At 31.5% G+C, this 72,089-nt stretch overlaps 1 protein-coding gene and 1 long non-coding RNA gene across 2 annotated transcripts in view; one reads left to right on the forward strand and one right to left on the reverse strand.

Moving 5' to 3' along the window:
* The window catches only part of LOC126891790 (uncharacterized), a 762-nt gene extending 737 nt beyond the window's left edge, over window positions 1-25 (forward strand). Inside the window, exon 1 of the mRNA XM_050661069.1 lies at window positions 1-25. This exon is cut by the window's left edge and continues 737 nt beyond it. Within this exon, the coding sequence (XP_050517026.1) occupies window positions 1-25 (25 nt within the window).
* A 34,346-nt stretch (window positions 26-34,371) lies between these two features.
* On the reverse strand, window positions 34,372-37,515 carry LOC126879286 (uncharacterized). The gene is made up of 3 exons (XR_007696026.1): window positions 37,396-37,515; window positions 37,019-37,289; window positions 34,372-34,633 (listed from the first exon to the last, which is right to left on the reverse strand). It is a non-coding gene; the product is annotated as an uncharacterized LOC126879286 (long non-coding RNA).
* Between the last annotated feature and the right edge of the window lie 34,574 nt (window positions 37,516-72,089).

Raw genomic sequence — 72,089 nt, forward strand, 5'->3', positions numbered from 1 at the left:
ATTTGGTCACTGGGATAGAGTATGACTGTCCAAGGAGAAGGACTCAAGATCTCTCCACCATATAACCACCTCTTCAGAAGGTGGTGTTCAAATTCAGGATCCTCTTTTCTTAGGTAATGTTACGTTGAATAAACATATGTTAGGAAATGTTTTTACAAATATCCATAATCAATGCCTGGTTAACTTACAAATAAGTCATAATAAGAAATTAGTTCCCTTTTTAGTTGATTCAGGAGCTGATATTGTCTGCATTCCATCAAATCATTTAGATTCAATATTATTAAAGAGTTTAAAAAACTGTTCTAAAACAATATCAGGCCCTGATGGTACCAAACTAAAAGTTCTGGGTAAAATTACTGAAAAACTTACATATCCTTCTAAAGGCAAATCTTGTACTTTGGATATATTTGTAATTCAAGATCTAAAAATGCCTATTCTGGGAAGGCCAGGTATTTCATGTCTCGAGGTAGTAAACTTTTCAATAAATTCTATTAATCAAAGTTCTAGCACTAATGTACAGGTAGAAAAAGAATTTCCATATATATTTAATTAAATAGGCAACTTCAAAGATGAAATTAAAATTGAAGTCTGTGAAGAAGCTAAACCTTTTGTACAGGCTACTCCTCGAGTAGTCCATATACCCTTACTAGGTAAATTAGAGCAGAGGTTCTCAAAGTGGGTGACGCGGCACCCTGGGGTGCCTCAAGCATTTGCCAAGGGTGACGTGGAACATTTAAGAAAAGTCGAACAACCGGCCGCTGCGCCACTGTCCAATCGAAACATGTTGACTATTTTTGTACTTGTGTATTCTCGATGGCGACCGAGAAACAAACAGCCGAATGCGACCGACGCGACTGCTACCTGCATTCATTCCACAGTTTAATTCTTGCAGCCGATAAGTGAGTTTTGTAAAAATTAGAGTTAGATTTCAAAGTGGAAGTTTTAGATATATGTAACTGCAGAAGAAAAGTGACGACGTAAGTAATTATACTCATTTGAATTAATATGTATAATATTATGTACTTTCGATGCTATTTTTGCCATAAAATGTCTTGCACTATTACGGTTGAAAAATACCTTTCATTGTTGGTAATGTTTTGCTCTCTTTTATTTGGGACATTTTTTTATTCCAGAATAATGGAAAGGGGGAAGATGCAAATGTCCACGAGATCCATTCGAGTCCAGCTCATCCAAGTTGTTCTCCCTCAATTAGTGGAAAGGAGGTTCCTTACCGAAAAAAAAAAAAATCGGGGAAAAATAAGAAGGTATGATCCTAGCTATCTCACATTATATGGCTTTATTCAAGTTGGCAACGATCAGGCACCATAAGGACAATACGTTAATTGTCACAAAATTGTTGCTAATGGGTGCTTGGTTCCATCTAAATTAAAAAGGCATTTGGAAAGTAATCATCCTGGTTTAACCGATAAGGCCGAAAAAACCTTTAAACGCCGTGCTTCATCTCTTCAGGCAGGGTCATGCATGATGGAAAGAGTCTACAAAAATTAAAACGAAAACGCCACTGAAGCATCATTTATTGTTGGTTTGGACATTGCAAAAGCTGGAAAACCCCATACCGTTGCCGAGGAACTGATTAAACCTTGCGTGAAGGATGTCGTACAATGCATGTTAGGTCCAGATATGACCAAGAAGATTGATAATGTGCAGATGTCAAACAGCACTATAAGCAAGAGAATTCACACTATTTCAGACTTTGTAGAGAGAGAGCTTATAAATTATAGATTAGAAACTTGTGAATTCTTCAGTTTACAGCTCGATGAAAATACCAACGTTGATGGACTTGATGTTTTGCTTGTATTTGTGAGGTTTCCATTCGGGATGAAAATAGAAAAAGAACTCATTATGTGTGAAGAGCTTAAAAGTTATACTACTGGTGAAGAAATTTTCAAGGCTATCCACGAGCATATAGGAAAACATGATATAGAGTGGAGTAAATATGTGGATATTTGCAGTGATGGAGCGGCTGCAATGATTGGTAAAGTTAGAGGGGAGGTGTCTAGAATAAAGGTAGTGGCAGAAAATGCCTCCAGCAGTTTTTGTATCTTACATCGCCATTTTTTAGCAACTAAAAAGATGTCGCAAGATTTGAAAGTCGTATTGGATGGTTCTGTGAAAATAATTAATCATGTGAAGAGCCGTCCGCTTCAAGCACGCCTTTTAAAGCTCACCGCTGAAGATATGGGTATGGATCACTTCAATCTTTTGCTCCACACAGAGGTCCGGTGGCTATCAGGGAAACAATTTTAGGGAGACTATTTGAACTAAAAGAACCACTGATTATCACATTCACAGAGAAGTCTTTCATCCAAGAAATAAAAAATGTCAATTGGCTGCTAAAATTGGGATACCTTTCAGACATCTTCGAAATAATAAATAAAACCACCACTTCGCTTCAAAGCAAAGGAGGAGCACAATTAGATAAAAGCAAAGCCTTGCGTAAAAAAGTTACATTTTTCAAAGCATTTGTTGAAAAGACGAACCTCACAAATTTCTCTCGATTACAAGAATTTTTTATAACAAATAAAGTTATTCCTCAAAAGAACTTCTTTGAAATTGTTATTGCTTATTTGCAAGGTTTGGAAGAAAGTATTGTAAACTAATTTCCTAACATTGACTCAGATGACTTATATAGCTGGATGATGGACCCGTTTTCGTGCGACCTAAAAAATAAACCTGTCAGAATGGCAAATGAAATTTGACAAAATCTACTTGAAATCAGCGAAAAAGGCAGTTTAAAACTCAAATAGTTGGCAAGGTTGCAGTGAAAAAACTTGCGTGTTTCGCATCGACTTATCTCTGTGAGTCTTCTTTCTCCGCATATGCTTACATTAAAAACAAATACTTACAGAAGCAAACTTCAAGCATCAAGGGACTTGATGGTCAATCTTACAAATATTCCATAATTATAAAGGATATAACGAAAACATCATCGAAACAGTTTCATTCATCACATTAAGTAAGGATATTTGAATATCAAATGTACTGTGTTTTATTGATCTGAAATAAAGTTTATATTGAAATTAAATGAGCCTTAGAATTGTATTTTTTTCATGTTTTGTCGTTTCCCAAATCGCTTCAAGGGTTGGTGTGCCTTGAAATATTTTTAGCCCTACAAGGGTGCCGCGATTAAAAAAAGTTTGGGAACCGCTGAATTAGAGAACGAATTAAAAAGGCTTCAAGATTTAAAGATCATAGAACCAATAGAAGAGCATACAGGTTGGGTAGCTCCGATTGTAGTTGTTCCAAATGGGGAAAAGGTGCGCATTTGTGGGGATTATACTTATTTAAATAAAAGCATTCTACGACCCTATTTCCCTATACCTAAAGTAGAAACCTCATTGGCACAACTTGGGGGATCTCGTATATTTTCAAAATTGGATGCTACTTCTTCATTTTATCAAGTTCAACTTTCAAAAAGCTGTCAAGCTTTAACTACTTTTATTACCCCATTTGGCAGATTCTTGTTCACAAGGTTACCTTTCGGTATATCCTGTTCTCCTCAATTTTTCAGTAAGAAATTTTCTAATCTAATCAAACTGCAGCGTTTTCAAAAATAAAAAATGCATTGATCAATGCACTAAAAAAATCACTTTGACCCAACTAAAAAAGTAATTGTTAGTGGAGACTCGTCTTCATTTGGTTTAGGGGACGCTCTGATGCAAATTAATGAAAACAATCAAACGAAACGGAAATAGTAGCATATGCATCTCGAACACTTTGTCCTACTGAATGTCGTTATGCTCAAATTGAGAGAGAGTGTTTGAGTTTAACATGGGCTTGTGAAAAATTTCAAGAATACGTAACAGAAATTTCTATAATTTTAGAGACCGATCATAAACCACATCTACAAATATTACAGACAAAAAATCTTGATGATTTGACTCCTCATCTACAAAGATTCCGTCTCAGACTTTCTTTCTTTCTCCCCTTACTTGTACCCTATCTGGGTGTCGGATTTGGGATCGCTATTTTAATTTACATTCACCCATCTCTTCCATTCTTTTCTGTTTTACGCCATTATTTTTAATTCCTCGAGTGATTTTCCTTTAACTTTTCCCGCCTCTACTATTTGCTGTATCCATTTTTTTCTTGGTCTGCCTCTTTTTCTTTTTGCAATGTTTCTTGCTTCGTGGATTTTTCTCGTAATTCTGTTGGGTTGCATCCTCATCAAATGCCCATACCAATTCATTTGTCTCTTTTTTAGTTTATTCATTTTTGGTTCTTGGTTGGCCATTCTCCTAATAGTCTCGTTGCTTAATCTATCCCATTTTGTCTTTCCAACTATCCTTTTCCAGAATTGTCCAGTTTTCACTTGCGTAGAGCACAGTCGGTATCATTATTGTGTTATATATGTTTATTTTTGTCTCTCTTGCAAGTTCTCTTTTCCCCAGTATTGGGGCTAAGGCATAGTATAACTTGTTTGATTTCTTTACTCTATTTGTTATTTCCCAGTCTATTTTTCCGTCGTTAGTAATGATACTTCCTAGGTATTCGTAAGTTGTAACTATTTCCAGTTCTGAGTTTTTGCATTTTATCTTTACTTCATTATCTTCTTTGCCGTTGATTATCATTATCTTACTTTTTTCCTCGTTTATTTCCATTTTAGCTCTTCTATTTCCTCTACCCATATATCCATTAGTTTTTGCATTTTGTTCTCGGAATCTGCTATTAGCACTATGTCGTCCGCATATATTATGGACGTTATTGTTACCGGTTGTAATCTATGGTATCCTATTATTGTCTGTAGTTGGCTGGTTCTTGCTCTAGTTTTTCTTATTAATTCATTCATTACGATTATGAATAGCAAAGGGCTGAGACTATCTCCTTGTTTAATACCTCTATTCCAATTAAATTCTTCTGATCGTTCTCCTGCTATTTGTACTCTTCCTTTTACCTCTTTGTCGTCTCAGACTTATGAGATATAATTATACTGTACTTTATACTCGAGGTACAGACTTAAAAGTAGCTGACGCTTTAAGTCGTAATCCATTGAAGGTGTCACACGATAGTGAAGAACTGACTTCAGAAATAGATGCACATGTCCGTCTAATTATACAAAATTTGCCTATAAAAAATCATTTTCTTAATAAAATTCTTATTGAACAAGAGTTAAATCCTATTTGTAGGAATCTTAAACAATATTATATTTCAGGCTGGCCTGACAAAAAACATATATTGCCAGAAATGTGCCCTTATTTTCAATACAGGTATGAGATTAGTCTTAATAAAAACTTGCTTACAAAAAATTCCAGGTTAATTGTTTCTCCTGCCTTACAGTTACAAACACTGGAATAGATTCATCAAGGCCATCAAGGCATTATAAAATGCAGGGAAAGGGCTTAAATGTCTGTCTGTTGGATAGGACATTCATCACAGATTGAAAATCTTGTTAGGTCTTGTCCGAATTGTGTTGAGTAACGCACAAATATTAAAGAAACATTTGTCAAGGATACCATTCCATCTAGACCATGGCAAAAAGTATCTGTTGATTTGTTTAAAGAAAAAAATTGGTTTCTAATTCTAACTGATTACTATTCCAGATTTTTTGAAATCATACCTTTGACTAGTCTAACTGAAAGTGTTATTGTTGAAAAGTTGAAAGAACAATTTGCGAGATATATGGAATACCTGACGTTGTCAGATCGGATCAGGGTCCTCAATTCAGCTCAGGTTTTTACAAATTTGATGCTGAATACAATTTTATTCACACTACTAGCAGTTCTTATTATGCACAGTCTAACGGCTGTGTAGAAGTAGCAGTAAAGGTCGCAAAATCTTTGCTGAAGAAAAATGAGGATATATATTTGGGGCTATTGGCCTATAGATCAACTCCTTCAGAATGTGGCTTCAGTCCTTCAGAATTGCTAATGTCGCGTAAATTAAAAACATTGTTGCCTATGCTTCCTAGTAAACTTGAAGAGGTGGTCAAGGTCAATGCTCGGAAACCTTTCATTAACACTGAAGAAAAACGTAAAACTCTTCAGGAAAACAATTATAACAGAAGACACAATTCTAAGGAGATGTCTGATTTAAAAATCAGTGATACAGTGTGGATTACTGACCTTCGGAAATATGGAGTGGTAACAAAAGTATGTTCAGAACCTCGTGATTATATTGTTAAAACTAATGATGGTACTATATCGAAGAAACAGGTGGTTTTTAATAGCTGCTCCATATTGTTACGAACGCCAATAATGTTACTCCCTTGTCTATTGTAAGGGCTAATTTTTCAGAGAATCCTAAAGATTCATCTTCTGGGGAGAAAATTGTAAAAAGTGATAGGGTACAGTTTAGTGACAAACCAATATCTATTAGTGAGAGTGCAGAAGCCTTACTAAGCAGTGTAGCTCCAAATGCATCAGAAAACATTACTCCAAAGAGAAATAAAAAACGCCCCAACCGGTTTTCGGACTATGTACTTCACATAATGTGTTTTATTGTATCATTTAGGCCCGGTACTTTATGTCTCCGTTAACAGCCGGTTAGTTAACCGGGGTTTAGTCGGGACCTCTTTAGGGTCTCTTGCGTTGTAATAAATGCAATAATTATAATTATTACTATACTTATTTATAATTATAATAATACTTGTAATTGCATTTATTACAACACCTAAAGAGGTCCCGATTAAACCCCGGTTAACTAAGCGGCTGTTAACGGAGGCATAAAATAGCGGGCGTTAGTATTAAGAAGGTTGTTACTTGTTCAATAACACAGTGGAAGACCTAACTTATGTTTTTTTAAATGGAACACCCTATATTTTATTTTATATTCGAAATCCTGTTAACTTCTCCATCACAAAAATATAAAGGTTTGTAATGTTACACCGGGTATTTACAAAGTTATAACCAATTTCGTATGAAAATCGTAACAAGTTCAACTCCCTGTATAAATAAAAATAAGCACAACAGCAATGGTATACTAATGCCATACTTTTTTATATATTGTCAAAATTTTTAAGAATTATTGATATTGCTAATTTTTTTTTATATCAAATACAGGGTGAGTCAAAACGCAAGTACATTATTTTCTCAGTAATGTTAAATGGAACACCCTATATTTTATATCATTATTAAAAAGTAACATTAACGTACTTTAATTTTTATATAACATTCCCTTTACCCAAATTTATTAGTTTTCGAGATATTTTCATTTTTCAGAGCAAATTATTTTAGGTGTATAAATTTATCTAAATTTTAAGTAAGCCATGACTGAATTGACAATTGAAGATTACCGATTATCAATCCAATAATTAATGTAACACTGTAGCAAATAAAGAAATAAAAATAATTTATTAGTAACACATTTTACAAACAAAAAACACAACCACTAAAAGCAACATTTTTGAAACCATTAAATACTATATTTTTATGTAAATGCAACAAATAAACAAAGAGAATTAGTAATAAATTTTACAAAAAAACACACAAACACAAAATACAATATTTTGTGAAGACAATTAAACACTACTTTTGTATGTAAATGTAACAATGTAACAAATAAAGAAATAATTAATCAGTAATACATTTTGCAAAAAAACATGTTTGAAAAAATTAGAAGCTACTTTTAATAAAATATTTTTAATATTTAATTACATAAGGTGTTCAAAATTATATCCTAACACATTTATGTACGCCTAAAAACGATCATTGAATGAGCTACTTACTCTACGGAGCATTTGTAAATTAACACATCGAAATACACTTTGTATTCTATTTTTCATCTCATCCCTTGTTGTTGGAGGTATTTTATAAACTTCATTATTAACGTAACTCCAAAAAAATCAGTCCAGTTTATTAAATTCTGGTGATTTGGTTGGCCACGTTACTGGTCCATTGAAAAATTAAAATATCTCGAAAACTAATAAATTTAGACATAGGGAATGTTATCTAAAAATTAAAGTACTGTAATGGTACTTTTCAATAGTGATATAAAATACAGGGTGTTCCATTTAAAATTGCTGAGAAAATAATGTACTTGCGTTTTGACTCACCCTGTATTTGATATAAAGAAAATTAGCAATATCGACCATTCTTGAAAATTTTGACAATACATTAAAAAATATGGTATTAATAAACCACTGTTGTTTTGCTTATTTTTATTTATACAGGGAGTTGAACTTGTTACTATTTTCATATAAAATTGGTTATAACTTTGTAAATACCCTGTATAACATAGCAAACCTTTATATTTTTGTGATGGAGAAGTTAACAAATTTCGAATTTAAAATAAAATATAGGGTGTTCTATTAAAAAAAAACATAGGTCTGGTCTGCCACTGTGTTATCGAACACCCTGTAATATTCTAACTAATTTTGTAATGTGAAGCTCAAAGGTGGCTAAAATTTTTGTTATTAACTTTTATTGCTATCTATTAATATAGCGGAGCTATTGAGCTACTAATCAATTACCCTGTATATAATATAAAAGTCATATAATCAAATTTAAGTAAATATAAAATGGATATCTGATCCTAAAAAAATAGATAGCTATTGGAGCTACTAAGAAGTGAATCTCATAACAAAATACCAGTGCCTACCCTGGATAACTCGAGTACGGAAAATAAGGTAATAATAATAATAATTAATATAACAAGGTAAGTAAAAGCATACGTATATAAAGATAATATAATTAAAAATTAATAAAAAAAAATGCAAGTGCAACTATAGATAAACCATTCAAAAATAAGTACCAACTATATGGAAAGCCAAATAAGACAAAGTTCTACACCAAAGGGTTTGAAAAAACTGTCTAAAACTAGTCTTAAAAGACTTAACCAATAGGCTAATAAAGAAAGAGAGATAATGATACATAATACAAATGTTACTTCCATCAAATGCATACCAGGGATCTATACCAGAGAACAAAATATATGTATAAAAATGCATAAATATGATTTGCAAATGATGAAAAATAACAAATGCTAGTATCTAAACTACAATCATACTTCAAAGCGGCATAATTCTACACCAGATTTCTAAAAGTAGATATGCATAGAATTATTTTAACTGCAAAAGAAAAAATTTATAAAAGACATCATCCTAAAAATCATATACAGCATTAAACTGTATATCAACAGTCATTAAGCCCAAAAAACGGAACTCAGAGTCAATAGATCTGGCCCAACCCTATGGATAACTTATGTACCCTAGGAAAAAAAATACATTAGGTGTCTATGCAGCAATCTATGCCATACACAACTTACAAGTGCCGGATGATGCTTTTGCTCTAAATTGTATCACAATCAACACAAGTACCCAAAATAAAATAATAAAACAATAATATATAAATAAATAGGCATTCTTAAATAAACAGGATGTTAAATATAATGTTTATCATAATTAAATAAGTGCAATAATGCAAAAAGATGAAAATTATAAAATATCATGCTTTAGGAACGAAAATTTTTGAGATTCAACATAAATAGAAGAAGTATGGTTTAAACTAAACTAATATTCTGAATAGGTAAAGACGAAGATTAACAACAAAACATTTTAATGAAAGAAAAGAACTTGAAAATTGTCCCAGTCTTTACTATACAAGTAAAGTAGTATATACCATCCGAACAAAAAGTTCGACGGAATGACAATAATTTTTGGTAGTTATAAAAAATGGGTAATAAATATAAGAAAACAACTAGGAAATATAAGAATAGGTAAGAACTAAATAAAATTAAGTAATAATACAAGATTAATATTCACTTTAGAGTACACAGTACCTAGTGGATGTAAAAAAGAATGTAAAAAAGTTTGTATAAAAAGAACATTTAGTATGACAATGAATAGAAAAACTCTCTTGGGTTTTGGAAAATTACTACAAAATAAGAAAGTAATTAAAGAAGAACTACCAAAAAAACTAGTTAAATTGAAAAAATAGAAAAAAAAATACCATGTGGACATTAATGTGAAGGTCCTAACATAAAAATTAGCCAAAAAAACTAGGTAAAAATTCCAAATGTTAAAAATACCAATATTTGCAACTGTAAATATAATTTAAATTAATAATATTATACTGGAATATATATTAAAATTATTGAAACTGGAATAGTTTTTTGACCCATAACATATGAAATTATAGTTTAATACATAAAAATTAGTCAAAAAGGTAGTCAAAAATACCAAAATAGATAATATGTATGGATTTAGTGCAAAAATTTAATATAAAATGAAATATGTGAAAATTGTATTTATTAATGCTTGTATGCTTGCACCAAACCAAAATTCAATGTTCAATTCTTCGGATAAGACAAGTGCGTTGGTGCGCCAGTGAAACGAAATACTACACATGAGAAACGTTGCGGCGCCAGTGGAACGAAATAAGCGATGGACTACCCCAGCTAATTGAAATACTTAATATTCCAAAATATTACCTCAATCATCTAAGATAGCCATCGTTACTACACCCTTAGCTTAGCTCAGTCACTCATAGTGGAGTCACTGAAGGTGGATATGAGCTATTACCTCCGATTTCGTTGAACCTTCATCGATTTGCATGAAAATTGGTGAGTGGTTAGAGGATATCTCAAGAAACAAAGGTGACATGGTGCCAACTTGCGCTTTTACCCTGGGGGTGGATGCCACCCCTTCTCGGGAATGAAAATTAGTTTATTAAAAATAACCCCATAATTCGATAGAGGGACAAATTTCAAGCAAAATTTGTTATATAAAGTTATTAAAATAAATCAAAACTTTTTGAGTTATTAAAGATCAAAGATTTTAATTTTTCTTGAGAAAAATGCATGTTTTTAACCAATTTTTCATCAATAACTCAAAAAGTGTAAGTTTTTACAAAAAAGTTATTATTATCAAAATTGAAGCTAATAAAAAATTAAGTAAACTCCTTACTATAAAAACCTTTTAATGTTAACTAAAAGTGAGTTATAGGTAGGGTTACCATACGTCCGGATTTGGTCCGGACAGTCCGGATTTGAAAGACATATCCGGATTGGCGTCCGGATATGAGAAATGTCCGGATTTTTTTCTTTACTAAAAAAATGGAAAACATTTAGCCCAGCGATGGGAAATTTCATTCTGCGCAGCATCTAGTTAAGTTATTTCGTTTTGTAATATTATTTTCTAGGTCTAAAGTATGTTAAAACATAGGCGTAGGTATATTTATTTTAAACTTTCAGAGATTTTCGATGTTAGTTGCATATTGTAGCGAAACAGCTGTACTTTTAATTGTGCCATATGCATTTCGCATATGTACAATGTAGAGGTAGCAACACAGTCAAAACATTTTACATTTTTTACAACCACTTGGACTACCCCTGTCCGGATTTGGCCTTAATAAATTATGGTAACCCTAGTTATAGGTAATTGAATGTATATTTTTTTCGGCGAGTAAAAAACTCTTATTCAAGCTGAAATAACGGGAAATTGATGCATTTTATAACATAAACTTATAAAACATTTGTCAAACTACTTAAAAATATCTATTAAATTAGCCCCCGTACAAGTTGATAGCGTTAAAATTTATGCTCCAAATTTTTTTCAAAATTTATCTTTTACAAATTTTCCAAAAAATGTTATTGATTTTTTTTAATAACTCCGTTCATGTTTACGATATCAGGTTCATCTAAAAACTGTTTGAAAGTTAATTCCAAGTGATATTTAAGCACGTTAAACCTAATCTTTTAGACCCCTTACTTTTTTAAAAATAAAAGGTTAAATGACCCCGGTTGCATGGTTTGCAGAGCAAAATTTAAGATTTAAACGTTTCTATCTCGGTTATTTTTTACCCTATAGAAATAGTAAAACAGGTAAAATATTTGTCACAGAAAAAACTAAAATTGGGTTATATATAGTTTTTTACATATATTGAGTATTTTTGGAGTTATTATCAAAAGAATATGAAAATTACAATAATTTTAAAAATTATGATTTTTTTAAATTACATCTTTTTTTCAAAAATATGCATTCTAAACCGGTCAAAATTATCGAAAACATTACTTATGCTAATATAAAGAAGTTTTTATAAGGATTACTATAAATTTTAATTTTTGTGGAAATGGCGTATGTTTTATTTTTCACTTTTTCCTAAAAAATTCGAAACAGTTCTTTTATTTTCATTATAACTTGCTTAATTTTGGCAAATGTTTTGCTTAATTCCGAAGTAATTTGGCAAATGTTTATCACGAATATTTTATACATTGCATCGTTTTCCCGTTATTTAAGCTTGACTATTTACTTAGATTTGAGTACTCGTCGAAAAAAATACACATTCACTTGCCAATAACTTACTTTGAACTAACATTAGTTAGTTCTTTATGTAAGGAATATATTCAATTTTTTATTATCTTCAATTTCAGCAATAATAACTTTTTTGTTAAAGCTTATAGTTTTTGATTTATACGTGAAAAACCGATTTAAAAGATGTATTTTTTTACGAAAAAATAAAATTTTTGGTCTTTAATACTTCAAAAAGTGTTGATTTATTTTAATAACTTTATATAACAAATTTTGCTTATAATTTGGTAATCCCTCTATCGACTTATGGTATTATTTTTAATAAAATAATTTTCACCCCCGAGAAGGGGTGGCATTCACACTCAGGGTAAAAGCGCAAGTTGGCATCATGTCACCTTTGTTCCTTGAGGTATCCTCTAATTACTCACCAATTTTCATGAAAATCGATGGAGGTTCAACGAAATCAGGGGTGAAAACCTTCAGTGACTGCACTATCAGGTGTGTGTTCGTCTTGTCCTAATCTTAGAAATGAACTCTGAAAATTTAGAATGGAAGCAAACATAACAGTATTTTTAAATAATCATGTTTATTGTTCATAAAGATATAATAAAAATATGACTTAGTAAATTGCATTAACAAATATATTCAAATTCTTGCCAAAAACTAACAATTCTGGATTATACTAAACTAAACTATTCGAACTAAACAATTCTTGATGTCGTATGGTACGGCTGTAGACTTCTTGTAGGCCTGGGCGGATCTCCGGTCCTAGGCCCCTGCAGCTGAAGGTGGTAGTTGTTGCAGCCTAGATTTCATGGTCCCATTGGTGTCAGCCGTAGTGTAATCGCCGGCGATAGGCTTTTCTGAAGCTCCCAGGATCTTATCCAAAAACTGTAACAGTAAAACACATATTAACAATCAAGAAGTTAATAACCAAATTACACCTTCGCCAAATAATATCCAAAAATAGTAAATGGCAAGGGTAAATTAAATGGAATTTAGATGAGAATAGTTAAAATTTTGATTACTAAACATGCATATATGTAAATTAAAAATATATATTTAAAACTAAAATATCAGAACACATGGTTTGACATTGGAGGTTAGATTAGATATAAAAAACGCTGGACGGAAAGGCCGCCCGAGAACTTTATCGTACCGATCTATTATCGTTATCGTACTAGATACTGGCATTCTATAAAAATAACAAAGTTACTCGTTATTTTGATATTTTACAAACACTTTTTATACTTGAAAATATTTTATGGTCCTACGCATCATTAATTCCTGCATTTGAGAAAATGTTCGGGGATACACTATAGATTATTGCATAAATCAATAGAATATTAGTCATACTTTCATTTCAAATTAGTTCATTTTTCTGAGAAATTAATAGTTTACAATATTTGCATTTTACTGAATGGATTTTAATGAAATTTTGGGAGTAGCCCAAAGCCCAATCTCCTAATTCAAAGTCTATCCTATATCCTATGGCGCTTTTATCATGGGGGCGGTTCTCACCACTTCTCGGGGATAGAACATTTTTATTTTCGAATTGCATGGAGCAAAATAAAGAATTTTAAGAAAATTTAAAAATGCGCTCTATAATTTAATCTTATTTTTTTTCACCCGTCCAACTTTTTGAAAGTAGAAATAACACTATATGAAGAGGTATTGCAAAAGAAAAACAATGCATTTAAATTCTGGTGAATGAGGGGTTAAATGTATGTACTTCTCATTTTTCCTTAAAGTACATTAGTCATATATTTTTTTGCACCATATCTCGCTTAGTTTGAATGTAACCGACATTTAACGGTGCTCGTTTTAAAGGCCTTTTCAAACACTACAAAAGCATGAGCACTTTGAGCATGCACCAAAAAACAAACTCTTTTTACCTACCATATCTCTTTTTGTATTATAAATAAAAAATTTTCGAAGGAACGAATCTCTTTGTTATTTATAATCTTAAAAAATTTTTATATACTGTTTTTAGTTTGATGCATAGTTTTTAAGGTATTCACAAAAAACCGTCCGAAAACGTGTCATTTTTAAATGAAAATGGCCAATTTTCAACTACGCATAACTCAAAAAGTATTGAGTTCTCAAAAAAAAGTAGAGATCAGTGTTTGCTTAAAAATAGGTTCTCTAGCCACTTCCATGTTTATTTTGACCAACAAATTTTCCACCCCTTGAAGGGGTGGGAATTGCCCCAAGATAAAAGCGCCATAGTATATAGGGTAGATTTTGTTTCTTGAGCTTTTCCTTACTTACTGTGAAAATATCAAGTACATCGATGTAGTAGGATGGAATTCGGAGCAAAATACCCTCATTGAGTGCCCTATAATAATGCTCTGCTATGATCGCGTGAGAGGGGACACACACAAGATTCTAGCAAAATTTCAATTTTCTGTAACTTTTCGAGTTTTTGAGTTACAGCAACGAATTTTATGCCATTGGAAAGATACTTTTACATTCTTTCAAAATATGTAAAAATATACAGGGCGTATTCAAAAAATTAAGATTTTTTTTTCATTTCCGGTTCAACCGGAAGCCATATTGCAGGTGAAATTTATTGTGCTATTAGATAATAAAATACTATATATGTCTGCCAAATTTCAAATTTTAGTTTCTATTACAGAGGAAGTTAAGAGCACTCGAATACTTTTTTATAAAAAATTCATAACTCCCCTCCTATAAGGAGTTAAGAAATCTGAGTAATGTTATTCAATTTACCGATAGGATATCAAAAATATGTCAAAAAATAAACAAATTCCTTGGAGTCATTTTTGAGAAAATCTAGTTCAAAATTATGTCAAATTTTGACCCCTTAAATATAGGCAACCCATAACTTTTTCTGAAAAACGATAATATTTTTGTTATAGCCCCATCTTTAGGATATATAAATTTTTTTCAAATTAAATTTATCTTAAACAAGTTTTTAGATTGGTAGGGAAATGTATCGGGTGGGCGGTCGGCCATGCTGGCCGCCATTTTGGATTTGGAAATGTCAAATTCCGTATTTCTATTTACCTATCGATGAGCTAACTTTAAGTTAAATTTCATTCGTTTCGGTAAAAATTTACAAAAATGGGCCCCAAATAACCCCCCTATTTCGGCCCCCCTTTGAGAGGTTTTTTTCAAAAGCTTAGTTTCTCGACAAAATTCTCTTAAAGTTATTCATAAGGAATTTAATTGAAATCGGGTCCAGTAGTTTTTGCTGGGCCGGTGGCGACATACGTACGTACATACGTACGTACGTACATACTTCCGACATGTTTTGTTTATTTGTTTTTTAGACTCAGGGGGACTCAAAACGTCGAAAAAAAGTGAAATCTGAAAAAAAAATTTTTTCACGATCCTATAACTTTATCTATTATACTCATACTGCGTATGTAGTACGATAAAGTAAAAAACATTAGAAAGACTGTAAGATGCAGAAATGTAATTAAAAATAATATGATAAAATAAAAAGGAAAAGATTCCTCTCATTGGTTGTATACCATAATAAAAAACTTACTAAGGAAGTAAAACTTCACTTGTAGGTATAGTCTAGGCGCTAGAGGGGTCACCGTGTCCTTTTCAATTCTAATGGACAAACTCAACGGTTTCTTATGGATTTTTGGCTGCTGGTTACGAATTTCGAGGGTGGATTTCGATCCAAGTGGTCAAAAAATTGTTATAAACAATTTAATTGTTTATAAGGATCTGGCTCATAAACTCAAAGATATAAAAACTAATGTTTCAAATAAAATTTGTTCGTTAATAAAAAACGAAGAAAAAACGTTTACCAAACTTAGTGAATTAGTGCACAATGCAAATTTCAAATTGCAAAATAAGTATTTTTCGGAGCTGAATTGATCGTAACTGGGCTTCTGCGCATGCAAATGAGCCTTAGAAGATATCATTTTAAAGCTTCATTAATGGGCTTCCAAACAAGGTTTGCTAAATTACTTTATCTTCATTTGTTTTAAAGATCTACCCGTTTGAAGTTATAATTTTCTTAAAAAAAATGTACATTAATTTGTTTATAAGGGTTTCAAGCAAATTTGAGCTTTAAACATTTATACTTTAATTAACAAAAATGATAGAAGAACTCAAAAGGAATAATTTGAGCTTAAGAAAATGTTCGTAAGTTTATTTTTGGTCAAGATATCGATATTTTAATGGCGCGCTATGAGGCGCAACATCGGCTCACAGTGAAGTATTTTTCGACGCTTTATCGATCGTAACTCGGCTTCTACGCATGCAAATGAGTCAATATGCGACATCCATATAAAAATGGATCGAGTTATTTTGCAGCATCATCATTGCATATAAAACGAGCATTTATGTTGTGGCGGCATACACCCAATTGACGTGCCTTGATGCTGCAAAAGAACTAGATCCACTTTATATGGATACTATTCACTACCCACCGGATATCTATATGATATAGATTATATCTATATCATAATAGATAATTAGACTCTGAAGCCCCAGAAAGTTTTAATTTTACTGCCTACAAGAACAGACTTAGTACCACCATGTAACTGTAAAAATTGCTCTAAGAACTTACGCAGTTGTAAAAAAGCTGAGATTCCCTGTATCTCTCGATTCAGATACATGGAATAAAAAGTGTGTAAAAATATAGTATCAATAAATAATATCAACTTACTTTTTAGTTCTATTTCTAAAATATTAGTTTTTAATGTTTTTTTTCTCATTTAGTACAAAAAATAGAAGACAAAGTAAATGGAATGAAAGGTGATACGAGGTACAGTATGATAATTTAATTATAAGAATTATATGATAAAATTATATTAGGACCTTCAAAAATAAAAAATGAATATATACGTATGAATGAATGAATACGTATATATACATACATAGAAATTATAATTTGCATCGAGAAGTTAGCGCGTGAACTTTTACACGGTGAGCCGATCTTGCGCCTCAAAGCGCACAATTAAAATATCGATATCTTGGCCAAAAATAAACTTACAAACATTTTCGTAAGCCCAAATGTTCTGTTTGAGTCCTTCTATCATTATTGTTAATTAAAGAATAAATGTTTATGGCTTAAATTTGCTTGAAACCCTTATAAACAAATTAATGTACAGTTTTTTTAAGAAAATTGTTATTTTAAATGAGTATAAGTTTAAAACAAATGAAGATCAAGTAATTTAACAAACTCTGTTTGTGAACCTATTAATGAGTCTTTAAAATGAGACATTCTAAGGCTCATTTGCATGCGTAGAAGCCGAGTTACGATCGATAAAGCTTCGAAAAATACTTATTTTGCAATTTGCATTGTGCACTAATTTTACAATATCTTGAGTTCCAATTACTGGATTTAAGTTGGGTAAACGTTTTTTTGTTCGTTTTTTATTAACGAAGAAATTTTATTTCAAACATTATTTTTTATCTCTTTTAGTTTATAAGCCAGAGCCTTATAAACAATTTATAAACAACTAATTGTTTATAACAATTTTTTGACCATTCGGATCGGAATCCACCCTCAAAATTCGTAATCAGCAGCCAAAAATCCATGAGAAAGAGTTGAGTTTGTCCATCAGAATTGAAAAGGACACGGTGACCTATATTTGGCGCCTAAGCTAGTAGACGGTATATAAATTTATTAAAAATTTTTATCTAATAAGATCCAAATTGTATTGAAGTGGGTACATCCCTAGTACAAAAAACACAAACGTTTTCGGACCAATCACCTAACTATGTAGCAAGTTCCAACTACTTTTGATCTGAAGTTTTCAACCTGATGATGGACTGATTGGTCCGAAAACGTTTGTGTTTTTTGTACTAGTGATGTACCCACTTCAATCCAATTTGAATCTTTTTAGATAAATTTTTTAATAAATTTATATACCATCTACCTACAAGTGAAGCTTTACTTCCTTAGTAAAATATGATACGTAATATTCTAACCCCAAGAGAGTGAAAGTCTGGAAATAGATAAGGCCTTATGGGCTCATCTCTTTAAATAGATTTATTTTCCCTGTCCCTTCCATTTTTATTTTGTGTCAGCGGGTAGGGATGAAGTGACACTTTCATGAGAGTGCGACATAGGCAGTGGCGGGATGTTCCGTATTGAAAAACAGAAACTTACAGAGTAAGAATATATGGGGTACGTTCAGTATGTTCAATCGATGATTTAAATGAAAAGAGATATAGTAAATAGAAGATAATAAAAGAAGATCATAAAATGATAATAAAAGAGGGCGCCAACGAGTTTTTAACGAAGAAAACTGGTAAAACAAATAGAAGAAAATTATTGTTAATGAAAAATTAAAGAAAATAAAATAAAATAATTATTTAAAAATAAAATAACAAAGATGTGGCGTTTGTAACGTTACAAATATAAAACGTCTTACCTTACCTTAGATATTTACAATTATATAGGAGAGATACAATTTGTTGTCGCTGATAGTGGAATGGGTGATCGAAGGACAACGGGAAATGACATAGCTATACATCAAAGAATGAAACATCATATAACATCAAATAACATCATATAACATATGATGCATCATATAACATCAAAGAATGAAACAGCATCCTATATCCAAAGGCTAATAAGAAACCAATCTCATCTGAAGAAACATCACCTAAAAAATAAGTAGAATATTATGACAAGCAAGTTTCATTTTTACAAGTTGCAAGTTACATAATAAAAGAAATTGATCAAAGGCTAAAAACGTCCGATTGTTTTAATAATTGTATGTTGACCAAGAATCATATCTGTTAATAAACACTGACCGCCGACGGGCACAAAACACGGCCACCCCCACAAAATGGGCCATTTTTGATGTCTCGTGTTTCCTAAACCTGTTGTCCGATTTTAGTGATTTTTTAAATATGTTATAGCCTTATTCTTTAGCAATATCGCTGTAATAATATTGTTACCAGACAGGTAAATTAATTATCATTGTATACCGGCTGTACCAATCAAACTGTGTTTTTTTCTTAAAGTTCACCACATCCTGTGGAATTTTCTAGCATTTATGAAATACTTAAATTAAAACCCAACTGTAGACTCAGGTTTTCTTAATATTATGTTTTTTTATTCATTCGCTTATCTTGGATAATAAAAAAGTGAGGTAATTTAACAACTAGCCATGTTCTTCATCAATACAGGGTGTTTCTAAATAACTACGGCAAACTTTAAGGTGTAATTCTGCATGAAAAATAATGAACGTTTGATTTATAAACATGTTTATAACCGTTTATATATAAACATATTTATAAACGTTTGATTTATAAATCAAACTGTCATTATTTTTCATGCAGAATTACCCCTTAAGGCCATGGGTACATAATTCGCAAATATTTTACGGCTATCCCTCCTTTTTCTGTCTTTACACGGCAAATTACGTGTAATAAAATTCACACTGATATGAATATGTAAACATTACTAGAATGTCATTCTACTTGAAAATGTCATCATTAACTTAAAGAGATGGCTTTTGAATGTTCTTGGATAACTGTTAATTGTATAATTGCAAATTATTAATTCAGTTAATAAATGTGATAATTTTTTCACTAACTATGTATTCAGTGATTGCAATAATTTATATGTACAACAAAAAACAATACTCAATCGAGAAAAGAGGAAAACTGTTAAAGTGATTTTTTAATAATATATTGTTGGAACGCTTACAATTTTGAACATCTTTAGCAACAAAATACTTGGATCCCAGAATATATTATCCTGATGTATTCTCTGCTTGGATCTTCCACAAATAATACACAATAAATAACTTTTTATTAAGTTCACGTCTTAAATCAATTATTTATCAAATACACTATACCTATATCAATAGTATTTAATCAACAACTCAAAATGTTCCCCATGTCATGTCAATTATTTAAAATTGTCACAGATTGACACTGTCTGACTGACAATATGTTGACAATATTCTATTCGACTGAGTACTTTGTAAGACAAAGATAGATTTCGAAAATATTACCACGGACATTGTATTCATTTTTTTCGAATCCTGAAAAACCCAATAAATATTTTTGAAAAATTTAAACACAGAATGAAATACTAAATTATTACCGAGGGCCGAAAGTCCCTTAGAATAAATAAAAAGTTTATTTTTAATCAGATATTTGAAATTAAAAATCACACTAAATTTTCTCTTACGTTTTCACTCCTGTAACTTCTCGCTAGTAACGTAATCTTTCATTCTGCGTTTAAATTTTTCAAAAATACTTATTAGTTTTCTCAGGATTCGACAAAAATAAATCCCCATTTGAATAGCATTGCAGCCGAAAATACGTACCCATCTTCTTAAAGTTTGTCGTAGTTTGTAACATAATATGTTTATAAATCAAACGGTCATTATTTTTCATGCAGAATTACCGCTTAAAGTTTGTCGTAGTTATTTTTCATAAAGTTTGTCGTAGTTATTTAGAAATACCTTGTATTGATGAAGAACATGGCTAGTTGTTAAAGTACCTAACTTTTTATTATCCAAGATAAGCGAATGAATCAAAAAACAAAATGTTAAGAAAAGCTGAGTATACAGTTGGGTTTTGTTCGCAAATGCTTCATTTCCGAGATACGACATATTGAATTTTTTATTACAAATTGACGATTTATTTATTGCTCTAAAACCGGTTAAGATATGCAAATGAAATTTGGTATGTTTTAAGAGACAGTTATTGTACATTTTTTGACATGCGATTAGGCATTTTATATTCTCCATTAGCGCGCATACGGGTAATATGACGGGTTATATTACCCGCATGCACGCCAATGGTGAATATAAAATGAGGAAATTGCACATTTTTTTATTACATAATAACTTAGAAATACAAATTTAAATTCTTCTGTAATTTAAAATAGTTCATACGTCATACGTTCATAGTGACGTCACATAGTTTTACTAGATTGTTATGTTTATGGTTATATTTAGGTATATTCTTCTTGTCCTTCTTCAGTTTATTTTATTCTTCTCCATCTACTTGGGTATTTTGCCAGCTCATCGTGGCAGAATAAGGGATACATATTTATATTCTAATGACATTTATCGTATGTCATTGTAATAATAAGTATATACCAGTTTGTTGAGATTGGAGTTTGATACAGTTTTTGAAGGAAAGAAAGAAGGTGTACTATGGAAAATAAAACCATTTTGTAAAAGTATGTACAAGTTTTCTATGAATAGTTCAAACGATCAAAACACTTGCGACGTCACATAACTGTATTTTCTCCTGACGTTTATAATGTCTAATTTAAAATTATATACAATTTTGTTTACTTTGTCGGTTCAGAATGTAAACATATAATCATATGACGTCATGACGTGTTTTGGGCTAGTTGCTTTAATTTGAATTTAGAATCATATTTAAGGGCCAAACGGAACACAAATAAAACTTTTTTTTATTTTTGATACTTGATTGTTTACATTTATGTATTTATTTATTTTATTTATTTATTATTTTTAACTATGTTCTGTTGTGATTTATAACATTTTTTTCGAATTTAAAATTTTATGTAAGTTCCCTATATCATAAATTGTATGCAAGTACTATGTCAAAAAATGCGCAATAACAACTTCTTAAAACCTACCAAATTTCATTTGCATACCTTAACCGGTCTTTAGAGCAATAAATAGATCGTCAGTTTGTAAGAAAAAATTCAACATCCAGTATCTCGGAAACGAAGCATTTGCGGACACATGTTTATAAATCAAACGTCATTATATTTTCATGTAGAATTACCTATTAAAGATTGTCGCACTTATTAAGAAACACCCTGTATTAATGAAGCACATGGCTAGTGGTTAAAATACCTAACTTTTTTATTATCCAACATAAGCTAATGAATCAAAAAACATAATGTTAAGAAAACGTGAGGCTATACTTGGGTGTTAATTTCAGTATTATATAAATGCCACAGTATTCAATAACTGAGTATTTCACAGGTTGTGATGAACTTTGAGAAAAAAACACAGTTTGATTCGTATACCCGATATACAATGATAATTTACATGTCTAGCAACAATATTATTACAGCGATATTGTTAAAAAATAAGGCTGTAACATATTAAAAAAATCACTTAAATCGGACAACAGGTTTAAGAAATTCGAGACATCAAAAATTACCCATTTTTTAGGGTGGCCGTTTTTTGTACCGGTCAGTGTACAATAAAATTACTAAAATAATAGGATAATGTTAGCCTCTGACTTGTAGAATAGAATTTGTAGTACCTATGGTCCGAGAGCTGTGAGACATTTTTGAGTAGGTATTTTAGGCAACCTCTTCAGGTGACTCTTCCATGATAGCCTAATACAAAAATGCCGGTCTGGCTGGAGGGTAGCGGTTATTTTCCCCAAAAATCATCCCCAAAGTTAAAAAAGGGTAAAAATTGTTATTACAAAAAATATCATTGACGTGACTTTAAAGTAAATTTAAATATTCAAATATAAAGAAAATAAACAGGTCATGCGATTTAGGGGGGAGTTTAACTCTGCAAGATAATTGCATGGACGCCCCCGGATTACTTTCAGGGGGTGCATCTGAACTTCAGAAGATTTCATCTGAATATGTACATACTACTAACGAGTAGGTGCAATTGTTATTTTGGCAGGGTATTTTTAATATTAAAAATAAATATTCAAAAAAAGACAGGTTTTTTTGGTGAAATTTTCCAACTGCAATTTGATGAAACAAATTCCGCGTGCATATTAATGAAAAGCGCTATAGGTAAGCAGCAGTATGAGAAAGAGCGTACACCGATAGCTGTTTGCATCCTCTGATGTAGCTGAGCGAGTCCATTTGCCCGAGAAAAATCACTTGACCTGTCGATACCCATGTTGTTGTGCCTCGAAATGTTAGAGTAATTATTATATATAGTATAGTTTTTTAAGTAACTTTTTCTTAATTAAAGGAAAATAATACGTACTATACAATAGGTTTTGCAAATATGATAGAAAAAGACAAATTTATTATTATAAATATATATATATATATATATATACAAATGAAGAAGTATCGCTTTGGTATTAATTCCCAAACCGTTTTCTCCGTCTCTTAGTTGTAGAATAAATTACTTCTTTTTCCTGATTGGTTTATTTAAAAAGACTACACTTACTAAAGCTAAGTTTAGCTTTTTACGCCAGACACATCGAGAATTAATATTGTACAGAAAAAGTCCCAAATATTAATTTGGACTTAATTATGAACTATTATAATTGAGAAAACTATTGTTTTTTTAAATATATGTAACATTGACAAATATTTTATTTAGGAATTTTTATAATTTTAATAATATTTTAATTAAAAATACTAAATTGCCTGACTAAATTCAGAATTAAATTTTCCAATTTGGCGCCACTTTATTGCTAAAACTAATATTTTACAAATTACTTATATCCATAAATTCTATAATAAGTACGCAGATAAGAAATAATAAAAAACTAGTTATTAGCAACTTAAAATAAAATATAATAAACAGATACAAATGTCTTTCTGACATACTAAATTTCAAATTAAATTGTCAAATTATTTTTCTCTTTTTAAATTAACTAAAATTAAGGCATTGTAGAAGATTAGGAATTAGATTAAGAATTTTATATATTTTTTTGTTATGTATGCCAAAAATTTAATGGATTAACCTCACGTTGTAAGTTTTTTAGGCTTTTTATATACAATATTTTTATCATCTTAATTTCATTGTATTTACTAAAACTTTTTTAGCATATCTTGAAGAAACAAATAAATTTTGCGAAAGCTTGATAATAACTAAGAGTTTTACTTATCCTGCCCCCTGAAATTTATGACTGCAACCTCAAAATTAACAAGATTTTACATAGTGTCAGTCAATATTACCTAACTGCTTTATATATATATATATATATATATATATATATACTGATGACGACTAATAAGTCAGAAACACGTGTCTATGATTGCATTCCATCTTGTGCATATTTTGATTATATATATATATATATATATATATATATATATATATATATATATATATATATACAAGAAATACTGGATATTAGTGACTGTCAATATCAACAAACAAGTGCTTTATTAGGGTTGCAGTCAGAAGTTTGGCCAGGATATCAAAGAAACACTCTTTTGACTTTTTGTCTAGCTTTCGGGGTTGTTTGACCCCTTTATCAAGACTCTGTAATATAAAACAAAAATGTAAGTATGTATTTTAAAATATTACATTGTTTTAGTAAACCTACTAGTCGTTGAGATTATTAAAGAGAAGCTTGATGATGCTCAACATTTCAAATTAACACAAATATTGGAAACAGAAAACAAAGGACACAATACATTTTAAAATTTTTGAATAATTAGCAGAAATACAATAATTATTCTGTATATATATATATATATATATATATATATATATATATATATATATATATATATATATATATATATATATATATATATATATATATATGAGATGTAGATCCTTGAAACACACTCAGTGATCAAAAGATCCAAGGTTAATGGTTTGACGACCACTCGTACGAAATCAAACAGATGAAATAGAGAATGTGGAAAAATCCCCTTAAAATGGTGGATGTGTGAATTGTTCGTAAGGGGATTTTTCCACATTCTCTATTTCATCTGTTTGATATATATATATATATATATATATATATATATATATATATATATATATATATATATGTATATATATATATATATATATATATATATATATATCAAGCAGTGATTCTTGAGGATGCAGTTTATTTTGGCCCACAAGACAAAGAAAACTCTTTGACTTACTGTCAAGCTTTCGAATTTATTTTAATTCTTTTTCAAGACATCTGTTGACAAAAATATACAATTATAAAAATTATGTAGGTACTTACAATTTTCTTAATTACTTACTAGTCATGAGATTACATTGAAAAAATTTGAAACTTTACTAAAAGGACAATTATGCACATAGGTATGAAAAATTATTTTTAAAAACTTCAGTTATGTTGTCATGTTTGAAATATGTCATGAAATATGTAAAGTGTATACACTTTATATAGGAGGAAAGTAAAACTAGTAACAACATATTTTTTATTTTTTTATTAGATTTTATTAGATTGATCTATGAAAAAAAAATTAATAACATCAAACCCAATTAGTCCAGTCATTTTTTAAAGCATGTTGGATTTTAATGTTGGATTATATGATAGAAAATCAGATTATGATGTACTAATTTTTTTGTTGATATGCTAATATGTAACAATAAATGTTACTTAATTTGTCTATATCTGATTTTCTATTTATACATTTTTTATTTTTCTGTATATGTGTCATTTCTATAAATAACCTTTTCTGTTCATTTTTTACCCTCTGTAGGATTGACGCTTGTGAAAAATTAAATGTATGATTTAAATTAATCGAGTGGTCGGCTAACGCACAAGCTTGTGATTTATTTGTGTTAATATCACTTCTGTGAGATATTATTCTACTGTGCAATGTACGAGAAGTTTCTCCTATATAAACTTTATCACAGTCTGAGCAAGGAATTTGATAAACAACTTTTGAACTTTCTTTGGTCGTTAGAGGATCCTTAGTTTTAGTGTATAAATTTGCTATAGTTTTAACATTTCTAGTAGCAATTTGTATGTTTTCTAATCCTTTAAATAATTTTAGAAGTTTTGGTGTTAAGAATGGAATATAAGGTAAAGATCCAAATGTTTGTGATGTTGCTGGTACTAAGGTGTCAACTGGAGGGTTATTGTTTTGGCTATTATTTATTTCTTGGCTTGCCGTGATGGAAGGTGGAGAGGTTGCAGTACTAAAAATTAATTTATTAAGTAGGCCTACCGGATAAGAGTTTTCCATTAATATGGTTTTTAGTCTCTTCAAACTCTGTTCTCTATATGTTGGATGAGATATTTTTATTACTCTACTTTTTAGTCCTTTTTGAAGAGATTAAAAACCATATTAATAGAAAACTCTTATCCGGTAGGCCTACTTAATAAATTAATTTTTAGTACTGCAACCTCTCCACCTTCCATCACGGCAAGCCAAGAAATAAATAATAGCCAAAACAATAACCCTCCAGTTGACACCTTAGTACCAGCAACATCACAAACATTTGGATCTTTACCTTATATTCCATTCTTAACACCAAAACTTCTAAAATTATTTAAAGGATTAGAAAACATACAAATTGCTACTAGAAATGTTAAAACTATAGCAAATTTATACACTAAAACTAAGGATCCTCTAACGACCAAAGAAAGTTCAAAAGTTGTTTATCAAATTCCTTGCTCAGACTGTGATAAAGTTTATATAGGAGAAACTTCTCGTACATTGCACAGTAGAATAATATCTCACAGAAGTGATATTAACACAAATAAATCACAAGCTTGTGCGTTAGCCGACCACTCGATTAATTTAAATCATACATTTAATTTTTCACAAGCGTCAATCCTACAGAGCGTAAAAAATGAACAGAAAAGGTTATTTATAGAAATGACACATATACAGAAAAATAAAAAATGTATAAATAGAAAATCAGATATAGACAAATTAAGTAACATTTATTGTTACATATTAGCATATCAACAAAAAAATTAGTACATCATAATCTGATTTTCTATCATATAATCCAACATTAAAATCCAACATGCTTTAAAAAAATGACTGGACTAATTGGGTTTGATGTTATTAATTATTAATATTTTTTTTTCATAGATCAATCTAATAAAATCTAATAAAAAAATAAAAAATATGTTGTTACTAGTTTTACTTTCCTCCTATATAAAGTGTATACACTTTACATATTTCATGACATATTTCAAACATGACAACATAACTGAAGTTTTTAAAAATAATTTTTCATACCTATGTGCATAATTGTCCTTTTAGTAAAGTTTCAAATTTTTTCAATGTAATCTCATGACTAGTAAGTAATTAAGAAAATTGTAAGTACCTACATAATTTTTATAATTGTATATTTTTGTCAACAGATGTCTTGAAAAAGAATTAAAATAAATTCGAAAGCTTGACAGTAAGTCAAAGAGTTTTCTTTGTCTTGTGGACCAAAATAGACTGCATCCTCAAGAATCACTGCTTGATATTTGAATATACAGTCAAGAATACCATAATCTTATATATATATATATATATATATATATATATATATATATATATATATATATATATATAGAGGTAGAAAAGTATAAAACTATAAACTAAATTAATTCTATGTCCGAATCTTGTACTTCTTCTTCAAACTTCTCATCTGAGCTTAAATATTAATTCTCTTCTTCTTCGTCAGACTCACCTCGAGACTCTGATTCGTCTTCTACATGATCTGTAAATACACTCGGGTGCAAAATTAACCGGACACCTTAAAAATGGGTAATTTTTGATGTCTCGCAATTCCTAAACCTGTTGTCCGATTTAAGTGATTTTTTAGTATGTTATAGCCTTATCACAGCATAGAAAACGCAGCAGCAGTGACACACTAGTAGGCGAGAAAAGTTCGCGCACTATTACTGCGCAGATCGTCGGCCATTTTGTGCGTAGTACCAGACAATGTAGAAAATCGACAGTGTTGCCGATTTGTACATAATTATCAGATTTACTCAACTTTTAGGACATTCATATTTTTTAACATAATTTTATACGTATGCCTGTAGGAATTATGTCAATAATTGGGACATAACACAAAATATTGACGATGAATGGCGATTGTATTGTTAATCTTTTGCATAAATTCCAGAAATTATTCAAAAAGAATCTCTTACGGGTAATAAAGTTGGTGACATCGGCAACACTGATGAAACAACACATCACATCACCACTGAGATGTACTACGCGAAAAATGGCGACCCTGTACTTTTCAACTTCAAAGGCGGCATCAGGGAGTGTCCTTGCTGGTTTCGTTTATTATGCTGTGGCCTTATTCTTAAACAATACCGTTTTAATAATATTGTTGCTAAACAGGTAAATTTTCATTGTATACGAGGTGTACCAATGAATCTGTGATTTTTTCTTAAAATTCGCATCACCCTGTGGAATATTCTAGCATTTACAAAATACTGAAATTGAAATCTAACTATAGCCTCATGTTTTCTAAACATTTTGTTTTTTGATTCATTTGCGTACATTGGACCATAAAAAAGTTAGGTAATTTAACAACTAGCCATGTTTTTCATCAATACGGGGTCTTTTTAAATAAGTATGGCAACCTTTAAAGGGTAATTCTGCATGAAAAAATAATGACAGTTTGCTTTATAAACGGTATGTCCGCAAATGCTTCGTTTCTGAGATAGGGGGTGTTGAAATTTGTCTTACAAACTGATGACTTATTTATTGCTTTAAAACCGGTTGAGATATGCAAATGAAATTTGGTGGGTGATAATACGTAGTTATTGCACATTTTTTGACATACAACTAAGAATTTAATATTCACCACTGGCGCGCATACGGGTAATATGACAGCTCATATTACCCGTATGTGCGCCAATGGTGAATATTAAATTCTAACTTGTATGTCAAAAGTTGTATAATAACTACGTCTTAAAACCCACCAAATTTCATGTGCATATCTCAACCGGTTTTAAAGCAATCAATAAATCGTCAGTTTATAAGAAAAATTTCAACACCCTCTATCTTAGAAATTAAGCATTTGCGGACATAGGTTTATAAAGCAAACTGCCATTATTTTTTCATGTAGAATAACTCCATAAAGTTTGCCATGCTTATTTAAAAACATACTGTTTTGGTAAAAAACATGGCTAACTGTTAAAGTACCTAACTTTTTAACGGTCCAACATAAGCGAATGACTCAAAAAACAGAATGTTGAGAAAACATGAGGCTACAGTTGGGTTTAAATTTGAGTATTTTGTAAATGTTAGAATACTCCACAGGGCGATGCGAAGTTTGAGAAAAAAACACAGTTGCATTGGTACACCCGGTATAAAATGAAAATGTACCTGTTTAGCAACAATATTATTAAAACGGTATTGTTAAAGAATAAGGCTATAACATATTAAAAAATCACTTAAATCGGACAACAGGTTTAGGAATTACGAGACATAAAAAATTACCCATTTTTAACGTGTCCGGTTAATTTTGCACCCGAGTGTAGTTGTAATATGTATTTAGAATTAATTAGAATTTAAGTAGTGATTAATTAATTGAGTTTTTACGTATTCTCTGTCCTTTTATACGAACACGAAGCCTGGACAATTACTGGCGCATCTGAAGAAAGACTTGCCATTGTTGAGATGTGGTGTTATCGAATAATGTAAAAAATATCATGGACACAACACGTAACAAACACGGAAACATCACGAAAGATGAAAATGGCAAAATGCAACATTATGAAGGAAAGAAAATGAGCTACTTTGGTCATATACTAATAAATAAAAAACATGATGTGATTGGTTATATAGGGAAAAGTATTAAGTATGGTTATATTAGTATGAATACGTAGCAACTCAATTAATTAATCACTAATTAATTTTTAATTAATTCTAAATATATATTACAACTATTCACAGATCAGGTAGGAGAGGAATCTGAGTCTCGAGGAGGGTCTGACGAAGAAGAAGAGAATGAATATTTATTTTAGCTCATTTTTCTTTCCTTCATAGTGTTGAGTATTTCTTTTGCCTTTTTCATCTTTCTTAATGCTTTCGTGTTTGTTACGTGTTGTGTCCATGATATTTTTTACATTATTTGATAACACCACATCTCAACAATGGCAAGTCTTTCTTCAGATGCGCCCGTGATTGTCCAGGCTTCGACTCCGTATAAAACGACAGAGAATACGTAGCAACTCAATTAATTAATCACTAACTAATTTTAAGTTAATTCTAAATACATACTACAACTATCTACAGGTAATGTAGAAGAGGAATCTGACGAGGGGAGTCTGACGAAGAAGAAGAGAATAAATATTTAAGCTCGGATGAGGAGTTTGAAGAAGAAGTATAAGATTGGGACACAGAATTAATTTAGTTTATAATTTTATACTTTTCTACCTATATATTTATAATAATAAATTTGTCTTTTTCTATCATATTTGCAAAATCTATTGAATAGTACGTTTTATTTTCCTTTAATTAAGAAAAAGTTACTTAAAAAACTATAATATATAATAATTACTCTAACGTTTCGAGGCACAACAACATGGGTATCGCCAGGTCACGTGATTTTTCTCGAGCGAATGGACTCGCTCAGCTACAACAGAGGACGCAAACAACTATCGGTATAAGCTCTTTCTCACACTGCTACTTACCTATAGCGCTTTTCATTTATATGCACGCGGAATTTGTTTGGTCAAATGGTAGTTGGAAAATTTCACCAAAAAAACCTGTCGTTTTTAGAATACTTATTTTTAATATTAAAGAATACCCTGTCAAAATAACAATTGCACCTCTCTGTCCGGAAGGAATGTACATAGCTATGCATGTATAGTTGTATATTTTATACTCGTTAATAGTATGTACAGATTCAGATGAAATCTTCTGAAGTTCAGATGCACCCCCTGAAAATAATCCTGAAGCGCCCATGCAAGTATCTTGCAGCGTTAAAATCTCCCTCAAATCGCCTGGCCTGTTTATTTTTTTTATATTTGAATATTTAAATTTACTTTTAAGTCACGTCAATGATATTTTTGTAATAACAATTTTTACCCTTTTTAACATTAGGGGGGGGGGGGATTTTTGGGGAAAATAACCGCTACCTTCCAGCCAGATCGGCATTTTTGTATTAGGCTATCATGGAAGAGTTACCTGAATTTTCAGGTTGCCTAAAATACCTACTCAAAAATATCTCACAGCTCTTATGCTACTGCGTTTATAGACATTTCACGGGAAGAAACAATTCCAGATGAATGGAGAAAGGGAGTTATTGTACCAATCCACCAAAAAAGAGCAACCAAAAAGCAATGTAATAACTACCGGGGAAGAGCACTCAGAATTACCACCTACAAAGTCCTTGCAAACATCTTGCTAGAAAGAACTAAAACACATACAGAAGAAATCGTTTTGGATTTTTCAATGAGGATCTAGACCGGGTCGCTTTATTGTTAGGCCTGGATACCGCGTACCAAATAAAAGATTATTAATAGCAAGCTGAAAATGTGTTAATAGCTTAACGGTAACGAGTCGACAACCGTGTCATATGGGAACACTGGAACACGGGTTTATTTAGTTGTGGAACATGATAAGCCTGTCATCAAGACAAGTTTATGAATGTGAAAAATAGCACGCTGTTTTTAAATTTATTCAATAGCCAACGTTATAATATAATATCTGAACAAATATTTGTCCGACAAATATGTTAGGCATTTTAAGCAGTCCGACACGTAGAACATGTGAAATGAATGGAATTATGTTGGTGATAAATAGCAGTCTGAGTTTTGCATTAGACTTTCCTGAAAGGGCAAAAAATCAATTGTAAGTTCTGTCCGACAAAATTCATGGGAAGATTTGGTAGTCCGACGTTCAAAACCTGTCAGATATATACACAGCTACACCTTCTCTTGAAACAGAGTCTTGTTGCATCTCCCATCCAATTTTTAAAATCTGCCGATGGTTAGATGATCCCTTCAATGCTATCAAAGAAGGTACTAGCGCCAATCATCTTCTGTTTTCGCAAAAAGGAATTTTTAAATCATCCGATGTTTAGACAGTTCAGTTCAATGCTATCAAAGAACTTACTATCAAGGATCTTATTCTGTCTAGTAGATGCCAACCTGTAGCAGAATAATTTATTACTACTTCTTTATCCAAACACATAATTATCTCGATAGATCCCCTTGCTTATCAGTTAGTCCAGAAAGCCACTGCGCATCCGCTAGGAAAAATATTCTAATTCAGATTTTTTACACAATCTTACTCAAAAAGAACCCCTTTTAACAAATTTGCATGTTGCCAGGACCAAAAGTTGGTCAAAAATTTTTTAAACGTTTTTTTTTTGTTTTTTTCCTAAAATTATTTTTTTTGCATGGAACACGATTTTTTTAGGTTTTTTGGATCATTCCAAACAGAAAAGTTTCTTTAGTGACTTTTCTCTAAAGTTGAGAGTTTTTGACATATAAGCGATTAAAAATTGGAAAATTGCGAAATCGGCCATTTTTAACCCTCAAAACTATGTGAAAAACTGAAAATTTGAATGTTACAAGTAGATATTCTTTAAACATCGATTGATGAATTCCCGAAGCGTTTTTTGCAATACAATATCAAAAACCCCTTTGTTTTTAATTGCCAATCAAGCGTGCGCGACACTATTTTCCACCGTTGCATGTGTATAGGGCTTTTCATTCACAGTCATTTGTTTCGAGCTGCTGTCATTGTTTGTATAATCCGTGTATAATGTTAATATACACAGATTATATAACATATGACAGAAGCTCGAAACAAATGACAATCGATGAAAAGCCCTATTCGCGGTGTGCAAGTACTTGGAAGGGATACGCGAAACGATCGTGCGCGAATAGCGGAGAAAAATTGCAACTTTCTTAAATAATTTATATTGTCAATTGAAATTGTCAAATTGACGTACATTTCATACCTATGGTCATTTAAGATGAAAAATTATATATTGCTCCACAATATTGATATGATATGCAATTATTATATAAAGGTAAATTTAATTAATTGTATTTTGCTTGCAGTACTGCATTTTAATAACTAATTTTATTTACTACATACAATCATTTACGTATTAATAACATAACCTAAATCTTATTTTTTCTTCTTATTATTTTTTTGGACTATGGCCTTGACAATTATCCAGTAACCACGACCATATGATTGGCCAATATAATTAAATGTGCGAATAAAAGTGCAGAGCGTAGAAACCAGGTGTCGCTTTTCCGAACTTGCACGGTCCCAATACAGTATGGTGCAAATGAAAGGAATAAATTCGTTATTTCGTAAACCGGTGACTTTAAGGAAAAATCCCAAAACAGGTCGGTTTTTATTTTTAAGTTATGATATTGTGGCATATATAGTATACTAGTGACGTCATCCATCTGGGCGTGATGACGTAATCGATGATTTTTTTTTTAATAAGAATAGGGGTCGTGTGCTAGCTCATTTGAAAGGTTCTTCAATTCTCTATTCAGTAATATAAACACTTACATAATTATTTATACAGGGTGTCCAGTAATTTAATTTTTTTGTCAATTTGCCAAATGATTTAATTTAATAAAAATTTTTTGGACACCCTGTATAAATAATTATGTACATGTTTATATTACTGAATAGAGAATTGATGAACCTTTCAAATGGGCCAGCACACGACCCGTATTCTCATTTAAAAAATCATCGATTACGTCATCACGCCCAGATGGATGACGTCACTAGTATACTATATATGCCACAATATCATAACTTAAAAATAAAAACCGACCTGTTTTAACGAATTTATTCCTTTCATTTGCACCATACTGTATACACATGCAACGTTGGAAAATATTGTCGCGCACGCTTGATGGCAATTAAAAAACAAAGGGTTTTTTGATATTGTATTGCAAAAAACTCTTCGGGATTTCATCAATCGATGTTTAAAGAATATCTACCTACCTTGAAAACATTCAAATTTTCAGTTTTTCATATAGTTTTTGAGGGTTAAAAATGGCCGATTTCGCAATTTTTCAATTTTTAATCGCTTATATGTCAAAAACTATCAACTTTAGAGAAAAGTCACTAAAGACCTTTTCTGTTTAGAATGATCCAAAAAACCTAAAAAAATTTTGTTCCATGCAAAAAAATAATTTTAGGAAAAAAACAAAAAAAAACGTTTAAAAAATTTTTGACCAACTTTTGGTTCTGGCAACATGCAAATTTGTTAAAAGGGGTCCTTTTTGAGTAAGATTGCGCAAAAAATCCGAATTAGAATATTTTTCCCAGCGGATGCGCAGTGGCTTTCTGGACTAAGTAATATATTATCAAATTTCAAAGAACACTTACTGCAAATTTCAATCTGTATAAATATAGGGTCAAATTCTGGAAACTGCTGGTAGATAAATTCTTCAAGTAATCCAAAACAGCGGCTAAATGGTTGAAGATCTGACGAGACTCTAGTAGTGGCAATCCTATAAAATAATAAGATATTAGCACGGATTTACCCTAACACTTAATATTTTTCTAATATCGTCTTTCTTAGCAGTTAAAGATTCACAACCGTAAAGAATTACTTACTGAAAAGTCCATTCAGTTTAAATGTAAGGCAGTTCCGGAAACGGCTACACCTTCCACTAAAACAGCCTTGTTGCATCTCCTATCCCATTTTTCAAATCTGCCGATAGTTAGATGATTCCATTCAATGCTATCAAAAAAGATACTAGCGCCGATCATCTTATGTCTTTGAAAAAAGGAATTTTATAAATCTCCCGGTGTTTATAAGGTTCAGTTCCACGCTATCAAATAACTTACGAACGCTGGTATTCCCCTGTCTGGCAGACGCCAACCTGTAAGAGAATAATCCATTACTTCTTCTTTATCCAAACACATAATAATCTAGATATATTCTCAAATTTCAAAGGATAATTACTGCCAATTTTATTCCGAACATATGTCGTGCCAAATTCTGGAATCGGCTGCAACACACCCTTATAAATTTCTCAAGTAATCCAAAACAGCGGCTAAGTGGATAAAGATCTGATGAGACTCTAGTAGTGGCCAAACTGTAAAAGAATAAGATGTTCGGATTTACCCTAACATTTAACTTCTTCTCAAATCGTCTTGCTTAGCAGTGAGAGATTCGTAAACATAAAGGTACTTACTGAAAAGTCCATTCAGTTTAAATGTAAGGCCAATTCCGAAAGCGGCTACACCTTTCACTGAGACAGTCTTGTTGAATCTCCCATACCATTTTCTGTCTGCCGACAGTTAGATGATTCCCTTCAATGCTATTAAAGAAGGTAGTAGCGCCGATCATCTTCTGTCTTTGCAAAAAAGAATTTTTTAAATCTGCCGATGTTAAGAAGGTTCAGTTCAGTGCTATCAAAGAACTTACGAACGCTGATCTTCTGTCTAGTAGACGCCAACCTGTAGCAGTCATGGTTAGATAATTCCCTTCAATAGTATCAAAGAAGTTACTAGCGCCGATCATTTTCTGTCTTTGCAAAAAGGAATTTTTCAAATCTGCCGATGTTAACAAGGGTCAGTTCAATGCTATCAAAGAACTTATGAACGCTGCAACATTCGTTGAAAAACATATGCCATAGTTATTTGGTATAGTATATTGGGAGAGTAATCATCATTTTAAAGCGGGGAAGTACGGAAATACGTAAGAAAATCCAGTTACGTACACTCACTTTTATTTCAACGTTAATTACATTATATGTTTTGTTACAAATATTACTTGTTAGAAATTGGTCACAATATTTTTATATTTAAGCGCGTGATACACACGCAAACTTTAAGTAAGTACGCGGGTTTAAAGATTGCGGGCTTACTCGGCTCGCCGTCGGTGTTTCACGGCAGACTTAAAGTACGCGGTTTAAAGATCGGGGTCGCCGTCGTGTCGGTGGTTTGTGCTATTTAGGAATTTTATCGTATTATATACTTCGTATCGTATCCTATCGTGTTATATATTTTTAATACTAATAAAAAAAGACGCAGTCGAAAAGTGTGGGTAACAAATACAATCTCATAGTCATCAGGAGGATAAAACAGCCTATAAATAATTAGGTTTACTCAAAAACAAATAATCAAAAATAATTTAGTATAGCTTAAAATAGTGTTTTACGGTTTTCTCAAAACTTATAAAATGTAACTTGTCTCCTTTCAATAATAAACGATTGGATTATTTCTAGGCAATTTGCTTAATTAGTAAAAATATAAGTGTAAGTTGAAACGCAATAACAAAAGGCTCGAAGCTCGCGGCTCGTGGCAGTGATACACGTACCGGTTACGAGTAAGATTTCAAACTTGTTGGAGGTCGTCGAGCCATAAGTTCGCGTACTTACTCGCGTGTGTATCACCCCTTTTAGACGGTTTTACTGGCGATTCGATATCTGTATCCAAAGACTGTTTTCAAAGATATAAATGATAGTTATATTTATTTTATTTGTTTATTATATATTTATATAATCTTATATTATACATTTTCTATTTTTTTTTCTAACTTTGAAAGCAGTTTTTGGAATAGAGATCGATACGTTAGTAAATTAAACATGTAAACAAATTAATATATTGTAGCTTATTCCCAACAGTCTCCATAAAAATGCAGAATATCACAAGCCATAAGTTATGGAAAAATGTATGTATAACTATAGAAAGTACAGAATAATAACTATCAGTTGTATATTTGAAAATGGTTTCTGGATATAGAGATAGAAACGTCAGTAAATTAAACATATGAATAAATATTTTGTGGTTTATTCCCTACATTCCGATAAAAATACAGAATGCCACAAGCAAAAAGCTTTAAAAAAACAAGTAAATTTACATAAAGCTTACTTATGCTACCCGGCTAGTCGCGGATCGCCTAAGTAACGCTAAAACGTATATTGACGTGACCAGTACTTAAATAGTTGAACAATTAATTTTCTTTAAATAATTTTAAGACAATTTCCACACCACCCAAAAGGTATGTCTTATGGCGCGTTACTTTTTTTTTTAAATAGGTGTTCGCCAAGAGCCATATTGTCCCATTAAATAAACACACCCGTATAAATTCTTCAAATAATCCACAACAACGGCTAAGTGGTTGATGATCTAATGAAACTCTAGTAGTGACCAACCTGTAGAAGAATAAGACGTTAGTACGGATTTACCCTAACATTTTATTTCTTCCTAGAACGTCTTGCTTAGCAGTTAAAGATTCACAAACGTAAAGGAATACTTACTGAAAAGTCCATTCAGTTTAAATGTACGGTCAATTCCCGAAAAGGGCTACACCTTCCATTGAAACAGTCTTGTTGCACCTCCCACCAAATTTTGCAAATCTGCCGATGGTTAGATGATTCCCTTCAATGCTATCAAAGAAGGTACTAGCGCCGATCATCTTACGTCTTTGCAAAAAGGATTTTTTTAATGCTGCCGATATTAAGAAGGTTCACTTCAATGCTATCAAAGAACATACTGACGCTGATCTTCCCCTGTCTAGTAGACGCCAACCTGTAGGAGAATAATTCATTACTTCTTCTTTATTCAAACACGTAATTATCTCGATAGATCCCCTCGCTTACTAGTTATATATTCTCAAATTTCAAAGAATACTTACTGCAAATTTCAATCCGTACAGATGTGCCAAATTCTGGAAAAGGCTACAACATATCCGTATACATTCTTCAAGTAATCCAAACCAGCGGCTAAGTGGTTGAAGATCTGATGAGACTCTAGAAGTGGCCAACCTGTAAAAGAATAAGATGTTAGTGCGGATTTAAACTAACACATAACTTCTTCTCAGATCGTCTTGCTTAGCAGTTAGAGATTTCCAAACATAAAGGATTACTAACTGAAAAGTCCATTGAGTTTAAATGTAAGGCCAACTCCGGAAACGGCTACACCTTTTGTTGAAACAGAGTCATGTTGCACATCCCATCCCATGTTTCAAATCTGCCGATGGTTAGATGATTCCCTTCAATGCTATCAAAGAATTATTATTGCATTATATTCTAGTGGCCCATATATCTGTAGAAGAAACACAAACCTACAGCACTCACAACATTTTTCTCAAAAACACTACCCGTATAATCACATACACTCAAAAAACACAATCACACCCGTATAATTTCTTCAAGTAATCCAAAACAGCGGTTAAGTGGTTGAAAATCTGACTAAACTCTAGTAGTGAGCAACCTGTTAAAGAATAAGATATTACGGATTTACCCTAACATTTCGTTTCCTTTTAGATCGTCTTACTTAGCAGTTAAAGATTCAAAAACCTAAAGTAATACATACTGAAAAGTCCATTCAGTTTAAATGTAAGGCCAATTGCAGGAAAGGCTACACCTTCCACTGAAACAGTCTTGTTGAATCTCCCATCCCATTTTTTAACTCTTCCGATCGTTAGATGATTCCCTTCAATGCTATCAAAGAAGGTACTAGCGACCATGATCTTCTGTCTTCGCAAAAACGAATTTTTTAATCTCCCGGTGTTTAGAAGTTTAAGTTCAATGCTATCAAAGAACTTACTGACGCTGATCTTCGCCTGTCTAGTAGACACCAACCTGTAGGAGAATCAGTCATTACTTCTTAAAAATAAAATGTCAAAACCCAAAAGACTCCATTTTTTCAAACAAATAAATGTTTAAAAATAATAAAATCTTTATTTTTCGATTCAGACATCATTACAGTGCTTTCCTGATGAGAACAAAAGAGTTCGAAATGGTCCATAGAAAGATGGTAATGATCTCTGAATCGAAATTAAATATAATGCCTTTTATCTACCTGCGTTTTTACTCACGTATTGAGTACTAGGAAGCAGATTTGTTGATTTTTACCTCGGTGAAATGATATGTTGTGGAGTGCAACTATGTAGACTCCCCATGTCTCTACATTCATCACCCTTTATTCCTTGCAATTTTTAGAAGGATGGGTATAGGTATAAGAGAGAATCTGTTTCCGAATTAAGAAATCCAAAGATTTTATTATTTTTAAACATTTATTTGTTTGAAAATGGTCTTTTGGGTTTCGACATTTTGTTAATAGAGGTCGCTATCGCGTCTTAATCTTAATTATATTTGTAATTAGCATGAATGGCAAGGGTGTTTATTTTTCGATTCAGAGCATCATTACAGTGCTTTCCTGATGAGAACAAAAGAGTTCGAAATGGTCCATAGAAAGTTGGTAATGATCTCTGAATTGAAATTAAATATAATGCCTTTTATCTCATTACTTCTTCTTTATTCAAACACATAATTATATCGATAGATCCCCTCGCTTACCAGCTATATATTCGTAAAATTCAAAGAATACTTACTGCAATATTCACTCCGTACAAATGTCCGAACCCTGGCAACGGCTACAACATTCCCGTATAAATTCTTCAAGTAATCCACAATAGCGGCTAAGTGGTTGACGATCTGACGAAACGCTAGTAGCGGCCAACCTGAAACAGAATAAGATATTATGGATTTACCCTAACATTTCGTTTCTTCTTAGATCGTCTTGCTTAGCAATTAAAGATTCACAAACGTAAAAGAATACTCACTGAAAAGTCCATTGAGTTTAAAAATGTAAGCCAACTACAGAAACAGCTACACCTTTTATTGAAATAGCCTTGTTACATAACCCATCCCATTTTTCAAGTCTGCCGATAGTAAGTGGATTCCCTTCAATGATATCATTGAAGGTACTAGCGCTGATCATCTTCTATCTTTGCAAAAAAAAAATTAATTCTGCCGATGTTAAGAAGGTTCAGTTCAATGCTATCAAAGAACTTACTGACGCTGATATTCCCCTGTCTAGTAGACGCCAACCTGTAGGAGAATAATTCATTACTTCTTCTTTATTCAAACACGTAGTTATCTAGATATATCCCCTCGCTTACCAGTTATATACCCTCAAATTTCAAAGAATACTTACTACAAATTTTAATCCGTATCGATGTCGTGCCAAATTTTGGAAAAGGCTGCAACATACCCGTAAAAATTCTTCAAGTAATCCAAAACAGCGGCTAAGTGGTTGAAGATCTGATGAGACTCTAGAAGTGGCCAACCTGTAAAATAATAATAGATTAGTTCGGATTTAAACTAACACTTAACTTCTTCTCAGATAGTCTTGCTTAGCAGTTAGAGTTTCCCAAACGTAAAGGATTACTTACTGAAAAGTCCATTCAGATTAAATATAAGTCAACTCCGGAAACGGTTACACCTTCTGTTGAAACAGTCTTGTTGCACATCCCTCCCATTTTGCAAATCTGCCGATGGTTAGATTGTTCACTTTAATGCAATCAAAGAATTATTATTGTATTAAATTCTAGTGGCCCAAGAGAAACACAAACCCACTTCACTTACTACACTTTTTCTCAAAAACACTATCACAAGCGACCACAATTACAACCATATAAATTCTTTAAGTAATCCAAAACAGCGGATAAGTGGCTAAATATCTGAAGAAACTCTAGTAGTGGCCAACCTGTAGAAGAATAAAATATTACGGATTTACCCTAACTTTTCATTTCTTCTTAGATCGTCTTGCTTATCAGTTAAAAATTCACAAACGTAAAGGAATACTTACTGAAAAGTCCGCTCAGTTTAAGGCCAATTCCAGAAACGGCTACACCTTCCACTGAAACAGTCGTGTTGCATCTCCCATCCAATTTCTCAACTCTCCGATCATCTTCTGTCTTCGCAAAAACGATTTATTTAATCTCCCGGTGTTTAGAAGCTTCAGTTCAATGCTATAAAAGAACTGACTCGCGAATTTTTTATTGTCTTCACAAAACTAATTATTAAATCGGCAGATGTTTAGTTTTATTGTCTTAGCAAAAAGGAATTTTAAAATCTGCCGATAGTTAGACGGTTCAGTTCTATGCTATCAAAGAACTGACTAACTCGAATTTTTTATTGTCTTCGCGAAAAGAATTTTTAAATGTTTCGCTGTTTAGTTTTATTGTCTTTGTGAAAGGAATTTTAAAATCTACCGATATTTACACGGTTCAGTTCAATGCTATCAAAGAACTGACTATCGCGAATTTTGTTTTGTTTTCGCGAAAAGAATTTTTAAATGTGTCGATGTTTAATTTTATTGCCTTTGTGAAAGGAATATTAAAATCTGCTGATAGTTACACGGTTCAGTTCAATGCTATCAAAGAACTGACTATCGCGAATTTTTTATTGTTTTCGCTAGAAGAATTTTTAAATGTGTCGTTGTTTAGTTTTATGGTTTTGTGAAAGGAATTTTAAAATCTGCTGACAGGTAGACGGTTCAGTTCAATGTTATCCAAGAACTGATTATGGCGATTTTTTTTGTTTTCGCAAAAAGATTTTTAAATGTGTCGATGATTAATTTTATTGCCTTTGTGAAAGGAATATTAAAATCTGCTGATAGTTAGACGGTTCAGTTCAATGCTATCAAAGAACTGACTATTGCGAATTTTTTATTGTTTTCGCGAAAATAATTTTTAAATGTGTCGATGTTTATTATTGTTGTCTTCGCAAAAAAGAATTTTTAAATCTGCCGAAGGTTAGATGGTTCAAGTTCAATGCTATCAAAGAACGGACTGTCGTGAATTTTTTTTTGTTTTCGCGAAAAAAATTTTTAAATGTGTCGATGTTTAATTTTATTATTTTTGTGGAAGAAATTTTAAAATCTGCCGATAGTTAGACGGTTCAGTTCTATGCTATCAAAGAACTAACTATCTCGAACTTTTTATTGCCTTCGCGAAAAGAATTTTTAAATGTGTCGATGTTAATTTTATTGTCTTTGTAAAAAGAATTTTTAAATCTGCCGATAGTTAGACGGTTCAGTTCAATGCTATTAAAGAACTGACTATCGCGAATTTTTTATTGTCTTCGTGAAAAGAATTTTTAAATGTGTCGATGGTTAGTTTTGTGGTCTTTGTGAAAGGAATTTTTAAATCTGCCGATGATTAGACGATTCAGTTCAATGCTATCAAAGAACTGACTATCGCGAATATTTAATTGTCTTCGCAAAAAGGAATTTTTAAATCTGTTGATGGTTAGACGGTTAAGTTCAATGCTATCAAAGACCTGAATATCGCGAATTTTTTATTGTCTTCGCGAAAAGAATTTTTAAAAGTTTCGAGGTTGAGTTTTATTTTCTTCGCAAAAAAGAATTTTAAAATCTGCCGATGGATAGACGGTTCCGTTCAATGCAATCTAAGAACTGACTATCGCGAATTTTTTATTGCCTTCGCTAAAAGAATTTTTAAATGTGTCGATGTTTAGTTTTATTGTCTGCGCAAAAAAAATTTAAAATCTGCCGATAGTTAGACGGTTCAGTTCAATGCTATCAAACAACTGACTATCTCGAATTTATTATTGTTTTCGCGAAACGAATTTTTAAATATGTCGATTTGAGTTTTATTATCTTTGTGGAAGAAATTTTAAAATCTGCTGATAGTTAGACGGTTCAGTTCAATGCAATCAAATAACTGACTATCTCGAATTTTTTACTGTCTTCGCGAAAACAATTTTTAAATCACAGAGAGTCCGGTCCTGATAGCAAGCAAATCTTACAGCTTTATATCACTCCTGACAAATTTATAAATTCAAGTAGTTAAAAGTTGAAATATAATTTAATTTTTACATTGTTTGCAAGATAAAGTTTAAATGTGACAGTGTGTTAAAAAACCAACGATTCTGTGAGTACAAAATTGCATTATTTATATCTAACCATAAAATCAGAAGTTAAAAGGCAATATTTTATCGATTTCAATCCAAATTATCGATTATCGACAACAACTTTTTGCTGATTCAAGTAATTAGGCTGCCGTCTAATTTTGTTAAGAGGCCAGGTCCGGCTTCAGATCCGCTGTTCCAATGCATGTAAATTTTCAACGGGACGATGGCTGAACCGGAATTAGCTACTACTTCACGAAATACACCGACTACGTCACATATCTCTTACTCTCATGCATTAAACAGTTTTAAACATCCTTCAAAAGACCAAGGTATCATACTTTCAACCATACAAGGAATACAAGTTTTCGAATATGTAAAAGCTGTTGGATCAATAGTACAGCCCAAAAACGTTATTTGGGCATCCAGAATCGCAAACAACCGCATCTGCATCTACCTCTCGTCTAAATATATAGTTGACCAATTTCTTAGCTCCCACAAACATGTAATTATTGACGGCAACCAAATTGAAGTACGAAGATTAATAACTCCTGCCCAGAGATTAATCATATCAAGTGTATGTCCTACTATACCTAATAGCATAATTGAAGACCATCTAAAAACTATGGGTATAAAATCCGTCTCCAACATGACGTTTCTACGAGTAGGCATGCAAGACCCGGAATATAGCCACGTGCTTAGCTTTAGAAGGCAAATCTTCATAAGTCCTTTAGAAAATGCATCGATTCCTGACTCATTCCTAATTTCATTCGACAATACATCATATAGAATATACATTTCCATAGACGGTTTAAACTGCTCCAGATGCAAGACGGTCGGACATCAAGATTCTGACTGTCCTTCTTTATCATCATTAAGTAGTCCAATTAATCAAACGGAAACTGACCATCAAGTGAACGTACTCAACTCTGCCAATAAAGAATATAGCCAGCCAGAAGAACAACCACGGAAAGAACACGAAGAAGGTACCCAGACATTAAAGGAACCGAAACTTAACATTACAAAAAATCACGAATTAACATCAGCCACAAACGACCAAACCACTTCCATACAAACAAACAAAGAACTACAGATTTCGTCACAACCACAAATATCCCAAGATTCAGTAATTGAAAGCGATAGAAAAATCTCTGAAGCTATTCATGTTACTAAAAGACAAATTTCCACTTCTCCCGAAATCCTTGAAAATGACCTACCTCCTCCCACTACTGAAAAACAAAAAAATAAAAAGCCTAAAACTCAAGATTCTATTCCAGATATTCTCAATGAAATTAAAGAAAAAATTGAAAATAGAATCCCTTCCTTCACACTTTCTTTTCATGAAATATGTGATTTTCTGTCAAATTCCCTTCACTCAAAACATCCTGAACTTATTGCTAAAAATTATTCAAATGAAAGCGATGAAATCAAAGAACTTCTAAACTTTATATATTCTCAAACACAAAATAAAAGTTTAAAAAACAATATTACCAGATTGAAGAAGAAACTACTTCTAAGCAGTCTTTCTTCTACTGACGAAACTGACTACGAATCAAGTTCTCAAGTAAATAGTTAAAATGGCCAATAATACATTCATATTACAGTGGAACCTCAATGGTTATTTTACCCATATAGAATCCATCAAGCTTCTTATAAACGATTATCTTCCTTTAGTCATATGCATAGAAGAAACCCATTTCAAACATCAAAATGTAACATTAAAAAATTATGTTCCTTTTCTAAGAAACCGAGTTACAGATCATTCAAGCGGCGGAACAGCAATTTTCGTAAGGGATGACATAGAGTCAACCGAAATACAACTGCAAACAAACCTGGAAATAGTTGCAGTGTCAGTCACCCACAAAATGAAAATCAATATTTGCAACGTATACTTACCTCATCCTACTGATTTAGATATAACTGAACTAAGCAATGTTTTAAACCAAATTCCACACCCAAAAATAATATTAGGCGATTTTAACTGTCACAACAGTACCTGGGGAAGTAACAAAACCGACAAATGTGGTAATCTCTTAAACAATCTCATCGACAATTTAAATTTAGTGTTACTGAACACTGGCAAATCTACTAGGTTCAATTCATACAATGGTACATTTTCAGCTATAGATCTCTCTTTATGCAGTCCGTCGCTAGCTACTTTATTATACTGGGACACATTGGGGTATTTATATGATAGTGATCATTTCCCTATCACAATAAACATAGATACTAATGATATATTGACTTTTCCAATTCACCAAACATGGAAAATAAAGTCAGCTGACTGGGATTTGTATCGAACACTTATAGAAGGACAAACAAACAACTTTAATTTAACCAATACCGCAAACGAAAATCTGGAACTATTTAATAATATTATTATTTCTGCAGCAACAATCGCAGTGGGAAAAACAAAATCAAGTAAAAGGCAGCCAGTTCCTTGGTGGAATAACGAAATTGCGCAAGCACTTACTTTGTCTAAACACGCTTTCAACGTTTATAAGAAACATAAAACTATCGATAACCTTATAATTTTTAAAAATCTCAGAGCAAAAAGCAGACAATTGATCAAGAAAGGAAAACGAGACAGTTGGAAAAAGTATGTGGCTTCAATAAATCCTTCCACTCCCATAGGCGACATATGGAACAAAGTACGCAGAATAAAAGGAACAAAATACTTCCGAGGCATAGATACGCTATCATACAATAACCAAATGCATTCAAACAAGGTAGCTATTCCAGAAATACTAGCAGATATATATGAACTTAATTCTAGTGATTCCAACTATAGCATATCTTTTTTAGAATATAAAAATCTAATGGAATCGTCAAATATACAAATCACCGAGAGCGACAATCCAATAAACAAACCCATAAGTCTTCAAGAATTAGAATTTTGTTTAAGCGCAAAAAATTCGACGCCAGGACCTGATGATATCCACCCTCTTTTCTTACGAAATCTTCCTCTAAATGCAAAACTAATATTAGTTGATATTTTTAATAATATTTTCATTCAGCACGACTTTCCTGATCTATGGTCGCAAGCAACTATAATTCCAATCCTTAAATATAATAAACCAAAAGACGATCCAAATTCCTATCGTCCAATCTCACTTACTTGCTGTACCTGCAAACTTTTAGAAAAAATCCTTAATTATCGTCTTAAATGGTATCTCGAAAACAATAACCTAATAAGTATCAGACAAAGTGGATTTCGTACGGGTAGATCCACAACAGACAATCTAATAACCCTTGAATCAGCTGTACATGAATCTTTTCTGCACAATCAAAAACTTATTGCCGTATTTTTTGACATAAGAAAAGCTTTTGACACAACATGGAGACATCTTATACTAAAAACACTTCAAGAATGGAATGTCCAAGGGCATATGTTGTCGTTTATTAAAAATTTTCTAGAAACACGAACTTTTCGAGTTAGAGCCAATGGATTCACATCTTCCAGACGAGTACTGCAAAATGGCACTCCACAAGGATCTACTCTAAGTCCTACACTCTTTCTGATTGCAATAAATAGTATTATACATCAAATAAAGCTGCCTGTATTTACTAGCCTATATGCAGACGACTTAGTCATTTATCTAAAAACAAATAATGTAACTCTGGGATCACATATATTGCAAACGGCCTTACATACAATTGAAAACTGGTCGCAAAACACGGGTTTTATATTTTCTGGCGAAAAGACACGTTATTTAATTTTTAGCAAAAGGAAAGACTATCCTAATATTCAATTAACACTTAACGGAGTTATGCTGAAGCAGTCAGAAGAAATAAATTTCTTAGGACTTTCTTTTGAACGTGACTTAAAATGGAAAAACCACGTAACGAATCTGCAACGTTCTTGCCAATCCAGAATTAACCTACTAAAAATGCTGTCAAATACCTCTTGGGGGGCTGATACAACAACTTTACTTAATCTATATAGATCATTAATAAGAAGTAAATTAGATTACGGCTGTTTATGCTACGATACTGCTAACAAAACTTCTTTAAAAAAACTTGACTACATTCAAAATACGTGCTTGAGATTGGTTTTAGGTGCCACACGAACTAGTCCAGTAAGTAGTTTACAAGTTCTGGCTAATGAACTCCCTTTAAGCCAACGAAGGCAACTTCTATCACTGAATTACGTTGCCAGAATTTCAGCAAACAAAAGCAACGTAACCTACTCAACAATATTCTACAGAACAAATATATCTTCTGATCATTACGAAAACATTGCAAGAAATATGCTACCATTTCCTGAGCGAACAAAACGTATTGGTTTTAATTTAGAACAGTTCAGTCTCACTATACCCATTCATGTAAATTTTCCTCCCTGGATGATCAATCCTCCAAAAATAGATATGTCTCTAAAAGATCTCCCTAAACATTCCACACATCCTTTCCTTATCCAGCAAGCTTTTAAAAATTTAATTTCCAAATACCCAACAACTCATCGAATCTTCACTGATGCTTCCAAATGTGATGAAGGACATGCTGCAGCTTATATCTGCGGAAACATCAAGTCTACCGTACGAATCCCAACAAATTGTTGTATATATACCGGAGAACTTACAGCAATTCACCAGGCAATGAAAAAATGTGGTTCTATCCATGAAAGCAAATTTGTGATTATCACCGATTCAATGAGCGCATTACTTGGGATAAAACAGCTATATACAACTCACGCTATTCTTCTCAAAATCAAAGAAGAATTATCTTATCTACGGAATCAACAGAAAGATATTCTCTTCATCTGGGTACCTTCCCATATGGGAATAATTGGCAACGAGGAAGTGGACTCTCTAGCAAGCAATGCAACTACCGACCAAAGTATTTCTATCACAGATCAAATACCTTGGACTGATCACAAAGTAAATATCAAAGGTCATGTCCACAGAACGTGGCAAACTACTTGGGATCAGACTAACAACAAACTAAAAGAATGCCTAAGTCAAGTAGGAACTAAACTCATGTTACCAAGAAATAGAAAAGACCAAGTCATCATCAACCGACTCCGAATAGGACATACGTTACTAACACACAAGCATATCTTCAACAAGGAGGCCGCTCCGATGTGTACCAATTGCAACACGCAACTGACAGTGAAACATATAATTATCGAGTGTCCAGTGTACCAGAAAGAAAGGATCGCGTGTGCTCTTAGTGACAATATTAAAAGTGTACTGACTTCAAACCTAAACTCCTTATTAAATTATCTCAAAATGACTAAACAATACACCAGATTGTAAAGCATGTTTATATAATAATATGTATCTTACTGTTTGTGTATGTCCCCCCGCTAATAACCCTTAGTGGTTGATGCGGGTTTATGTGTGTAAATAAAAAAAAAAAAAATTTTTAAATGTTTCGCTGTTTAGTTTTATTGTCTTTGTGAAAGGAATTTTAAAATCTACCGATATTTACACGGTTCAGTTCAATGCTATCAAAGAACTGCCTATCGCGAATTTTGTTTTGTTTTCGCGAAAAGAATTTTTAAATGTGTCGATGTTTAGATTTATTGTCTTTGTGAAAGGAATATTAAAATCTGCTGATAGTTGCACGGTTCAGTTCAATGCTATCAAAGAACTGACTATCGCGAATTTTTTATTGTTTTCGCTAGAAGAATTTTTAAATGTGTCGTTGTTTAGTTTTATGGTCCTTGTGAAAAGAATTTTAAAATCTGCTGACAGTTAGACGGTTCAGTTCAATGTTATCCAAGAACTGACTATTGCGAATTTTTTACTGTTTTCGCGAAAATAATTTTTAAATGTGTCGATGTTTATTATTGTTGTCTTCGCAAAAAACAATTTTTAAATGTGCCGAAGGTTATATGGTTCAATTTCAATGCTACCAAAGACCTGAATATCTCGAATTTTTTATTGTCTTCGCGAAAAGAATTTTTAAATGTGTCGATGTTAATTTTATTGTCTTTGTAAAAAGAATTTTTAAATCTGCCGATAGTTAGACGGTTCAGTTCAATGCTATCAAAGAACTAAGTATCTCGAACTTTTTATTGCCTTCGCGAAAATAATTTTTAAATGTGTCGATGTTAATTTTATTGTCTTTGTAAAAAGAATTTTTAAATCTGCCGATAGTTAGACGGTTCAGTTCAATGCTATTAAAGAACTGACTATCGCGAATTTTTTATTGTCTTCGCGAAAAGAATTTTTAAAAGTTTCGAGTTTGAGTTTTATTGTCTTCGCAAAAAAGAATTTTTAAATGCGTCGATGGTTAGTTCTATTGTCCTTGCGAAAGAAATATTTAAATCTCCCGATGGTTAGACGGTTAAGTTCAATGCTATCAAAGAACTGAATATCGCGAATTTCTTATTGTCTTCGAGAAAATAATTTTTAAATGTGTCGATGTCCAATTTTATTGTCTTTTTAAAAGGCATATTAACATCGGCTTAAATTTAGACGGTTCAGTTTAATGCTATCAAAAAACTGACGATCGCGAATTTTTTATTGTCTTCGCGAAAATAATTTTTAAATGTGTCGATTTTAAGTTTTATTATCTTTGTGAAATGAATATTAAAATCTGCTGATAGCTACACGGTTCAGTTCAATGCTATCAAAGAAATGACTATAGCGAATTTTTTATTGTCTTCGCGAAAAAAATTTTTAAATCTGCCGATGTTCAATTATATTGTCTTCGCAAAAAGAAATTTTTAAATCTGCCGATATGGTTGGATGATTCAATTCAATGCTATCAAAGAATTGAATATCGCGAATTTTTTATTGTTTTCCCGAAAAGAATTTTTAAATCTGCATATGTTCAATTATATTGTCTCCGCAAAAAATAATGCTCAAATCTGCCGATGGTTAGACGGTTTGGTTCAATGCTATTAAAGAACTGACAACCGTGAATTTTTTATTGCCTTCGTTAAAAGAATTTTTAAATGTGTCGAGGTTTAGTTTTATTGTCCTTGTGAAAGGAACATCAAAATATGCTGATAGCTAAACGGTTCAGTTCAATGCTATCAAAGAATTGAATATCGCGATTTTTTTATTGTCTTCGCAAAAAGAATTTTAAAATCTGCCTACAATTAGACGGTACAGTTCAATGGTATCAGAGAACTGACTTTCGCGAATTTTTTATTGTCATCGCGAGAATAATTTTTAAATCTGCCCATGTTCAATTTTATTGTTTTTTTAAAAGGAATATTAACATCTGCTGATAGTTAGACGGTTCAATTCAATGCTATCAAAGAACTGACTATAGCGAATTTTTTATTGTTTTCGCGAAAATAATTTTTAAATCTGCCCATGTTCAATTTTATTGTCTTCGCAAAAAGGAATTTTTGAATCTGCCGAATGGTTAGAGGGTTCAGTTCAACGCTATCAAAGAACTGAATATCGCGAATTTTTTATTGTCTTCGCGAAAAAAATTTTTAAATATGTCGGTGTTCAATTTTATTGTCTTTGTAAAAGGAATATTAACATCTGCTGATAGTTAGACGGTTCAGCTCAATGCTATCAGAGAACTGACTTCCGCGAATTTTTTATTGTCTTCGCGAAAATAATTTTTAAATGTGTCGATGTTCAATTTTATTGTCTTTCTAAAAGGAATATTAACATCTGCCGATTGTTAGACGTTTCAGTTCAATGGTATCAAAGAATTGAATATCGTGAAATTTTTATTGTCTTCGCAAAAAAGAGTTTTAAAATCAGCCTATAATTAGACGGTACAGTACAATATTATCAGAGAACTGACTATCGCGATTTTTTTATTCTTTTCGCGAGACGTATTTTTAAATGTATCGATGGTAAATTTTACTGTCTTTGTGAAAGGGTTTATTAAATCTGACGATGGTTAGACGGTTCAGTTCAATGCTATCAAAGAACTGAATATAGTAAATTTTTAATTGCCTTCGCGAAAAGAATTTTTAAATGTTTCGATGTTGAGTTTTATTATCTTCGCAAAAAAGAATTTTAAAATCTGCCGATGGATAGACAGTTCAGTTCAATGCTATCAAAGAACTGACTTTCGCGAATTTTTTATTGTCATCGTGAAAATAATTTTTAAATGCGTCGATGGTTAGTTTTATTGTTTTTGTTAAAGGAATTTTTAAAACTGCCGATGGTTAGACGGTTCAGTTCAATATTATCAAAGAACTGAATATCGCTAATTTTTTATTGTCTTCGCGAAAAGAATTTTTAAATGTTTCGATGTGGAGTGTTATTGCCTTCGCAAAGAAGAATTCTAAAATCTGCCGACGGATAGTCGATTCAGTTCAATGCGATCAAAGAACTGACAACCGCAAATTTGTTATTCCCTTCGCGAAAAAAATTTTGGTCTATTTCGATGTTGAGCGTTATTGTCTTCGCAAAAAAAATTTTTAAATCTGCCGATGCGCGATGGTTAGACGGTTCAGCTCAATGCTATCAAAAAACTGACTATCGCGAATCTTTTATTGTCTTCGCGAAAATAATTTTTAAATATGTCGATGTTAAGTTTTATTCTCTTTGGGAACAGAAAATTAAATTCTGCTGATAGTTTAGACGGTTCAGTTCAATGCTATCAAAGAACTAACTACCACGAATTTTTATTGTCCCCGCGAAAAGAATTTTTAAATGCGTTGATGTTTAGTTCGATTATCTTTGTGAAAGAATTTTTAAATCTGCCGATGGTAAGACGGTTCAGTTCAATGCTATCAAAAAAATGACTATGGCGAAGTTGTTATTTTCTTTGCGAAAATAATTTTTAAATCTGCCGATGTTCAATTATATTGTCTTCGCGAAAAGGAGTTTTTAAATCTGCCGATGGTTAGACGGTTTAGTTCAATGATATCAAAAAACTGACTGTCGCTAATTTTTTATTATCTTCGCGAAACAATTTTTAAATCTGCTGATGTTCAGTTTTCATGTCTTCGCAAAAAGAATTTTTAGATCTGCGGATGGATAGACGGTTCAGTTCAATGTTATCAAAAAACTAACTATCGCGAATTTTAATTGTGTTCGCAAAGATAATTTTTAAATGAGTCGATGATTAGTTCTATTGTTTTTGTGAAAGGAATTTTTAAATCTGCCGATGGTAAGACAGTTCAATGCTATCAAAAAGCTGACTATTGCGAATGGGTTATTGTCTTCGCGAAAATAATTTTGAATCTGCCGATGTTCAATTATATTGTCCTCGCAAAAAGAAATTTTTAAATCTGCCGATATGGTTGGATGATTCAGTTCAATACTATCAAAGAATTGAATATCGCGATTTTTTTATTGTTTTCAAGGGAAGAATTTTTAAATGTGTCGATGTTTAATTTTATTGTCTTCACAAAAAATAATGTTCAAATCTGCCGATGGTTAGACGGTTTGGTTCAATGCTATTAAGGAACTGACAATCGCGAATTTTTTATTGCCTTCGCTAAAAGAATTTTTAAATGTGTCTAAGTTTAGTTTTATTGTCTTTGTGAAAGGAATATTAAAATCTGCTGATAGCTAGACGGTTCAGTTCAATGCTATCAAACAACCGACTATTGCGAATTTTTTATTGTTTTCGCGAAAAGAATTTTTAAATCTGCCGATGTTCAATAATATTGTCTTCGCAAAAAGAAATTTCTAAACCTGCCGATATGGTTGGATGATTCAGTTCAATGCTATCAAAGAATTGAATATCGCGATTTTTTTATTGTTTTCAAGGAAAGAATTTTTAAATGTGTCAATGATTAATTTTATTGTCTTCACAAAAAATAACGTTCAAATCTGCCGATGGTTAGACGGATTGGTTCAATGCTATTAAGGAACTGACAATCGCGAATTTTTTATTGCCTTCGCTAAAAGAAATTTTAAATGTGTCCATGTTTACTTTTATTGTCTTTGTGAAAGGAATATTAAAATCTGCTGATAGCTAAACGGTTCAGTTCAATGCTTACAAAGAACTGACTATCGCGAATATTTTATTGCCTTCGCGAAAATTTTTTTTAAATATGTCCATATTTAGATTTACCTATTGCCTTTCTGTAAGGAATATTAAAATCTGCTGATAGTTAGACGGTTCAGTTCAATGCTATCAAAGAACTGACTATAGCGAATATTTTATTGTTTTCGCGAAAAGAATTTTTTAATCTGCCGATTTTTAGACGGTTCAGTTCAATGCTATCAAAGAATTGAATGTCGCGAATTTTTTATTGTCTTCGCAAAAAAGGCTTTTAAATCTGCCTATAATTAGACGGTACAATTCAATGGTATCAGAGAAATGCCTATCGCGACTTTTTTATTCTTTAAACGTATTTTTAAAGGTGTCGATGTTAAATTTTACTGCCTTTGTGAAAGGAATTATTAAATCTGCCGATGGTTAGACGGTTCGGTTCAATGCTATCAAAGAACTGAATATCGCAAATTTTTTATAGTCTTCGCGAAAAGAATTTTTAAATGTTTCGATGTTAAGTTTTATTATCTTCGCAAAAAAGAATTTTAAAATCTGCCGATGGATAGACAGTTCAGCTCAATGCTATCAAAGAACTGACTTTCGCGAATTTTTTATTGTTATCGCGAAATAATTTTTAAATCTGCCGATGTTCAATTTTATTGTCTTCGCAAAAAGGAATTTTTGAATCTCCCGATGGTTAGACGGTTCAGTTCAATGCTATCAAAGAACTGAATATCGCGAATTTTTTATTGTCTTCGCGAAAATTTTTTAAATGTGTCGATGTTCAATTTTATTGTCTTTGTAAAAGGAATATTAACATCTGCAGATATTTAGACGATTCAGTTCAATGCTATCAAAGAACTGATTATCTCGAATTTTTTATTGTCTTCGCGAAAATAATTTTTAAATCTGCCGATGTTCAATTTTATTGTTTTCGCAAAAGGAATTTTTGAAACTGCCGAAGGTTAGACGGTTAAGTTCAATGCTATCAAAGAACTGAATATCGCGAATTTTTTAATGTCTTCGAAAAAATAATTTTTAAATGTGTCGATGTTCAATTGTATTGTCTTTTTAAAAGGCATATTAACATCTGCTGATAGTTAGACGGTTCAGTTTAATGCTATCAAAAATCTGACTATCGCGAATTTTTTATTTTCTTCACGAAAATAATTTTTAAATGTGTCGATTTCAAGTTTTATTATCTTTGTGAAATGAATATTAAAATCTGCTGATAGTTAGACGGTTCAGTTCAATGCTATCAAAGAACTGACTATAGCGAATTTTTTATTGTCTTCGCGAAAAGAATTTTTAAATCTGCCGATGTTCATTATTGTCTTCACAAAAAGAAATTTTTAAATCTGCCGATATGGTTGGATGATCCAGTTCAATGCTATCAAAGATTTGTATATCGCGATTTTTTTATTGTTTTCAAGAAAATAATTTTTAAATGTGTCGATGTTTAATTTTATTTTCTTCGCAAAAAATAATGTTTAAATGTGCCGATGGTTAGAGGGTTTGGTTCAATGCTATTAAAGAACTGAAAATCGTGAATTTTTTTTTTGCCTTCGCTAAAAGAATTTTTAAATGTGCCGATATTTAGTTTTATTGTCTTTGTGAAAGGAATATCAAAATATGCTGATAGCTAAACGATTCATGTCAATGCTATCAAAGAACTGAATATCGCGAATTTTTTATTGTCTTTGCGAAAAGAATTTTTTAATGTTTCGATGTTGAGTGTTATTGTCTTCGCAAAAAAGAATTTAAAAATCTGCCGATGGATACACGATTCAGTTCGATGCTATCAAAGAACTGACAACCGCGAATTTTTTATTGTCTTCTAAATGAGCCGAAGTTAAGTTTAATTATCTTTGTGAAAGAAATATTAAAAACTGCTGATAGTTAGACGGTTCAGTTCAATGCTATCAAAGAACTGAAAAAAGCGAATTTTTTTTGTCTTCGGGAAAATAATTTTTAAATCTGCCGATGTTCAATTAAATTGTCTTCGCAAAAATAAATTTTTAAATCTGCCAATGGTTAGACGGTTCAGTTCAATACTATCAAATAACTGACAAAAGCGAATTTTTTATTGTTTTCGCGTAAAGAATTTTTAAATCTGCCGACGATCAATTATATTGTCTTCGCAAAAAGGAATTTTTAAATCTGTTGATGGTTAGACGGTTCAGTTCAATGCTATCAAAGAACTGAATATCGCGAATTTATTATTGTCTTTGCGAAAAGAATTTTTTAATGTTTCGATGTTGAGTGTTATTGTCTTCGCAAAAAAGAATTTAAAAATTTGCCGATGGATACACGATTCAATTCAATGCTATCAAATGACTGACAATAGCAAATTTGTTTTTGTTTTCGCGAAAATAATTTTTAAATCTGCCGATATTCTATTAAATTGGTTTCGCAAAAATTAATTTTTAATCTGCCAATGGTAAATCGGATCAGTTCAATGCTATCAAAAAACTGACTATCGCGAATGTGTTATTGTCTTCGCAAAAATAATTTTTGAATCTGCCGATGTCCAATTATATTGTCTTCGCAAAAAGGAATTTTTAGATCTTCCGATGGTTAGACGATTTAGTTCAATGCTATCAAAGAACTGATTATCGCGAATTTTTTGTTGTCTTTGCGAAAAGAATTTTTAAATGCGTCGATGATTAGTTCTATTGCCTTTGTGAAAGGAATTTTACATCTGCCCATGGTAAGACGGTCTAGTTCAATGCTATCAAAAGACTGAATATCGCGAATTATCTATAGATTTCTCGAAAATAATTTTTAAATCTGCCGATGTTCAATTAAATTGTCTTCGCAAAAATAAATTTTTAAATCTGCCAATGGTTAGACGGTTCAGTTCAATACTATCAAATAACTGACAAAAGCGAATTTTTTATTGTTTTCGCGTAAAGAATTTTTAAATCTGCCGACGATCAATTATATTGTCTTCGCAAAAAGGAATTTTGAAATCTGTTGATGGTTAGACGGTTCAGTTCAATGCTATCAAAGAACTGAATATCGCGAATTTATTATTGTCTTTGCGAAAAGAATTTTATAATGTTTCGATGTTGAGTGTTATTGTCTTCGCAAAAAAGAATTTAAAAATTTGCCGATGGATACACGATTCAATTCAATGCTATCAAATGACTGACAATAGCGAATTTGTTTTTGTTTTCGCGAAAATAATTTTTAAATCTGCCGATATTCTATTAAATTGGTTTCGCAAAAATTAATTTTTAATCTGCCAATGGTAAATCGGATCAGTTCAATGCTATCAAAAAACTGACTATCGCGAATGTGTTATTGTCTTCGCAAAAATAATTTTTGAATCTGCCGATGTCCAATTATATTGTCTTCGCAAAAAGGAATTTTTAGATCTTCCGATGGTTAGACGATTTAGTTCAATGCTATCAAAGAACTGATTATCGCGAATTTTTTGTTGTCTTTGCGAAAAGAATTTTTAAATGCGTCGATGATTAGTTCTATTGCCTTTGTGAAAGGAATTTTACATCTGCCCATGGTAAGACGGTCTAGTTCAATGCTATCAAAAGACTGAATATCGCGAATTATCTATAGATTTCTCGAAAATAATTTTTAAATCTGCCGATGTTCAATTAAATTGTCTTCGCAAAAATAAATTTTTAAATCTGCCAATGGTTAGACGGTTCAGTTCAATACTATCAAATAACTGACAAAAGCGAATTTTTTATTGTTTTCGCGTAAAGAATTTTTAAATCTGCCGACGATCAATTATATTGTCTTCGCAAAAAGGAATTTTGAAATCTGTTGATGGTTAGACGGTTCAGTTCAATGCTATCAAAGAACTGAATATCGCGAATTTATTATTGTCTTTGCGAAAATAATTTTTTAATGTTTCGATGTTGAGTGTTATTGTCTTCGCAAAAAGAACTTAAAAATCTGCCGATGGATACACGATTCAGTTCGATGCTCTCAAAGAACTGACAACCGCGAATTTTTTATTGTCTTCTAAATGAGCCGATGTTAAGTTTAATTATCTTTGTGAAAGAAATATTACAAACTGCTAATAGTTAGACGGTTCAGTTCAATGCTATTAAAGAACTGAAAATAGCGAATTTTTTTTGTCTTCGCGAAAATAATTTTTAAATCTGCCGATGTTCAATTAAATTGTCTTCGCAAAAATAAATTTTTAAATCTGCCAATGGTTAGACGGTTCAGTTCAATACTATCAAATAACTGACAATAGCGACTTTTTTATTGTTTTCGCGTAAAGAATTTTTAAATCTGCCGATGTTCAATTATATTGTCTTCGCAAAAAGGAATTTTTAAATCTGTTGATGGTTAGACGGTTCAGTTCAATGCTATCAAAGAACTGAATATCGCGAATTTTGTATTGTCTTTGCGAAAAGAATTTTTTTAAATTTCGATGTTGAGTGTTATTGTCTTCGCAAAAAAGAATGTAAAAATCTGCCGATGGATACACGATTCAGTTCAATGCTATCAAAGAACTGACAATAGCGAATTTGTTTTTGTCTTCGCTAAAATAATTTTTAAATCTGCCAATGTTCAATTATATTGCCTTCGCAAAAAGGAATATTTAAATCTGCCGATGGTTAGGCGGGTCAGTTTAATGCTGTCAAAAACTGACTATCGCGTATTTTTTATTGTCTTTACGAAAATAATTTTTAAATGTGTCTATGTTAAATTTTATTATTTTTGCGAAAGAAATATTAAAAACTGCTGATAGTTAGACGGTTCAGTTCAATGCTATCAAAGAACTGAAAATAGCGAATTTTTTTTTGTCTTCGCAAAAAATAATTTTTAAATCTGCCCATGTTCAATTAAATTGTCTTCGCAAAAATAAATATTTAAATCTGCCAATGGTTAGACGGTTCAGTTCAATGCTATCAAAATACTGACTATAGCGAATTTTTTATTGTTTTCGCGTAAAGAATTTTTAAATCTGCCGACGTTCAATTATATTGTCTTCGCAAAAAGAAATTTTTAAATCTGTTGATGGTTAGACGGTTCAGTTCAATGCTATCAAAGAACTGAATATCGCGAATTTATTATTGTCTTTGCGAAAAGAATTTTTTAATGTTTCGATGCTGAGTGTTATTGTCTTCGCAAAAAAGAATTTAAAAATTTTCCGATGGATACACGATTGAGTTCAATGCTATCAAAGGACTGACAATAGCAAATTTGTTTTTGTTTTCGCGAAAATAATTTTTAAATCTGCCGATGTTCAATTAAATTGGTTTCGCAAAAATTAATTTTTAAATCTGCCAATGTTAAATCGGATCAGTTCAATGCTATCAAAAAACTGACTATCGCGAATGTGTTATTGTCTTCGCGAAAATAATTTTTGAATCTGCCGATGTCCAATTATATTGTCTTCGCAAAAAGGAATTTTTAAATCTGTTGATGGTTAGACGGTTCAGTTCAATGCTATCAAAGAACTGAATATCGCGAATTTTGTATTGTCTTTGCGAAAAGAATTTTTTTAAATTTCGATGTTGAGTGTTATTGTCTTCGCAAAAAAGAATGTAAAAATCTGCCGATGGATACACGATTCAGTTCAATGCTATCAAAGAACTGACAATAGCGAATTTGTTTTTGTCTTCGCGAAAATAATTTTTAAATCTGCCAATGTTCAATTATATTGCCTTCGCAAAAAGGAATATTTAAATCTGCCGATGGTTAGGCGGGTCAGTTTAATGCTATCAAAAACTGACTATCGCGTATTTTTTATTGTCTTTACGAAAATAATTTTTAAATGTGTCTATGTTAAATTTTTATTATTTTTGCGAAAGAAATATTAAAAACTGCTGATAGTTAGACGGTTCAGTTCAATGCTATCAAAGAACTGAAAATAGCGAATTTTTTTTTGTCTTCGCAAAAAATAATTTTTAAATCTGCCCATGTTCAATTAAATTGTCTTCGCAAAAATAAATTTTTAAATCTGCCAATGGTTAGACGGTTCAGTTCAATGCTATCAAAATACTGACTATAGCGAATTTTTTATTGTTTTCGCGTAAAGAATTTTTAAATCTGCCGACGTTCAATTATATTGTCTTCGCAAAAAGGAATTTTTAAATTTGTTGACGGTTAGACGGTTCAGTTCAATGCTATCAAAGAACTGAATATCGCGAATTTTTTATTGTCTTTGCGGAAAGAATTTTTTAATGTTTCGATGTTGAGTGTTATTGTCTTCGCAAAAAGAACTTAAAAATCTGCCCATGCATACACGATTCAGTTCGATGCTCTCAAAGAACTGACAACTGCGAATTTTTTATTTTCTTCTAAATGAACCGATGTTAAGTTTAATTATCTTTGTGAAAGAAATATTAAAAACTGCTGATAGTTAGACGGTTCAGTTCAATGCTATTAAAGAACTGAAAATAGCGAATTTTTTTTGTCTTCGCGAAAATAATTTTTAAATCTGCCGATGTTCAATTAAATTGTCTTCGCTAAAATAAATTTTTAAATCTGCCAATGGTTAGACGGTTCAGTTCAATACTATCAAATAACTGATAATAGCGACTTTTTTATTGTTTTCGCGTAAAGAATTTTTAAATCTGCCGACGTTCAATTATATTGTCTTCGCAAAAAGGAATTTTTAAATCTGTTGGTGGTTAAACTGTTCAGTTAAATGCTATCAAAGAAATGAATATCGCGAATTTTTTATTGTCTTTGCGAAAAGAATTTTTTAATGTTTCGATGTTGAGTGTTATCTTCTTCGCAAAAAAGAATTTAAAAATCTGCCGATGCATACACGATTCAGTTCGATGCTATCAAAGAACTGACAACCGCGAATTTTTTATTGTCTTCTAAATGAGCCGATGTTAAATTTAATTATCTTTGTGAAAGAAATATTAAAAACTGCTGATAGTTAGACGGTTCAGTTCAATGCTATCAAAGAACTGAAAATAGCGAATTTTTTTTGTCTTCGCGAAATTGATTTTTAAATCTGCCGATGTTCAATTATATTGTCGTCGCAAAAAGGAATTTTTAAATCTGTTGATGGTTAGACGGTTCAGTTCAATGCTATCAAAGAACTGAATATCGCGAATTTTTATTGTCTTTGCGAAAAGAATTTTTTAATGTTTCGATGTTGAGTGTTATTTTCTTCGCAAAAAAGAATTTAAAAATTTGGCGATGGATAGATGATTCAGTTCAATGCTATCAAATGACTGACAATAGCGAATTTGTTTTTGTTTTCGCGAAAATAATTTTTAAATCTGCCGATGTTCAATTAAATTGGATTCGCAAAAATTAATTTTTAAATCTGCCAATGGTAAATCGGATCAGTTCAATGCTCTCAAAAAACTGACTATCGCGAATGTGTTATTGTCTTCGCGAAAATAATTTTTGAATCTGCCGATGTCCAATTATATTGTCTTCGCAAAAAGGAATTTTTAAACCTTCCGAGGGTTAGACGATTCAGATCGATGCTCTCAAAGAACTGACAACGGCGAATTTTTTATTGTCTTCTAAATGAACCGATGTTAACTTTAATTATCTTTGTGAAAGAAATATTAAAAACTGCTGATAATTAGACGGTTCAGTTCAATGCTATTAAAGAACTGAAAATAGCGAATTTTTTTTGTCTTCGCGAAAATAATTTTTAAATCTGCCGATGTTCAATTAAATTGTCTTCGCAAAAAAAAGTTTTTAAACCTGCCAATGGTTAGACGGTTCAGTTCAATACTATCAAAGAACTGAATATCGCGAATTTTTATTGTCTTTGCGAAAAGAATGTTTTAATGTTTCGATGTTGAGTGTTATTGTCTTCGCAAAAAAGAATTTAAAAATTTGCCGATGGATACACGATTCAGTTCGATGCTATCAAAGAACTGACAACCGCTAATTTTTTATTGTCTTCTAAATGAGCCGACGTTAAATTTAATTATCTTTGTGAAAGAAATATTAAAAACTGCTGATAGTTAGACGGTTCAGTTCAATGCTATCAAAGAACTGAAAATAGCGAATTTTTTTTTGTCTTCGCGAAAACAATTTTTAAATCTGCCGATGTTCAATTAAATTGTCTTCGCAAAAATAAATTTTTAAATCTGCCAATGGTTGGACGGTTCAGTTCAATACTATCAAATAACTGACAATAGCGAATTTTTTATTGTTTCCGCGTAAAGAATTTTTAAATCTGCCGACGTTCAGTTATATTGTCTTCGCAAAAAGGAATTTTTAAATCTGTTGACGGTTAGACGGTTCAGTTCAATGCTATCAAAGAATTGAATATCGCGAATTTTTATTGTCTTTGCGAAAAGAATTTTTTAATGTTTCGATGTTGAGTGTTATTTTCTTCGCAAAAAAGAATTTAAAAATTTGCCGATGGATAGATGATTCAGTTCAATGCTATCAAATGACTGACAATAGCGAATTTGTTTTTGTTTTCGCTAAAATAATTTTTAAATCTGCCGATGTTCAATTAAATTGGTTTCGCAAAAATTAATTTTTAAATCTGCCAATGGTAAATCGGATCAATTCAATGCTCTCAAAAAACTGACTATCGCGAATGTGTTATTGTCTTCGCGAAAATAATTTTTGAATCTGCCGATGTCCAATTATATTGTCTTCGCAAAAAGGAATTTTTAAATCTGTTGATGGTTAGACGGTTCAGTTCAATGCTATCAAAGAACTGACTATCGCGAATTTTTTATTGTCTTTGCGAAAAGAATTTTTTAAAGTTTCGATGTTGAGTGTTATTGTCTTCGCAAAAAAGAATTTAAAAATCTGCCGATGGATACACGATTCAGTTCAATGCTATCAAAGAACTGACAATAGCGAATTTGTTTTTGTCTTCGCGAAAATAATTTTTAAATCTGCCGATGTTCAATTAAATTGTCTTCGCAAAAATAAACTTTTAAATCTGCCAATGGTTACACGGTTCAATTCAATGCTATCAAAGGACTGACTATAGCGAATTTTTTATTGTTTTCGCGTAAAGAATTTTTAAATCTGCCGACGTTCAATTATATTGTCTACGCAAATAGGAATTTTTAAATCTGTTGATGGTTATACGGTTCAGTTCAATGCTATCAAAGAACTGAATATCGCGAATTTTCTATTGTCTTTGCGAAAAGAATTTTTTAATGTTTCGATGTTGAGTGTTATTGTCTTCGCAAAAAAGAATTTAAAAATCTGCCGATGGATACACGACTCAGTTCAATGCTATCAAAAAACTGACAATAGCGAATTTGTTTTTGTCTTCGCGAAAATAATTTTTAAATCTGCCAATGTTCGATTATACTGTCTTCGCAAAAAGGAATTTTTAAATCTGCCGATGGTTAGGCGGGTCAGTTTAATGCTATCAAAAACTGACTATCGCGTATTTTTTATTGTCTTTACGAAAATAATTCTTAAATGTGTCGATGTTGTTTTATTATTTTTGTGAAAGAAATATTAAAAACTGCTGATAGTTAAACGGTTTAGTTCAATGCTATCAAAGAACTAAAAATAGCAAATTTTTTTTCTTCGCGAAAATAATTGTTAAATCTGCCGATGTTCAATTAAATTGTCTTCTCAAAAATAAATTTTTAAATCTGCCAATGGTTAGACGGTTCAGTTCAATGCTATCAAAGAACTGACTATAGCGAATTTTTTATTGTTTTCGCGTAAAAAATTTTTAAATCTGCCGACGTTCAATTGTATTGTCTTCGCAAAAAGGAATTTTTAAATCTGTTGATGGTTAGACGGTTCAGTTCCATGCTATCAAAAAACTGACTATCGCGAATTTTTTATTGTCTTCACGAAAATAATTTTTAAATGTGTCGATGTTAGGTTTTATTAACTTTGTGAAAGAAATATTAAAAAATGCGGATAGTTAGGCGGTTCAGTTCAATGCTATCAAAGAACTGACAATAGCGAATTTGTTTTTGTCTTCGCGAAAATAATTTTTAAATCTGCCGATGTTCAATTAAATTGTCTTCGCAAGAATAAATTTTTAAATCTGCCAATGGTTAGACGGTTCAGTTCAATGCTATCAAAGAACTGAATATCGCAAATTTTTTATTGACTTTGCGTAAATAATTTTTAATGCGTCGTTCAATTATATTGTCGTCGCAAAAAGGAATTTTTAAATCTGTTGATGGTTAGACGGTTCATTTCAATGCTATCAAAGAACTGAATATCGCGAATTTTTATTGTCTTTGCGAAAAGAATTTTTTAATGTTTCGATGTTGAGTGTTATTTTCTTCGCAAAAAAGAATTTAAAAATTTGGCGATGGATAGATGATTCAGTTCAATGCTATCAAATGACTGACAATAGCGAATTTGTTTTTGTTTTCGCGAAAATAATTTTTAAATCTGCCGATGTTCAAATAAATTGGTTTCGCAAAAATTAATTTTTAAATCTGCCAATGATAAATCGGATCAGTTCAATGCTCTCAAAAAACTGACTATCGCGAATGTGTTATTGTCTTCGCGAAAATAATTTTTAAATCTGCCGATGTTCAATTAAATTGTCTTCGCAAAAATAAATTTCTAAATCTGCCAATGGTTACACGGTTCAATTCAATGCTATCAAAGGACTGACTATAGCGAATTTTTTATTGTTTTCGCGTAAAGAATTTTTAAATCTGCCGACGTTCAATTATATTGTCTACGCAAAAAGAATTTTTAAATCTGTTGATGGTTAGACGGTTCAGTTCAATGCTATCAAAGAACTGAATATCGCGAATTTTCTATTGTCTTTGCGAAAAGAATTTTTTAATGTTTCGATGTTGATTGTTATTGTCTTCGCAAAAAAGAATTTAAAAATCTGCCGATGGATACACGACTCAGTTCAATGCTATCAAAGAACTGACAATAGCGAATTTGTTTTTGTCTTCGCGAAAATAATTTTTAAATCTGCCAATGTTCGATTATATTGTCTTCGCACAAAGGAATTTTTAAATCTGCCGATGGTTAGGCGGGTCAGTTTAATGCTATCAAAAACTGACTATCGCGTATTTTTTATTGTCTTTACGAAAATAATTCTTAAATGTGTCGATGTTGTTTTATTATCTTTGTGAAAGAAATATTAAAAACTGCTGATAGTTAAACGGTTCAGTTCAATGCTATCAAAGAACTAAAAATAGCGAATTTTTTTTTCTTCGCGAAAATAATTGTTAAATCTGCCGATGTTCAATTAAATTGTCTTCGCAAAAATAAATTTTTAAATCTGCCAATGGTTAGACGGTTCAGTTCAATGCCATCAAAGAACTGACTATAGCGAATTTTTTATTGTTTTTGCGTAAACAATTTTTAAATCTGCCGACGTTCAATTACATTGTCTACGCAAAAAGGAATTTTTAAATCTGTTGATGGTTAGACGGTTCAGTTCAATGCTTTCAAAGAACTGAAAATCGCGAATTTTGTATTGTCTTTGCGAAAAGAATTTTTTTAAATTTCGATGTTGAGTGTTATTTTCTTCGCAAAAAAAATTTAAAAATCTGCCGATGGATACACGATTCAGTTCAATGCTATCAAAGAACTGACAATAGCGAATTTGTTTTTGTCTTCGCGAAAATAATTTTTAAATCTGCCGATGTTCAATTAAATTGTCTTCGCAAAAATAAATTTTTAAATCTGCCGATGGTTAGGCGGGTCAGTTTAATGCTATCAAAAACTGACTATCGCGTATTTTTTATTGTCTTTACGAAAATAATTCTTAAATGTGTCGATGTTGTTTTATTATCTTTGTGAAAGAAATATTAAAAACTGCTGATAGTTAGACGGTTCAGCTCAATGCTATCAAAGAACTAAAAATAGCGAATTTTTTTTGCCTTCGCGAAAATAATTTTTAAATCTGCCGATGTTCAATTAAATTGTCTTCGCAAAAAGGAATATTTAAATCTGCCGATGGTTAGGCGGGTCAGTTTAATGCTATCAAAAAACTGACTATCGCGTATTTTTTATTGTCTTTACGAAAATAATTCTTAAATGTGTCGATGTTGTTTTATTATCTTTGTGAAAGAAATATTAAAAACTGCTGATAGTTAGACGGTTCAGCTGAATGCTATCAAAGAACTAAAAATAGCGAATTTGTTTTTGTCTTCGCGAAAATAATTTTTAAATCTGCCGATGTTCAATTAAATTGTCTTCGCAAAAATAAATTTTTAAATCTGCCGATGGTTAGGCGGGTCAGTTTAATGCTATCAAAATCTGACTATCGCGTATTTTTTATTGTCTTTACGAAAATAATTCTTAAATGTGTCGATGTTGTTTTATTATCTTTGTGAAAGAAATATTAAAAACTGCTGATAGTTAGACGGTTCAGCTCAATGCTATCAAAGAACTAAAAATAGCGAATTTGTTTTTGTCTTCGCGAAAATAATTTTTAAATCTGCCAATGTTCAATTATATTGTCTTCGCAAAAAGGAATATTTAAATCTGCCGATGGTTAGGCGGGTCATTTTAATGCTATCAAAAAACTGACTATCGCGTATTTTTTATGGTCTTTACGAAAATAATTTTTAAATGTGTCGATGTTAAGTTTTATTATCTTTGCGAAAGAAATATTAAAAACTGCTGATAGTTAGACGGTTCAGCTTAATGCTATCAAAGAACTGAAAATACCGAATTTTTTTTGTCTTCGCGAAAATTATTTTTAAATCTGCCGATGTTCAATTAAATTGTCTTCGCAAAAATAAATTTTTAAATCTGGCAATGGTTAGACGGTTCAGTTCAATACTATCAAATAATTGACAACCGCCAATTTTTTATTATCTTCGCGTAAAGAATTTTTAAATCTGCCGACGTTCAATTATATTGTCTTCGCAAAAAGGAATTTTTAAATCTGTTGATGGTTAGACGGTTCAGTTCAATGCTATCAAAGAACTGAATATCGCGAATTTATTATTGTCTTTGCGAAAAGAATTTTTAAATGTTTCGATGCTGAGTGTTATTGTCTTCGCAAAAAAGAATTTAAAAATTTTTCGATGGATACACGATTGAGTTCAATGCTATCAAAGGACTGACAATAGCAAATTTGTTTTTGTTTTCGCGAAAATAATTTTTAAATCTGCCGATGTTCAATTAAATTGGTTTCGCAAAAATTAATTTTTAAATCTGCCAATGTTAAATCGGATCAGTTCAATGCTATCAAAAAACTGACTATCGCGAATGTGTTATTGTCTTCGCGAAAATAATTTTTGAATCTGCCGATGTCCAATTATATTGTCTTCGCAAAAAGAAATTTTTAAATCTTCCGATGGTTAGACGATTTAGTTCAATGCTATCAAATAACTGATTATCGCGAATTTTTTGTTGTCTTTGCGAAAAGAATTTTTAAATGCGTCGATGTTTAGTTATATTGCCTTTGTGAAAGGAATTTTACATCTGCCCATGGTTAGACGGTTTAGTTCAATGCTATCAAAAAACTGACTATCGCGAATTATCTATAAATAATTTCGAAATAATTTTTCTAATAATTTCTAAATCTGCCAATGTTCAATTAAATTGTCTTCGCAAAAAGGAATTTTTAAATCTGCCGGTGGTTGAGCGGGTCAGTTTAATGCTATCAAAAAACTGACTATCGCAATTTTTTTATTGTCTTCACGAAAATAATTTTTAAATATGACGATGTTAGGTTTTATTAACTTTGTGAAAGAAATATTAGTAATTTCGGATATTTAGGCGGTTCAGTTCAATGCTATCAAAGAACTGACAATAGCGAATTTGTTTTTGTCTTCGCGAAAATAATTTTTAAATCTGCCGATGTTCAATTAAATTGTCTTCGCAAAAATAAATTTAAAAATCTTCCGATGGTTAGACGATTCAGTTCAATGCTCTCAAAGAACTGATTATCGCGAATTTTTTGTTGTCTTTGCGAAAACAATTTTTAAATGCGTCGACGGTTAGTTCTATTGTTTTTGTGAAAGGAATTTTTAAATCTGCCGATGATAAGACGGTTCAGTTCAATACTATCAAAGAACTGAATATCGCGAATTTTTTATTGTCTTCCCCAAAAGAATTTTTAAATGCGTCGATGGTTATTTCTACTGTTTTTTTGAAACCAATTTTTAAATCTGCCAATGGTAAGTTGGTTGCGAATGTTTTATTGTTTTCGCGAAAAGAATTTTTAAATCTGCCGATGTTCAATTATATTGTCTTCGCAAAAAGGAATTTTTAAATCTGTTGATGGTTAGACGGTTCAGTTCAATGCTATCAAAGAAATGAATATCGCGAATTTATTATTGTCTTTGCGAAAAGAATTTTTTAATGTTTCGATGTTGAGTGTTATTGTCTTCGTAAAAAAGAATCTAAAAATTTGCCGATGGATAGACGATTCAGTTCAATGCTATCAAAGGACTGACAATAGCGAATTTGTTTTTGTTTTCGCAAAAATAATTTTTAAATCTGCCGATGTTCAATTAAATTGGTTTCGCAAAAATTAATTTTTAAATCTGCCAATGGTAAATCGGATCAGTTCAATGCTATCAAAAAACTGACTATCGCGAATGTGTTATTGTCTTCGCGAAAATAATTTTTAAATCTGCCGATGTTCAATTAAATTGTCTTCGCAAAAATAAATTTTTAAATCTGCCAATGGTTAGACGGTTCAGTTCAATGCCATCAAAGGACTGACTATAGCGAATTTTTTATTGTTTTCGCGTAAAGAATTTTTAAATCTGCCGACGTTCAATTATATTGTCTTCGCAAAAAGGAATTTTTAAATCTCTTGATGGTTAGACGGTTCAGTTCAATGCTATCAAAGAACTGAATATCGCGAATTTTTTATTGTCTTTGCGAAAAGAATTTTTTAATGTTTCGATGTTGAGTGCTATTGTCTTCGCAAAAAAGAATTTAAAAATCTGCCGATGGATACACGACTCAGTTCAATGCTATCAAAGAACTGACAATAGCGAATTTGTTTTTGTCTTCGCGAAAATAATTTTTAAATCTGCCAATAGTTAGGCGGTTCTATTTCAATGCTATCAAAAAACTGACTATCGCGAATGTGTTATTGTCTTCGCGAAAATTATTTTTGAATCTGCCGATGTCCAATTATATTGTCTTCGCAAAAAGAAATTTTTAAATATTCCGATGGTTAGACGATTCAGTTCAATGCTATCAAAGAACTGATTATCGCGAATTTTTTGTTGTCTTTGCGAAAACAATTTTTAATGCGTCGACGGTTAGTTCTATTGTTTTTGTGAAAGGAATTTTTAAATCTGCCGATGATAAGACGGTTCAGTTCAATACTATCAAAGAACTGAATATCGCGAATTTTTTATTGTCTTCCCCAAAAGAATTTTTAAATGCGTCGATGGTTATTTCTACTGTTTTTTTGAAACTAATTTTTAAATCTGCCAGTGGTAAGTTGGTTGCGAATTTTTTATTGTTTTCGCGAAAAGAATTTTTAAATCTGCCGATGTTCAATTATATTGTCTTCGCAAAAATGAATTTTTAAATCTGTTGATGGTTAGACGGTTCAGTTCAATGCTATCAAAGAACTGAATATCGCGAATTTATTATTGTCTTTGCGAAAAGAATTTTTTAATGTTTCGATGTTGAGTGTTATTGTCTTCGCAAAAAAGAATCTAAAAATTTGCCGATGTCTAGACGATTCAGTTCAATGCTATCAAATGACTGACAATAGCGAACTTGTTTTTGTTTTCGCGAAAATAATTTTTAAATCTGCCGATGTTCAATTAAATTGTCTTCGCAAAAATGAATTTTTAAATCTGCCAATGGTTAGACGGTTCAGTTCAATTCTATCAAAAAACTGACTATCGCGAATGTGTTATTGTCTTCGCGAAAATAATTTTTGAATCTGCCGATGTCCAATTATATTGTCTTCGCAAAAAGGAATTTTTAAATCTGTTGATGGTTAGACGGTTCAGTTCAATGCTATCAAAGAACTGAATCTCGCGAATTTTTTATTGTCTTTGCGAGAAGAATTTTTTAAAGTTTCGATGTTGAGTGTTATTGTCTTCGCAAAAAAGAATTTAAAAATCTGCCGATGGATACACGACTCAGTTCAATGCTATCAAAGAACTGACAATAGCGAATTTGTTTTTGTCTTCGCGAAAATTATTTTTCAATCTGCCAATGTTCAATTATATTGCCTTCGCAAAAAGGAATATTTAAATCTGCCGATAGTTAGGCGGGTCAGTTTAATGCTATCAAAAACTGACTATCGCGTATTTTTTATTGTCTTTACGAAAATAATTTTTAAATGTGTCTATGTTAAGTTTTATTATTTTTGCGAAAGAAATATTAAAAACTGCTGATAGTTAGACGGTTCAGTTCAATCCTATCAAAGAACTGAAAATAGCGAATTTTTTTTTGTCTTCGCGAAAATAATTTTTAAATCTGCCCATGTTCAATTAAATTGTCTTCGCAAAAATAAATTTTTAAATCTGCCAATGGTTAGACGGTTCAGTTCAATGCTATCAAAGTACTGACTATAGCGAATTTTTTATTGTTTTCGCGTAAAGAATTTTTAAATCTGCCCACCTTCAATTATATTGTCTTCGCAAAAAGGAATTTTTAAATTTGTTGACGGTTAGACGGTTCAGTTCAATGCTATTAAAGAACTGAATATCGCGAATTTTTTATTGTCTTTGCGGAAAGAATTTTTTAATGTTTCGATGTTGAGTGTTATTGTCTTCGCAAAAAAGAATTTAAAAATCTGCCGATGGATACACGATTCAGTTCGATGCTATCAAAGAACTGACAACCGCGAATGTTTTATTGTCTTCTAAATGAGCCGATGTTAAATTTAATTATCTTTGTGAAAGAAATATTAAAAACTGCTGATAATTAGACGGTTCAGTTCAATGCTATCAAAGAACTGATAATAGCGAATTTTTTTTGTCTTCGCGAAAATAATTTTCAAATCTGCCGATGTTCAATTAAATTGTCTTGGCAAAAATAAATTTTTAAATCTGCCAATGGTTAGACGGTTCAGTTCAATGCTATCAAAGTACTGACTATATTGAATTTTTTATTGTTTTCGCGTAAAGAATTTTTAAGTCTGCCGAAGTTCAATTATATTGTCTTCGCAAAAAGGAATTTTTAAATCTGTTGACGGTTAGACGGTTCAGTTCAATGCTATCAAAGAATTGAATATCGCGAATTTTTTATTGTCTTTGCGAAAAGAATTTTTTAATGTTTCGATGCTGAGTGTTATTGTCTTCGCAAAAAAGAATTTAAAAATTTTCCGATGGATACACGATTGAGTTCAATGCTATCAAAGGACTGACAATAGCAAATTTGTTTTTGTTTTCGCGAAAATAATTTTTAAATCTGCCGATGTTCAATTAAATTGGTTTCGCAAAAATTAATTTTTACATCTGCCAATGTTAAATCGGATCAGTTCAATGCTATCAAAACACTGACTATCGCGAATGTGTTATTGTCTTCGCGAAAATAATTTTTGAATCTGCCGATGTCCAATTATATTGTCTTGGCAAAAAGGAATTTTTAAATCTCCCGGTGGTTAGACGATTTAGTTCAATGCTATCAAAGAACTGATTATCGCGAATTATTTGTTGTCTTTGCGAAAAGAATTTTTAAATGCGTCGATGTTTAGTTCTATTGCCTTTGTGAAAGGAATTTTACATCTGCCCATGGTAAGACGGTTTAGTTCAATGCTATCAAAAAACTGACTATCGCGAATTACCTATAAATAATTTCGAAATCATTTTTCTAATAATTTCTAAATCTGCCAATGTTCAATTAAATTGTCTTCGCAAAAAGGAATTTTTAAATCTGCCGGTGGTTGAGCGGGTCAGTTTAATGCTATCAAAAAACTGACTATCGCAATTTTTTTATTGTCTTCACGAAAATAATTTTTAAATGTGACGATGTTAGGTTTTATTAACTTTGTGAAAGAAATATTAGTAACTTGGGATATTTAGGCTGTTCAGTTCAATGCTATCAAAGAACTGACAATAGCGAATTTGTTTTTGTCTTCGCGAAAATAATTTTTAAATCTGCCAATAGTTAGGCGGTTCTATTTCAATGCTATCAAAAAACTGACTATCGCGAATGTGTTATTGTCTTCGCGAAAATTATTTTTGAATCTGCCGATGTCCAATTATATTGTCTTCGCAAAAAGAAATTTTTAAATCTTCCGATGGTTAGACGATTCAGTTCAATGCTATCAAAGAACTGATTATCGCGAATTTTTTGTTGTCTTTGCGAAAACAATTTTTAATGCGTCGACGGTTAGTTCTATTGTTTTTGTGAAAGGAATTTTTAAATCTGCCGATGATAAGACGGTTCAGTTCAATACTATCAAAGAACTGAATATCGCGAATTTTTTATTGTCTTTGCGAAAAGAATTTTTTTAAATTTCGATGTTGAGTGTTATTGTCTTCGCAAAAAGAATTTAAAAATCTGCCGATGGATACACGATTCAGTTCAATGCTATCAAAGAACTGACAATAGCGAATTTGTTTTTGTCTTCGCGAAAATAATTTTTAAATCTGCCAATGTTCAATTATATTGCCTTCGCAAAAAGGAATATTTAAATCTGCCAATGGTTAGACGGTTCAGTTCAATGCTATCAAAATACTGACTATAGCGAATTTTTTATTGTTTTCGCGTAAAGAATTTTTAAATCTGCCGACGTTCAATTATATTGTCTTCGCAAAAAGGAATTTTTAAATTTGTTGACGGTTAGACGGTTCAGTTCAATGCTATCAAAGAACTGAATATCGCGAATTTTTTATTGTCTTTGCGGAAAGAATTTTTTAATGTTTCGATGTTGAGTGTTATTGTCTTCGCAAAAAGAACTTAAAAATCTGCCGATGGATACACGATTCAGTTCGATGCTATCAAAGAACTGACAACCGCCAATTTTTTATTATCTTCGCGAAAATAATTTTTAAATTAGCCGATGTTAAGTTTTATTATCTTTGTGAAAGAAATATTAAAAACTGCTGATAGTTAGACGGTTCAGTTCAATGCTATTAAAGAACTGAAAATAGCGAATTTTTTTTTGTCTTCACGAAAATAATTTTTAAATCTGCCGATGTTCAATTAATTTGTCTTCGCAAAAATAAATTTTTAAATCTGCCAATGGTTAGACGGTTCAGTTCAATGCTCTCAAAGTACTGACTATAGCGAATTTTTTATTGTTTTCGCGTAAACAATTTTTTAATCTGCCGACGTTCAATTATATTGTCTTCGCAAAAAGGAATTTTTAAATTTGTTGACGGTTAGACGGTTCAGTTCAATGCTATCAAAGAACTGAATATCGCGAATTTTTTATTGTCTTTGCGGAAAGAATTTTTTAATGTTTCGATGTTGAGTGTTATTGTCTTCGCAAAAAGAACTTAAAAATCTGCCGATGGATACACGATTCAGTTCGATGCTCTCAAAGAACTGACTACCGCGAATTTTTTATTGTCTTCTAAATGAGCCGATGTTAAGTTTAATTATCTTTGTGAAAGAAATATTAAAAACTGCTGATAGTTAGACGGTTCAGTTCAATGCTATTAAAGAACTGAAAATAACGAATTTTTTTTGTCTTCGCGAAAATAATTTTTAAATCTGCCGATGTTCAATTAAATTGTCTTCGCAAAAATAAATTTTTAAATCTGCCAATGGTTAGACGGTTCAGTTCAATACTATCAAATAACTGACAATAGCGACTTTTTTATTGTTTTCGCGTAAAGAATTTTTAAATCTGCCGATGTTCAATTATATTGTCTTCGCAAAAGGAATTTTCAAATCTGTTGATGGTTAGACGGTTCAGTTCAATGCTATCAAAGAACTGAATATCGCGAATTTTGTATTGTCTTTGCGAAAAGAATTTTTTTAAATTTCGATGTTGAGTGTTATTGTCTTCGCAAAATAG

This window comes from Diabrotica virgifera, chromosome 1, assembly GCF_917563875.1.
Source record: "Diabrotica virgifera virgifera chromosome 1, PGI_DIABVI_V3a".
Classification (NCBI taxonomy): Eukaryota; Metazoa; Arthropoda; class Insecta; order Coleoptera; family Chrysomelidae; genus Diabrotica; species Diabrotica virgifera.